The sequence below is a fragment of the Choloepus didactylus genome, chromosome 4 (genome assembly GCF_015220235.1).
Source record: "Choloepus didactylus isolate mChoDid1 chromosome 4, mChoDid1.pri, whole genome shotgun sequence".
NCBI lineage: Eukaryota > Metazoa > Chordata > Mammalia > Pilosa > Megalonychidae > Choloepus > Choloepus didactylus.
Window position 1 is genome coordinate 85,599,563 of NC_051310.1, and position 72,089 is coordinate 85,671,651.

Here is a 72,089-nt window from a genome sequence, read left to right on the forward strand (position 1 = left end):
CACTATGCCCCACACCTGCATATGTTTGGCAGGTTCACTAGGGCTTTTTCTCCTGTATTGGGACATTTACAAAAACGTTATAGGATTAAGCTGGGTCAGATTTGTAATGTTATCATTATTTCAAAATTTACAGATGTTGGTTCAATTTGCTGAATCAGAAAAAAAAAAAAAAGACAAATAACATTAATGCACATGGAAGTTAAAAAAAAAAAAAAAAAAAAAAGACTTTGTCCCCTATTCCCCAATATACTTGGTGAATTAAGAAGTTTCCAGAATGTTGAGAATGCTAACCAGAGCTGGGAAGTTTGCTTTATATTTACATTGACTTCCTATCACAGGAACTACTTTTTTCTCTGCAAACAAAGAGATCTCCTGTGCTTAAATTGATCACCCAGTGCTTCATCTAATATTACACAGCCTCAGGTCATTTACTGTGAAGCTGATGAAGTTTGTGCTTATGCACCCCTCACTAGCTCAAGTACCCTCTGATGCAGGGGTGGGGAGACCCTAGCAACATGCTTATGAGCAGTAATTCATTAAGAGGAAGAGAAAAACATTGTACAGAATGAATGAATATGTTCTTGGATTGTGTGCTTACCTAACAAATGACAAGGGGTAAATCATTTTAACACACTGAAAAAAGATGTACATTTCATACAGGTCATATGACATCAATAAATATAACACAAAACTCATAATGCACCACTCAATAAAAATATCAATGATCAACTATTTAATGAATGTGTCAAGGAGTATTCAATATGAGTATTCAATATGAGTTACACAACAAGAAAACCTGAAATTATCTGAAATCTGAACCAACATGTAATATATGAAATATATGAAAGGATACAGGTTTTCCAAATTTTGACAGCCATCCTAAAATTTTATTTGAAAATCCAATAATGAACTGGTGAAGCTGAAACTTCTCTAAACTTTGAATAATAAAAAACAAACTTCGAACAACCATACTTGAGGAAAGATTGATTTATCTTTCTTATTCTCTCACAAAATGGTTGTAAAAAGGCAGTGAAAGATTAGATGGCCAAAATATGTAGAAAAACATATTGGAGGCCAGACAGTTAATGAAAAAGTATATTATTTTTCTAAATGTTTTGATGCTTATGATATTTGTCAGCATTAAATGTTGTGTTTTCCTGTCATTTATTTTCTCATTTTAAAAAATTTTCTCATTCTAAAAAAACATTGCACAAAAATCACGTTGTCTCCATATTTAGCAGACCATCTGCATAGAGCCTTATACTTTCTCTGAACAACACTCAGTGGAAGATGAAGTTAGATTTGGGTTGAGTGACTCCTCTAAACATCCTACAGTGTGGTGTTTCTCAGGGAGAAGGAAATAGGATCTTATCCCTCTGTCCTACTTGCCCCTTCTTCTTGACTTTGACTCTGAATTCCCACCTGGTCTCTGGTGTCCATTCCAGTCGCCATTAACCCTGGCATCTCCCACCTAACACTGGTGCTGCCCACGAATGCCTCACAATTTGCATTCACCGTGCTTCTGGTCTGTCTCCTTAGAGACAGCCTTTTAGGCAGTTTAAAGCAGAGTGTAGCTTTCCATAAGCTCAATTTCAAGTCCTTAACCTTTAAAACCCAAACTCTTGGCATCTGCCATTCCAAAGGGTCAGCTGGCAAGTCCCTGGTGCCCTCATTTAAATGGGCCTTTGTAATGTTTGGATCAACCTTGATTTGCAGCCCAAAGAGATAACTGGAAGATATATTCATTCTGAAGATAACAAATAGAGTAGACTTCTTGATGATACCTACAAGGGTGGTCATGGGGCATCCAGTTCTAGACTTTCTCTGCCACCTAAAATCCAGCTAATAGTTGATCTCACCACACTTCCCTCCCTCCCTAGAGATTGGAGGAGCAACTGACTACAACTGGGACTGAGCCATGGAAACATGATCAGCCTCTCCGAGCTGTGGAACTGGGTGGGGTTGCCGGGGTCAGGGCCTGTAGATATATCAGTCACCTCCTCATCAGAGCTCTGGCTGTGATTTTCCTTTCCAGACTACACTCCAGAGTCTGAAAAACTGCAAGATGCAGGACAGTTGCTTGGAAAGTCACCAGAGTCTTCAGGCCATGGCCAGGGCTGCCCTTTCAGCTGACACACACAGTATTCTTACCATATGAAATACCCTTTCAGTTAAAGTAGTAAATCTCCTTTTGCTTAAGGAATCATCCTTTGGGATTTCTGCTTCTGCTCTCAGCAAACTTATGTGAGGAAAATTGAATCCACATGGCCTGGAGGGAAGGTGATAGGCTAAATAATTGGACAGGGATCCGAACTTTAGCAGCCAGGCTAAAGATAGGAAAGGAAGCTCGTGTTTTGGACTTGATGCTCTTTTGTTTGTGGAGGAGCCTAAACACCCAGAAATCATCCTGCCTTCCCTTTCTACACCTCTTCCCCAGGTCTTGATTGGCCTGTTTCCCAAAGGCACTGGTCCTGCCTTTTATTGCCCAGGGCCTCATTCTCAGTTGGCAAATATGTCTTTCCAACTCTTTTCTACTCAAGGTTTAATATATGTGTCCTGCATAAATGGGGAGGGTGGAATGCTCTAGAATATTTAAATGCATTTTGAATAATAAGTAAATAGGAAATGTGTGCATGTATATGTAAATAGATATATGAATATACATTTTTAACTGGAGATTATTTTTTAATGTTCCTTAAATCATATACTGTATACAGCTTATTTCACTCACCTGTGAGTTCAGCCTGCCTTTGGACTTTCATTAAATACTAAGTCCAGTTCTCCCTCTTCTAGGAGTATAGTGTAGTGGTTAAGTGTATGGCCTCTACACTTGCTGGTCATTGGACAATTTAGTTAACCTCACAAAGCCTAGGTTTCCTTATCTATGAAAATAACATCACAATAGTATTTTAATAAGTTTCCTCCGAGACGGTGAGATGATTCATACGTAGCAATAGTCATGGTGTCTACTCTGTGTAGTCAGTGCTTGACAAATGTCATTGCTCTTATTCTTACCATCTTGTAGACTCAAATTGCACACCAATGAAGGGAGCAACCCTTCACTCCTCAGGACTACTTGGTAGGAATTAGACGGAGATGAATCCACTGCCCATACCTGCTCCCTATTGGCTCACACAAGGGTCCTTTGTACCCTTTTCAATGATCCAGCTTCTAAAGCTTGCATGAGAGCATGGAGTTGAGTCAAGAGCAAAGTGCTACTTTGAGTGGTAGGCTACATAGAAAAAGAAAACACTTGTTAACATGGAGCCTAGACTCAGTTAGAAGAGTGCAAATGTATATCCTGCAAAGCAAGAAAAACTGAGTAATTATTGGAAGAACAGGAAAATTCAGATATTTGCCACTTCATTAGTAAGGTCCATTCTTCGGTATTTCTGACTAGTTGTAAACTAAGTAATGTCAGAGGAGTTCCAAGAGGCAGTTGAGTACATGGGATCAACTGACATCAGCTACTTTAACTACTTCTTACTTGAGTGGCACAAGCCCTCAAGTTAACCTCTACATGAATCCATTCCCCAGCTGTAAAATGAGGATAATATTTATACTTCCTCCTAAGTTGCTGTAGGATTCCATGAGTAAATACACTTGGAAGTATCTAAAATATTTTCAGTCTCATAATAGAGTCAGAATTCCAAAAGTATTAGCTATTATTCCTCTCCAGCCTCACCTTGTTCTTTGCCAACCAATTCATTATGATTTCTTTTATTTTTATAAATAATTTCAAAGTTACAGGACAGTTGTAAAAAAAATACAAACTCCATACAGAGAATTCCAACATACCCCCCCCAAATACCCAGATCCACCAATTTTTTCTGCCACCTTTGCCATTTCTTTCTCTCTTCCTTCCTTCCTTCCATCCATCATCTACCTATCTTCTGAACATTTGAGAGCATATTACACACATCATACTCCTTGAACACATAATATCTCATGTAAATTTCCTACAAAAAAGGGTGTCCATTTGTAATAAACTTAAGTGCAGAAATTTCATGTGGCTGTAAAACTTTCCAACTATATTCCAATTTTTTATAACCCAATAATGTCCTTTTGTGCTTTTTCCCTCCATTCTTAGATCCCTCCAGTATCACGTATTATATTCAAGTGTCATTTTCTCTTTAGTTTCTATGTTCTTTTAATTGTGAAAGCACGTGTAAAACACAAATCTTCCCAGCCCAACCCCTCCCAAGCATATCATTCAGTGGGACTGATCACATGCACAATGTTGCAGTAACTTCACCATCATCCATTACTAGAAGTTTGCCTTCACCCCAAACAGAAACCCCACACTCATTTTGCATTAACTCCTCATTGCCCCATCCCTCCATCCCTTGTAACCTGTACTGTGCTTTGTGTCTCCATGAGTCTGCATATTCTCTAGTGCTTTGTTTGTGGCTACCATGGTGCTTAAATTTAACATCCTAAATCTATGATGATCTTGTTTGCTCCATTACCAACTTAACAATTTCAATAGCGTACATAAACCATGTTCCTACATCCCTCCATCACCCCACCTTTATGCAGAGTATTGTCACAAAGTGCATATTTCTACACTGAGTCCAAAACCATTGATTTATTATTACATTTTATGTCATTGTCTTTTAGATCCTGTAGGAGGTAAAACTCAAAACTAAAGTAGTACCAGTATTTATATTTATCCATGTTATTACCTCTACCAGAGATCTTTATTTCTTCATGTTGCTCAGTCCATTATCTAGTGTCCTTTCCTTTCAACCTGCAGAACTCACTTTAGCATTTTTAGTAGGGATGATCTAGTGGTGACAAAGTCCCTCAGTCTTTGTCTATCTGGGAATGTCTTAAGTCCTTAGTCATTTTTGAAAGATAGTTTTGCCAGGTATCGAATTCTTGGTTGGAAATTTTTTGCTTTCAGCACTTTAAATCTCTCTTCCCACTACCATCTTGCCTCCATAATTTCTGATGAGAAATTGGCACTTAATCTTATTGAGGCTTCCTTGTATGTGACGTGTTGCTTCTCTATTGAGGCTTTCAGATTTTTCTATCTTTGGCATTTGACAGTTTGATTACAACATGGCATGGTATACGTCTATTTAGGTTTATGCTGTTTGGAGTTCATTGAGCACCTTGGATATGTATATTCAAATTTTCGTAAAATTTGTGATATTTTCAGCCATTATTTCTTTGAACATTTTCTCTGCCCTTTCTCTCTTTCTTCTTCTTCTGGAACTCCCACAATGCATATATTGGTATGATTGTGTGTCCCTCAGGTTCCTCAGGCTCTGTCCACTTTTCTTCATTCTTTCCTCTTTCTGCTTCTCAGACTGGATGATTTCATTGTCTTACCCTCAAGTTCACTGATTCTTTCTTTGGCCAGTTCCAATCTGCTGTTGAACTCCACAACGGAATTTTTATCTCTAGAGAATTTTACATTTCTGTTGGTTTGGTCTTCAGTTATTTTGATTCCTTTTCATAATTTCCATCTCTAGGTTTCCATCTCTTTGTGTTCATCTATCATTTTCCTGGTATCCTTTAATTTGTTGTCCATGCTTTCCTTTAGTTCTTTGAGTAAATTTAGGACCATTTTTTAAAAGTCTTTGGCATGTTCCAGGTCTGATCCTCTTATTGATGGTTTCTCATGCTTCCATCTTCTCCTTTGCCTGGGCCATCATTTCGTTTCTTTGTATATTTACCTGATAATGCCTTAATCTCTCCCTCATTTTTGAAATAAAGTCTTGCTGGATATAAAATTCTTGGTTGGCAATTGTTTTCTCTCATCATTCTAAGTATTTCATCCCATTGCCTTCATGCCTCCATGGCTTCTGACATGAAATCAAAACTTAGTCTAATTGAGACTCCTTTGTACATAACATTTTGCTTTTCTCTTGCGGCTTCCAGAACTGTTTCCTTGTTTTTGCCTTTGACATTTTGACTATAATGCTCCTGGATTTATTCAAGTTTACCCTATTTGGTTTTCATTTGGTTTCTTGGATGTGCATATTCATATCTTTTGTGGAGTTTGTGAAGTTTTCTGTCATTAAAAAAAAAATTCCTTCTGCTCCTTTCTCTCTTTTGTTTCCTTCTGGGATTCCAATAATACATGTATTGGTGTCCTAGAGGTCTCATGATATTTTTGCTTTTTCTATTTCTTTTTCCTTTCTACTCCTCAGCCTGACTCATTTCAATTGTCTTTTCTTCAAGTTCACTGATTCTTCTGAAAACTCCAATCTGCTGTTGAAACCCTCCTGGGAATTTTTTCAGTTCAGATACTGTGGTCTTCAACTCCAGTAGCTTTGTTTGACTCCTTTTTATAATTTCCATCTATTTATTGAGATAGCTATATTGTCCATCAATTGTTTTCCTCATATACTCTAGTCCTTTCTCTGTATTTTCCTCCATCTCCTTGAGCATACTAAAGATCATTTTTTCAAGGTCTTTGTCTGCTATGACTACAGTCTGGTTTTCTTCATTGACGTGTTCTGGATTTACGTCCTCTTCTTTTGGATGGGCCATCGCTTCCTGTTCCTTTGCCTTGTAATCTTTGGTTACAAACTGTGCATTTTAATTTTTTAAAATGTTAATCCTGGGATTTAGTCTCTGAGCTGTTTGTTTCTTGAATTTGTATCCAACTTGTTAGATGACAGAGATTATTTTGAATGCTGGCAGCTAACAAAATCAAAAAAACAATGCAAAAACCACCTTTCACATTCTTTACAAAATGGCTTTGTGTTTGCCTGTGTTCTTCTTCAAGTTTCAGCTCTCTTATTAAGAAAGTCAACCCAAGGTGAATGCAAAGCACAGTGTCCTCCCTGTCTTTAATGAGCCTTTGTTTTGACCGGGGCTTGTGCTCACTAGTGGCTGTAGGAGTTTCCCTGTTTACAATAGTTGTATTGGCCCCTCTCCTCTCCAGGAAACAGAGCTTATTCTCTCCCTGGTGCTCCAAGGAAGAATTTAAAGCAGGTAAACCATTGCCACAGTCCATCTGACTCAATTGTTTCTTAACTGCTTTAGCTGTTCCAAGCTGCTTTTGCCTGGAGGGCAAATTCTGGTGCAGGTGGGAGTGAACCAGAAAGAAGTTTCCCAGGTGAGTCTTTACCAGCAAGAAGGAAGCCAGGGGCCCACAAGGAAGAGCTGGCTGACTCCACACTGCCCTAGGGAGAGGTGAAGGAGGGGCCACCTGGGGAGAGGTGAGGGAGGGGCCACCAAAGGTGCTAGGATCTTCTCCTATGGCTCTTTGGAGCTACTTTTTTTTTTTTTTTTTTAAATTCAGCCATTGCCCAGTAAATACAGCCCTGTAAGTCTTTCCTGTAGTTTTGAGGAAGGTTACTGTCTTTAAAGTTCCTCTGCCTCTTTGGCCCAAGGGAGGTTGGCACAATGGCTGCCCTCAGATTTGGGCCCCCAGCAATCTGAAACAGGTGATCCAAAGCAGTGATCAGCAATCAGACCACAGGCCTCGGATTTGGGGGAACTAGGTCTTTATATCCCACAAGCTGCACCAGGAGCTGGGGTTGAGGGCCCCACAGCTGCCTGCCACAAGCCTGGCTGTTGGGCCATGGTAGCTGCTGCCTGGAGAGTGAAATTCACCTGTATTTACTGCAATTTACTGGCCTCTTCCTCCTGCTCCTCCCTGGAGGCTGCACAGTGTTCTACCAGACTCCAGAGTTTCAAAACAGTTGATCCAGACAGTTCCTGCTGTTTAATAGGTGTTCTGGTGGAGGGACTGTTTCCTGGAGCTTCCTACTCCAAGACCATCCCACAATCCTCTCCCATTAGTTTCCGATCTTACTCTTTCTCTGTAATAATTCTAAAGGGAAAATGTTCTTCATAGTAAATAGGCCACTCAGCTTTCCTTTCTGAAATCTCACCGAGGCAATGAATGTCAAACCTAAGTGTTACCAACTCATGACAGGAATCAAAGCATCTTACTCTGGGCATAGATTGAGACAATCTCTCCTGCTTCCCACTTGTACTCTCTGCCCAGCTGCTTATATAGGGCACTGCCCCTCTCGGACAAACAGGTGCAATGGTATACTAGAGTTAAAATTATTTTTCATGGCTTGAAGAACCACATATAATCAGAAAGATGATCTTTGCAATTATTATGGGCAGAGAGTCTACTTCCCTAATATGTCTTTATATTTCAAAAATTAAAACTGTTATTAAAATAGTTTTATTGTGCCTCAATAATGAGAAACTTTATTTAATCATTGCAATTTATCTGGTATTATATCATTAATCCTTGTATTCTATGACCAATTGGTTTTAGATTTATCAAAATAAAACAGGCAATTTGGCTATTATTTCTGCTGGAAAACAAATACAGCATGATTGATTAGAAGTGACAGATGGACTCTATTAAATTTACAAGTCTAAGTGAAACTGGTTAGTTACATGGAAAATCTTAATAACTTCAACCCTAAATGATACTTTTATCAACCATGGCTCAAAGAAATTTAGAACAGAAATTGTGTTAGAGAACCATCAGCTGAAACACCATGGGCTTGTGGATTGGCACATTAAACCATCTATTCCAGACAAGTCTCCCATAGACAAAATACAATATTTCAATCATCTTGATTCTCTGTAGTTTCCTGATTGGCCCTCCCCTGACTGGCAGAGTTAGGGAGGGGCTACGGTCAGACTGGCGAAAGTTCCATATGGCCAGTGTTGGACAAAGTTTTATCTAAAGCCGTGAACAATTCTGCAAGGGGCCTTACAAAGCAGAGGCAAAAGGAAAGCTAGGGTCAGTAAGTCAAAGGCGGATCTTAGTGCATCACCCAATAAAAGAGATGGGCCAGGAAAGGCATCAACATTTATACTTAACATACAATGCTGGGGTCATTGATTTGGGGACCTGAAGAAACAGGGAGCATTGCTGCAGCCAGGAACACTGAGCTAGATGAAATGTGAGATGAGTTATTGCCTGTGGCTGGCTTCTGATGTTGAACATGACTCTCGGATGTTTACGGAATTAGAAATGGAACTGTAACAAGCTTGTAAATGTAATCCTCTGAGTAGTGGATGCAGTGTATCCATGTTCTCACCAGGAGCTGTTATGGCCACATCTTTTCATTACTGCAGACATCAAGATTTGGCCATAGACACAAAAAGAAAGATCATGTATAAAATTAGACGTATTTTTAATACTCTCTTCTGCCACTTTTGCTTCAAAAGCCATACTTTTCACAAGTTCCCCAAAGTCAGAGACTATGACCTGTTCACCTATATAGGTGTATCTGAATTGCTTTTTTTAAATGGATGCAGAAAAGTTATAGAAGGTAGAAATGAGTTATGAATGCCAGTGGATACACTGTTATTCTTATTGTGCAAATTATTCTTTTTTTTTTTTTTTTTTTTTTTTTTAGTTTTATTGTTGTTAGGGAAGGTATACTGGTGTCTGTGTAAACACACAGGATATACCAAATCCAATATGTATGAAATAAATTCAAGTCAAATTCTTTTAACACACTTCTTGAAAACATTGTTACGGTTGTCTAATATGAGACTATTTCTGCTTCGTATTATAGAAAATCCATGAAACTTTTGTGGGGGGGTGCTCAGAGTATCAGAGCTAACTCTGGCAGAACAAAGATTTTTGTAGTACTCGCTAACTTGGCCTGGATAAGGTTTTTCTAACTTGACATGGGAGAGTTTTCATGAAAATGTCAACAGTAATACAAGTCCATGGCTGGGTGAGATTCCCATTTGTAGGAAAGAGACATAATGAGGAAGTGGTAAGTCACGCAGGGAGCTGAGTTAATTGATTATGTTCATATGGAGCAGGGTAAGAAGTAAATTTATTTTAAAAAATCCAAAATTTGGTGATAGTCAAGAGACTGAATATTCAGCTGTCAACTTTCCAATATGATTTTTTTAAATTATTCTTCTTATGTACAAATATTATTTTGTCCTAAAATTATTTTCTCTACATTCCCCATCAGAAACATGGATTTTTCATGGACTCATGGGATCACTATTCTGATGCAATGAGGCAATGGCACAGAAAGAGAGATACGGTTTCTTTCTTCTAACTTCCTAGCCGCATTTCCAAACCACTGAACCATATGGTTCTGTCCCTTGTACCACTGTCTCTAAAGTATTGCTGCTCTCATTTTCTATCATGAACTATTTCCTTCTAATAAATTAAATAAGCTGGCATTTCGTGCCACCCTCCACCTTCTCATCTGGCCTTTGGATTCAGCTCCACGTTTAAAAACAAATGGAATCCTTTGACCTAATTATTCCTTCACTCTGCCACACCAATTTTCCCCCACCCATTTCTCAACATGGACCCTACACTGTAGATATGTAGGTCACTTCTCTATCTTGAAAACATACAAGCTTATTCCTGGTTTGACACTGTGCCAGTTTGGATATATTATGTCCCTCAAAATGCCATTATCTTTGTTGCAATCTTGTGTGGCAGATGTATTAGTGTTGATTAGTTTGTAATTCCTTGAGTATTTCCACGGAGATGCAACCCACCCAACTGTAGGTGATAACTCTGATGAGATAATTTCCATGGAGGTGTGGCCCTGCCCATTCAGCCTGGGCCTTGATTAGTTTATTGGAGCACTATATAAGCTCAGACAGAAGGAGTGAGCTTGCTACAGCCAAGAGGGACACTTTGAAGAATGCACAGGAGCTCAGAGAGGAGCTGCAGTTTACAGAGACATTTTGGAGATGGCCTTTGAGAGCAGACTTTTGCTCCAGATATGCTAAGAGAGGACAAATGCCTCAAGAGCAACTGAGAGTGACATTTTGGAAAGAAGTTGCAGCCTAGAGAGGATCATCCTGGGAGGAAGCCATTTGGAAACCAGAACTCTGGGGCAGATGCCAGCCACACACCTTCCCAGCTAACAGAGGTTTTCTATATGCCAATGGCTATCTTCCAGTGAAGGTACCCAATTGTTGATGTGTTACCATGGACACTTTATGGCCTTAAGACTGTAACTGTGTAACCAAATAAACCCCCTTTTATAAAAGCCAATCCATTTCTGGTATTTTGCAAAAAGGCAGCACTAGCAAAGCAGAACAGACACCTCTTCCAAACATTGTTTTACTTTGCTCTTCTCTTTTCTGCCTAGCCAAATTCTACCATTAGTCAATGCAAATCTATGGTCCTGCTCCTTCCGTAATATATTTCCTCTTTACTTGAAGAAGCCCTAATTCTCTTCTTCTCTAAATTTCTGCACTTCCACACAGAGATTCATGAGCAAAGAGTGGAAGTTTCACTGGCTCAAGGTGTTTGAGCACACTTTCTGAAAAATCATTGACTGAGCACTAAAATAACGCAAGGAAGTCAATGTCACAAACAAATAAAACAAACAAATAAATGCATAAATGGAGCAGAAGTACTAGTGGCTATACAAAATAAGGGAAACAGAATTCATATATTTAGTCCACACAAGTTACAAAACAAAAGAACAATAACCATTAGAGATAAGAGAACTGGAATCTAGAGTGACATGATACATTACCTAAAATAACTCTAATTCAATAAAAAATTGTAAGACACATGAAGAAAAAAAAATGAATCCATATTATGGGGGAAAAAACTCTCAATAGAAACTCTCTCTGAGTGTCCCCAGATATTGGATATATCAGATAGAGATTTCAAAACAGTGATTTTTACGTATGTTCAAAGTACTAAAGGAAACCAAATTTAAAGAATTAAAAGAAAGTGTGATGAGATTGACTCAATGGAAAGAATTCAATAAAGAAGCAGAAATTTTAAAAGAGAGCTAAATGGAAATTTGGTAGCATAAGTAAAATTAGATTGTATAAGGCAACACAGGTATAGAACATAAAGTGTAAAAAGCAATGATTATAAGAACATATTTTGGGGTTAATAATGTATACAGATGTAATATATGTGGCAACAGTGCAAAAGAGGGTGGAGAAAAAGGAGACGTAGCAGAGCAAAATTTCTATATTTTACCAGAATTTAGATGAAAATTACAATAGCTGTAATGGAAAACTTAATAGAAAGAATAGACAAAGAATTTGAGATGGCAAAGCTTCAATTTGAAGATTGATCAATGAAAAGTACCCAATCTTATGAGGAGAGAGAAAATGATCAAAGAAAAATAAACAGAGACTTAGAGACCTATGATTGGCATCCAAGTGTAACAATTTATGTGACATCATAGACTTAGAAGGAGAGGAGAGGAAGAAGACAAAATATTAGAAGAAGTAATGACTGAAAACTACCCAACTTTGATGAAAATTGTTCATCTACAGATCCAAATGGCACAATGAATCAGAAGGAGTATAACTACAAAAAGAGACATACGTAGACACAACATAGCAAAACTATTAAAAGCCAAAGATAAAGAAATAAATCTGAAAGAGCATGAGAAAAATGACTTATATACAGGGGAACAGTAATATGATTAACAGCTAACTTCTCAACAGAAGTAATGAAAGCCAGAAGGTAATAGCATGAGATTTTCAAAAGTAAAAGAAAAAAACAAATGTCCATCAAGAATTCTATACCAGAAAAGTTATTAAAAAAAAAAAATGACATTCCAGATAAACAAAGACTGAGAGAGAATTCATTGCTAGGAGACCTTGCTTTACAAAAAATACTAAAGGAAATCCCCAGTCTTAAAGGAAGGGACACCAGACAGAAATCTGTAACCATAGGATAAAATGAAGAGTGACAAAAATGGTAAATATGTTGGTAAATATACAAGAATTGAAAAATATATATATATATTTTATTATTTCTTCTCTTAAATTCTTTAAAAGACATAAGGTTGTATAAGACAACAATGTAACACTGTATGTTGGTTTGTAACATATGTAGAAATAATATATATGACAATAGTGTGGATGAAAAGGGAACATAATGGAACAAAGTTTCAATATTTTACCAGAAATGTTAGCATTATTTTACAGCATATTATGAAATGTTAAGATGCATACTGTAAACCTTAGTGTATCCACTAAGAAAATAACTAAAAATATAGTTATACCAATCAAGTTAGAATTAAAATGGTGCACTAAAAATATTTACTTAACAAAAAGGAAGGCATTCATAAGAACCAGAGGAACAAAAAAAAAAGATATGGGACAAACAAAAAAAAAAATAGAAAAAATGGATGATGTGAAATCAGCAATGTCAATTATTACATTAAATGTGTTAAGACCTCCAAATTGGTTGGATGAGGCCCTCCCACATCAAGAAGGGCAATCTCCTTTTCTTAAGGTAAAATGATTGGAGATGCTAATCCCATCTATGAAACACCTCCACAGAAACAACTTGACCAAACAATACGACAACATCACCTAGCCAAGTTGACACATAAAATAAACTATCACATTGGATGAATGTTAAAACATCATTTTTATTGAAAGAAGCTAGGCACAAAAAAATATTGCACAGTTCTCTTTTTATGAAGTATCCAGAATGTCCTTATTTATGGAAGCTTAAAGCAGATCAGTAGTTGTCTGTGGCTGTAGAAGGGAGCACAGATTGACTGTAACCAGACTCAATGGAATATTTTGGGATCATGGAAAGGTTTTAAAACTGGATTGTGGTGATGGTTGTACAACTCCATACATTTAAAAAATCATTGAATTATATACTTACAGTGGGTGATTTTATAGTATGAAATTATACTGCAGAAGTTGTAAAAATATGTGACAAAGATGATATGTTTTTTCCCTTTGCAACCCTTCAGGAGGCACATGATGTCAGTTTGTCTCAACATTTTCTTTGATCACTTGGTTCAGATTGTGTCTACCAGATCCCCCCACAGTAATTAATAAGTAATCTGTGAAGTGATACCTTGATACTACGTGGATACCCTGTTCCCCAACAAATGATTGCAATCTAATTCATGATTTCTTCTTCAACTTTATGCCTAGCATCCTTCTGTAGACAACAGCTCACTACCCTATCCTACCTTTTTTACATGACTCCATGAACACTTTTACTCTCTTCTACTCAACTTGTTGTATGACATCTCATCATTATTCTATTAAATGCTCATAGTGTCCTAAATTTGGCCAGCTATTGCCTTTAAGTCTTTGAGCACTTATTGCCTACTGGCACAGTGATGTGTTCTAGGTTCACCCTGTACTTTTCCTGATCCAGTCCTGAACTCAGACATTTCTCAGAGTATGCCTGGCTGTTTGGGGTTGCTAATGGTCTTTAAAATCAGAAACCATTATCTTGTTTATCCACTCTCCCTTCCACCCAATTGGAACCTTGAAGAGTTCTGAGTCCATAATAAATATTTCCAATAAACAAAGGTGCAATTAAATCTCATTATAAATATATAAATATTTGGTGACACTTGAGAGTCTTGTGATGGATGGGGTGAACAAAAAGTGACAGCAGGGAAGGATTTAAGCCTTAGCTGGCATGGCTTCATTGGGTAACATTTGTAGGTCAACTTCATAGTTGGATTCACTCTCTCCAACTGTAAAAAGTAATTATCTATTCTAAAGAGTTCTGGGAAAATTAATTTGCTAATGCCTTGAAAGGGATTTGAAGATTGAAAGTTCTATGAATATGCTAATATTATTATCTTAAATGGTTCTCTTGCTCCAGACTGAAACTGTGATGGGTAGAGCACAGAGTCATTATGAAACTGCTATGATTCATGATCACTTTACTACCTGATCAGCAGAAATTTGAAGACGGTACAGAAGGAACATACAGGAAGCAGGAGAGTACTAGTGGCTCTTAATTTTCAAAATCCTGGTGCCCATGTCATTGAACCAACACTACCCAACATGACATCCAACTATGTGTAAAGTCTAGGGGTTGGCCCCATTTTCTAATTCTATTTTTCTTTTTTGCTCTCTATTGTACTTCAGAACTTGTAAAAATCTCTCTCAGAGGGCAAATAGAAATGGATGAAAGAAATAATTATGTCTTATTGAAGAGAAGCTGACCTAGACTAGGAAAACTGCTTCAGACTCTTTCCTGCTACTAAGGAGGCCCAACAGGTGAGGAAAGTCACCTCGCTGTGTCTCTGGTCACTGGTCACACCAGAAGTGGTGATGTTGTGGTTCTGGCTGCACAGGTGATCTGTGAAGAAATGCAGAGACCCTAGCAGAGCCAGGCTATAATGAGGGGGTGAGGGAGGGCTGGAATGTGTGAACTATAGAAGGAGATGCTGCAACCCACTATGGGTGGGTCTTCAGTTTTCAACTGCCTGTGTATTCATGACCATAGATAAATAACGGACTGGGGGCTACAAGAGGTTTTGGTAGTTTCTTTACAAAGAGGGCTGCAACAATTCTTCCCTCCCTCTATGAACACCCCTTTTGCAATTTGATCTTAGCACTCCTCCCATATAGAGATGGAACCCATTTCCTCTCTGCATGAATCTGGGCTCACCTTGGGATGGCTTTGACCAAGAGATGCATTGCTGGTGATGTTGTGTGACTCCTGAACTTCTAAGCTTCTACCTCCAGAAAACTTGCAGCTTCTGTTCTCACTTGTTGGACAGAGACAACCATGTGACAAATCCAGGAGGAAAGACAAAATGGACCCAACCATTACAGGTAGTACAGCCTTCCTGAGGGGGTCTGAGCATCCTACCATATGTGTGAGCACTAGCAAGGCTAGCGTAGGGACGGTCCTGCCAACAGACTCATGCTGGTTTGTTTTTGGAACTTTGAAAGGCTGTTATCAACTGGAGTGTCCATTCTTGATACATTTTTCAGTTTGAGAGGTCATGGAGTTACAGGGTCCAGATGTACAGCCCTGGGATGGAACTTTGCATCAACCAAAGTGCTTGCCTGACATTTCAGAACAAGCTGCTTTAAAACGAGAGAGCTGGTGGGTGGGAAACAGCCACCATTTTCCCAATGTACAGACCAAATAGGGAATCAAGGTTGTTACGTGATTGGATCTGACAATGGTACAAATGAAGTGCCAAAAGCAATTACCTTTTATACACTGGCAGATAAACAATCATCTGCCCTCAGTATCAGATCCAGGCATTCAAGAGACAGAGATACTAAAAGAAATGTGGCACTGAAGTGTCAAATCTAGGTAATGAGCTTCTTTTTAAAGACAAGAACAAAGGGGTTCCTTATAAAGAATGAAATAAGCATTGTGTGGTGATAATTGCAATGAGCAATGTCTCACTCTTCACTGAACTATGCATGAACACTACCTTATACAAAGTGGAAAACAAATAATTATGGAATTGACCTGGATTAGAATAAGAAGAAGCTAGAGTTAAAGGCTGGCTTATTTGGGTAAAGTTCCACCATTGTTTGATTGGAATTATTTCCCAAAGGGTATTTTCATGTCCTCTACAATTTCTTTTATTTTAAAATTAACAATTTTCATTCATTGTTCATTCTAAACTTCTTAAGGAATTGCTATGGTTGTGTATTTTAAACTCTCACCACTGGCAGTATTATACATTTTTGTGAAGATTGAAAACAACTTTGGAGATAGGAATTGAAGAGTTGAGCAAAAAATAGAGGGATCAGCAAGAATATTTCCAAGCTGCTATATATACACTGTGATTCTCTATAGTAGTAACCAGGGAACATTCTAGATTCTTATTCTATATTTTATGTAGCCATGACTACAGCTGTTCTGTAAGCATCTTTGCAAATAAGTGCCAGTGTGAAAACTGTGGGAAGCAGCTGAAGTGCTAATTAATTATATATTGAGCAATATGATTGTCTTCTCACGGGCCTCAGAACAACCTAATGAAGTAGGTACACATTGCATTTTAAAAGAAAAAGGTTCAGAGAATACAGAAGTTCTAGCCCTAGATATTTCCTGATAAGTATCAGAGCAGGTACCACTTTGGCTCCAGAGCTCCTGCATTCCTAGGATATGTCTACAAAACATCCTATTCTCCAGGATTAGCTCAAATAGCTCTACAAATCTCTGGCCCTGCTTTGGTCATCCCTCCACTCCAAGTTGCCAAAACTGCCCGTTATAGACCCAGCCAAGAATTCTGTCTTTGAGCCAATTTTTAAAAGAGAAGGGAATTCAGTAGCAAAGTTTGAGGACCATCTTAACAGATGTAGAATTACAGTCATTTCCAGATATTGAGGAAGTGACATAATACTTACGTCTTCTATTGTTTCACTTTTAATCATTCATTTAACATTTTTATTGAGCACCTACTATATGAAAAGTGCTGTTTTGCATTAGGCAATAACCAAGACATAAATGGTACCTGCTTTAAACAAAAAATCATAGAGACATATATGGTGCTATAAATTTGTGTTAAGTCCTTCAAAAGATAAATCTATGATTCTATAGAACTGCATTGTCCAATATAGTAGCCAATAGCCAATTACAGCTATTTAAATTTAAATTAATTAAAATGAAATAAAATTTAAAACTCATCTGTCACATTACCCACATTTTAAGTGATCAATAGCCACATATGGCTAACAGCTACCTTATTGGACAGCACAGATGTAGTATATTCCTGTCACTGCAGAATGTTCTGTTAGGATGTCTGCTATAATCTCTTGCTTTGTTTTTATATTCCCTTAACCTATCTTTTCTTCTTAAAAATTATAACTTAACTTCAATTTATTGTATATTTGTTCATCTGTTTTTTGTTGTCTATTTCAGCAGGACTTTGTTCTGTTCATCACCTTTCCCTTAGTTCCTAGCACAGAGTAGGCACTCAATAAATTTACTGACTAAATAAATTGATGAACTAATCTGGAAATGCTTCCATGAACTCAGTTATGAATTAACTAGAGTAAAATGGTTTGGGAAAGGAGGAGCATCCCTGGAAGAAAGAAGAGGCTAAATGAAGGCTGGGCTATCCCCTTGAGGACAAGAAAGTTATCTCATGTGCTTAGAGTTTAGCAATGGGCAAGGAAAAGAGGAAAACCATGTTGTGAGATGAGCTTGTGAGGTGACAGGGCCTGATCATGGGACGTGGCCTTCCTCCTGACAGCAAGAGTTGTATGCTTTATTTCTGTTCTGTTTGTCCAGTCTGCACAATATGCTTCAGCCTTAGTTCCCAGGCCTGGGATTTTAGTTTCTCATGTTACCAGAGGTTGTCTTGAAAGTTTGGCTGGCTTGCCAGAGCCAAATATCCTTTCTCACCTTGATAGATGCCTCCGTTGTCCAGAGGCTCTGTAGTAGCTTGATGGAGCAAGGCTTCTTTGTTGCCTAGATCTCCACCAGTTTGGGCCTTCCCTTCTCATTACCCACATCTGCTCTGCTTTTAGTTTGTTCACTGGATAGTTCTGTTCCCCATGAGGGTAAGTCTTGGAGCTGGATTTCCCTAGCTCTTGTCTTACTCACCTCATCCCCTCTCCCACCTGTTTCCTGGCAGTAAATTGTGCTAATGTCCCAGCATGCCTTGTTCCTGAGTTTAACGGAGTTATGAACCTCCTGTGTGACCACTTCCTGTGCTTCCCAGTGGCACAGGTGTACTCGGGTACATCTCATTATGGGAATACATGAGCTGAATGTTCTCTTCTAAACTTTGCTCATCTCTTCAAGGTTAAATGAGATGCCTCTGCTCTGGAGAAGCCCAAAGGCGAGATCGGAGAATGGAAATCAATGTGATGCTTACAGAGGTCTCTAACAAATAGCCCTGTTTGTCTGATGACCACTCAGTAAGACCGATTTTAGCTGCGATGGACTGTGTTATACCAATTTACTCAGCATTTTGACAATTTGGATATTTGTCATAAGATTTTAGAAAAACAATTTGGAAATATAGAAAAACAGCAGTAAAGGTGTGATAACAACAAAAGAGAGATAAAAATATGTAAATATGGCTATAGATATTTATAGATATAGATACATTCATGAATGTCCCTCTCCTCTTTTCCCTGCAATAAGAATACGAGTGCCCCCTACCCTGACCCAGCCCCTGAGCTCCGGTTAGATGCAGACAAGGTAACAGCTGGATATAGAAAGAACAGAAGTTATTAGCAGGAAAGGAGGAACTGATAGCACAGCCTTCCATGGAATAAATTGGATAGGAAATAGGGAGGAAGTTTGGAGTGGGGAGAAGAGACCGACTTTAGGGTGGAGTGACTGTATGTGTACCCAAGGAAGGAGAAATAGATTTACAAAAAGTGGATAAATTTCACCGTTCATGAGGGATATATATTTTTTAAATAATGCAGTAAACATACATCTTTCAGTTATTTTTCTCTGCTGGCCTTGATATGTTTTGAATGAGGAACTGTGTTGAGATGGGGTCCTAAAGCAAGCTTTGCACATATGTATTTCAGAAGTTCAACTAATATTTCACCCAGAAAATTTCAGAGAAAGAGGATTTATGTGCACAAAAATATTTATCCAAGTATTATTGATAATACCACAAATTGGAGATAATCAGGTTGTCAATAAATAGGAAACGGGTCAAGAAAATTATGGTTCTTAACTGGCTAGAAATAACACCAACATTACAGATATATAATACACTATTTTATCCCTTTTTCTAAGCACTCAGCATAAAATAACACATAAAACATTAACATTCACTCTAAGAGGTAGATACCTACTATTGCCATTTTACAGAAATGTATATTGAGGCACAGAGACATCAAGTCTTATTTCAGAGTTGGTGCTTTTGTTCAATGTGCCATACTGCTTTTAATATCATACATGATGAACCTCAAGCTATAAAATGAAGAAAAACATCATTTATGGCAAGTTATATGAAAATGCAGAATTAAAATTTGGTAAAATGTCATTATCACAGATACTTATGAATATATGTGGATCTAAGCAGAGTCTGGAAAAGAGTCTTGTGGTGGTGGGTTTATGGCTGATCTGCTTTGAACTTTCATAATATTATAAAATGATTTTTAGAAACAAAAGAACAAAACCAGGGTAATTAAATAAATGCTAATTTAAAAGCCTCTTCCAATCAATTGTACTTCCTCCATATGCTTAATATCAGATACTTATATGAACTTTTTTTCTTGCTACTTTCCCTCTTTTAAAAATTTGTCACATACATCTTCTTCAGTAGGATTTTTCAAGAAGGTAATTAAAACCACATATAAACATATGGTTATGTCTAGTTACCCAATTAATGTTAATATATGGCATGTAATCATCATCTAATTTGAGTTACATAGGATGTGGTGACATAATTATAACATGCAATGATGGAGAGTTCCTTATTTAAGCCTAGTGAAATGACTGCAGCTTGAACTGGATGATATTTAAATTACAATTTCCTCATTGCTTTAAGAGTCCCTCAGGGACAGGGACAGGCTGAGCTTGAGCTATGCTTATTGTTACGAGGAAAAAAGAAAACAATTTAAGTCCATAAAGAAATAAGGAGGTACGAAATGTGATGTTTGTTGTTTTAATCAGACAGAAAAGAAATTAACCAAAAGTTATTTGTAGACTACAGGTTAAATAAAAATTACTTTTAAGCTGAATACATATATCCCTTCAGGCTACCATTTAAGGTTCATCGCATTGGTCTGCAGCGAGTATCCATTAGTCATGGAATGGGGTGCAGAATGAAACCACTGGCATCCTGGTGAACTTCACCCCTGATCCTCCTCTCGCCCCTTTGCCCTGGACCCTCACAACTTCTTTTCTGAGCAGACATCCTATGAAGTGTGCCTCGTCCCTTACAGAGAGCTTTGCTTCTGAAAAAGGCAAAAGATGACATCTCCCAACTCGAAGCACTCACTGAAGGGAGGGACAGGAACTCCCCTTTGCCCTGGAGAAAGCGATGGAAGTTCTCCAGGGCTCCGGTTAATGACAGGAAACACATAAGTGGGCAAAGTATCAGGTATCAAGAAATGAGTCTGGGATTAATAGAACAAATTAGGGAAGGGAAAATGCAAGCTAAACATGCAAGTGTCCTCTTGAGCTGAGCTGTTTTAAGTTGTGCACTGGCCTGCCAAGGAGAAGGCTCTGAGGCTCCCGGATGGAATCACTGAAAATCCCACAGATTGAGATATTGGAAATGAGATGGAGCGTGGCTTGTTTAATGAGAAGTAGCTCTCAAACATGGAGGATATGAAATGTTTTTGCTTTGCTTTGATTCCTTAAAACCTCAAGCAGTGCTTCAGCACTAGGGCTCGGAGGCTTTGGAATGAGTACCTTCTGTTTTTTAAGTTGTTTTTGCTGTGTTTTCATTTCTTACTTTAAATGAACTGCAAGAAACTCCTTTGGGAAACCTGCGGTTCTTGTGGAGCCCCATTTAGAAACCATAGCCAAGGCCTCTGCCTTCGATACGGGGTACTGTTCCTAGAGTCAGGGGGTGAAGTGAGCCCTCTGTTCCCACGGTGTCTGGGTCCCAACTTTGTCCCTGACCTTCTCTGTGATGATGGGTGCATCACTTTATCCCCCTCATTGTTTGTTTTTCTTTCTTTCTTTCTCTCATGTCAAATGAAGGTGTGAACTAGGCCAGCTCAAAGTGACCGTAGAGTAAAAATAGACCTTCCCTGTTAGAAACATCTGTGATTTGAATGTGGGCATCAGCCTCCACTTCAGCTCCTGAATTTGTTCAGCAATTCCCAAAAGGGTTCACTCAGCCTACAGGTTTGCTCCAAACCAGAACTAGCTCCAAACATGAAGAATGAAGCAGAATGTGACTTTTGGCCGTGCTGAAGTAGGAAGTGTCATGATCTCATATCCAGGTGAATCGGTCTCAAACTGGGGGCCCTTGGGGCTCAAACCCACCCATGACCAAACCTCCATGTGGGACTACAGTTACCTTTCATTTTTTCCTTCAGGCAGATGCTTCAAAGTGTGGTCACTGCCCACAGGAGAGCCTACCTTGGGTCCTTGTGGGTTAGAAGGAGCCACTACAGAACCCTTTTGCATTGCTGCACATCAGCCAGACTCTTCTGCAAGCCCAGGAGAAGTAGAAGGAGGCTGCCATCCTGAGCAGGGACTCTGGGTGTTCTGGGTGGCTGTTCCCTGCCTGATAGAATTGTGCTTTTCAGAGGCAGAGCTGAATTGCACATGAGAAAGACGAGGGGAGCTGTGGAATGATATAGCAGGTCTTGCCAGAACTAGCGCAGTGCTGCCCCAACTAGTGTCCCAAATCAGCCTCGATTTGCAGAATGGGATGAACCCTCGGTTCCCACCGAATTGGGAATTCCGGTAGGTCTCTCACAGGTTCTATGCTACTCAGCCTCCCTGGAAATCATTCCCCTTTCTCCTGATTCTTGGGGAACCCTTGAATTGCAAACCTAATGTAGACTTCTGTGGCTCATGTGGGATGGAGTCATGATCCCACTGCTGTTCTACCCTTCAGATCTATGAATTCTGACCGTTCTGGTTCCCTGCCCCAATGTCTTCTGTTGATTTGCTGAAGTGCTGCAATTGTGGTGTAACATCTAACAGATGCACAAAGCATCAGTGGTTTGGACACTCAGTTCTTGAGGCAGATTGTAGCCATGTTCCACTTTTGTGTATCTGTCATATTATTTTATTACAAAATTTCCTGTCCATCCGGCCATGTGCTTCAATGTAGGCATTGGGGTTGTAAAACAGGCCAAGACTCCCCTTTTCCTTCAGTCACAATGTAGCTCTGTTCGTGAACTCACTGTCTTTGGAACAAGCTCCATGCATGGTCACTTAAGCAGGGAGATCCTATTGGGCTGCCTTGAGGCTCCACCATATACAATGAAGAAAGTGGGAAAACTGCAGCAGGAATGGGGCTAAGGGTAGATTCTGAGTCTCCAAGCACAAGGATGAAAGCAAATAAACAAACTGCCCCCCTGAGTTGTACATATTTACGGGATGCTAAAATTGAGGTTTTGTCCAGGTCCAAGAAATCTAGAACTACTTTCACAACTCTTGGACCCCTCCACCAGAGCCCCCTGACTTGTTTTGAGGATATAAAAGCATTAAAACAGACAGAGAGAATTTTGAGAAGAGAATTTTTGGAGAAAGCTGTGGAAAGTTGTCAGTTGCTCCTCCCACCCTCCTATCTGGAGGACAGATACAAGATGGGTTGAGAGGTGATATCCCCTTACCTAAATTAACTCTAGTGGCAGGGATTTCAATGGGTCACTTGGAGATTGATGGGAGCTGTGGCTGCGAGTGGACAAGAAGGTGAGAAAGAGAGAGAAAGAAGGATCCAGCTGTAGGAAGAGAGATGTAACATTAAGTTAGGGGTTCAAGAGTTGTTGTTTTTTTTTTGTAGTATTTTTTCTAATTAATTTTTTATTAGAGAAATTGTGGGTTCACAGAACAATCATGCATAAAATACAGGATTCCCATATACCACCCTATTATTAACACCTGGCATTTGATAGTCTAATTTCTGAAGGGAAACAATATTTGCTACATAAAGTGACCTATGGGTCTGCCTCTTACCTAAGAATCAATAAAAAAGTCACAGGCCTGCGGAGGCAGTAGGAGACAAAATTTAAGTTGATAGGTCAACTAAACTCATCCTGTCCCAGCTATAAGACATTTGCATTGTAAATAGGCAGCATTCGGGAGAAACCAAGTGCTTCCTGTGTAATTAATTTTATGTGTCAATTTGGCTAGGTTATGATGTCCAGTTGCTTGGTGTGATGGTTTGGAGGTTTTATGGACTCCAAAAAAAGCATGCTCTTAAGGTTAATCCATTCAGGTGGTTGTGGACCTATTGTAAGTAGGATGCTTTGGTAAGGAGGATCTTAAGTTAAAATGTGACCTGCCTTATTCAGGGTGAGTCTTAATCCTCTTACTCTAGTTCTTTTTAAGAGGATGAAATGCAGAGACCCATACAGAGAGAAAGACACAGATAATGAAAGAGAAAGCCACAGAAACAGAGAGGAAGCCACTGAAGACAGAAGCTGGAAGCAACAAAACCTGTAAGAGAACGGAGAGAACAGCAGATGCTGTCATGTGCCTAGCTGTGTGACAGAGGAGTCCAGGATCGCCAGCAGCTGATCCTTAGGAAGAAGGTATCATCTTGGTGATGCTTTGATTTGGATATTTCACAGCTTTGGAACTGTAAGCTTGTAAACACTGATAAATTCCTGTTGTTAAAAGCCAACCTATTGCTGGTATATTGCATTTCAGCAGCCTAGCAGACTAAAACATTTGGTCAAACAGTAGGGGTAGGTGTAGGGGAATTTCATAGATAGGATTAACATGTACAATCAGTTGCCTTTAAGAAAAGGAGATTGCCCTCCATAATTTGGGTGGGCCTCATCCAATCAGTTAAAGGACTTAAGAGCAAAGAAGGAAGTTTCCAGAGAAAGAAGAAATTCTACCTCAAGACTACTGCATCAACTCTTGTCTGAGCTTTCAGCCTGTTAGTCTCCCTACAGATTTTGCATTTAAGACTGCAACATCAAGTCTTAGTGGAATTTCTAGCTTGTCACCTGCATATGGATTTTGAGCTTGCATGTCCCCACAATCATGTGAGCCAATTCCATATAGAAATATCTTTATGTCTATCTATCTATCTATCTATCTATCTATCTATCTATCTATCTATTAATCATCTATCTATTGAGAGAGATTTTCTGTTGGTTGTGCTTCTCTGGAGAACCCTGACCCATATACTCATTGCCGATAATCACATGAATAAGGGAATGGAGGGAGGAAAAACCAGGGTTTAAATCCTGCCTCTGTCATGATCCTTTAAAAAATTCTTTATCTTTCTAAGCCTCAGTTTAGAGATTCCAATACCTGCTTTCTGGGATCATATCATGAGGACAAAGTTAATCAAATCATCAAAGCAGCCTACAAAATGTCTGTCATATAGTTAGGTACTCAGTAAGTGCAAGTTCTGTTTCTCTTTTTATTGAAAAGAGGGAAAAAGCATTTTAGCATAAAATCTGAATGATAGAAAAGTTTGAGGACTAAGAGTCTATTGGAGAGCAGTTCAACATCATTGTGTTCTTAGAATAAAAAAAACTGAGAGGCCATTACTTAGGAAAAATTCAATCATGTCCAATGAGGTTGGACAAATGAATGAAAACATGGGTAAGCACAGATATGAATTGAAAGCCTGACCTCATGAAAAAATTATTCTTGTCTTCAAAAGCTTTCCCAGTTAGGGAAGAAGGCTGTCGCTGGGCTTCTGTTTAATAGCTGATAATAATAGCTCAAGTTTATTGAGCACTTACTATATGCCAGATATTGTTCTAAGCATTTTCCTTGAATTCTTTACAGGTGTCATCATTTCCTCATTTCCTCCATTGTCACAGATGAAGAAACTGAGGTACAGATTAGTGCAATCACTTGCCCATAACCCCACAGTTACTCAGTAGCAGAAGCAGGTTTTGAGCTGAGATAAACCTGCACTGTAATCTGCTACTGCACAGACCTGCCTTCCGAGTCACACCAAGTGGGACTGACTCCTTGTCACATGCCAAATAAGCAGGGTCTTGGGAAATTGTCTAGCGGTGACAGTTGACAGGAATGGCTGCTGAATAGGAACTTGGACAGCCCGACAGCTGCTTCCTGATCTAATGGCCTCCATTTCTAAGACCTTGCTTCCAAATCTATTACATGGATCAAATTTGAAAGCAGGTCTATGTTTCTTCTAGACCCAGGCAGCTCCCTTGAATATGGAAAATACTCAGCTATTTATTGCTGTCATAAATTACTTGGGACAGGACTGTTAAGGGCTGAGGATGTTGCCAAACAGGAATCTGTTAATGCAGTCAAAAGGCTCCCCAGCCCAGCCCAGTTCCAATCTGTTCATTGATTATTTTTCTATAAAACAAGTAAAAAAAAATGTTTAAACAATTTAAAAAAGGAGCAAGATACTACTTCTTGAATATATGTTTGCATGTACGTTTGTACATGTATATTAATTTATAGAAATGCCCTATGCTTATGCCAGCAACCAGATTAGCAAAATTGGCAATATTGCTGTTTTTTATGTAATTCAGGCCATTTGTGTAATAAGTAAATAAAATGTTTTAAAATCAACAAGGAAGAACTCATGTTTCATAACAGTATTAAGAAATAGCATCTGTGAGTTACACGCCTCATTTAAAAAGGCTAAACTGCTGGCTGGCAATTTAAGGACAGTAACTCCTCAACTGGAAACACTTGCTTTTGATATTTGGTCAGGATTTTTTGTTCTAATCCTACGCCCGGTTATTTTTTGCTTCAGTCAGCCCAACTCTAAAATCAATGGTGATCGCAATTGTTCCCTAATGCATTTTTCATTTTTTGTTTGTTTATTCTGGTGGTGACAAAGTTTAAATAAAAAATGCCTTTTGAGAATAGGGCTTTCCTTTCCTATGCTGTTGAAAAAATTTTTACTGCATAATTTCAACTACATTGCACACATATAGCTAACTATGTGGTTTCACTCACTGATTCATTCCTTAAACGTATTTATTAAGCTTCTATACACAAGGAATTGTGTTAGCTATGGGGGATAAAATGGTGAGCAAAATGGACACATTCCCTGTTATAACAGAACCTAAGGTCCGGAACAAAGATTGGCAAACCTTTTCTGTAAATGGCCAGATAGTATTTATTTTAGGTTTTACGAGCCTGGTGTTCTCTGTCGCAACTACTCAATTCTGTCTTCATGGAGCAAAAGGAGCCATACCCAGTTCATAAACAAGTAAGCATGGCTGTATTCCACTAAAACTTTACTTACAAAAATAAGCACTAGGCTTGGTAGGACATAGTTTACCAACTCCTGGTCTAGAGGGAAAACTAAATGTCAAATTATCAGACAGGTTATTTACAATTGGAAGTGTGTAAAAGTGCAATTGTGATAGGGACATGGGTGAGAGCTCCATGGGACTATGAGCTGAACAACAGCCTGATTCTACCTAGACCAGAATGTCAGAGAAATCTTTCTTGGAAGAGGGGCAGCAGAGCAGAGATTTGAATGATGAGTTAACGTTGATTTGGTGAAGAGCTGGGGGAAGAGCCTTCCATGCAGAGGGCACAACATATGCAGAAGCCTCATAATGAAAAGTTATTTTAGCTTTAGAATGCAAAAGTTGGTCACCGTGGGTGGAACGAAGAAAACAGGAGGGGATGTGGTGCCAGATGGAGCTGAGAGATGGGCAGAGCTTTTCAGACAAGTACAAACAATGGCAAGGCTTAAAACTCTGGGCTTCCACTTATAAATATGGACTGTGAGCCCAAAGCCCTGGTCATTGTCCCCAAACCAAGGCAAGGCTGCGTGTTTCTGTCGCGTGTCTCCTTCAGGTGTAAACTTGGCCTTCATCAACCCTACCGCTGTTTAGGCAGTGTGAGTAGGCACAGGGCTGGAGGTGAGGTAGTGGAGAGGTCCTGGGGGGGCAATCAGACAACTCAGCTGGAGTCTCAGCTTTCATTATGTCATCACCATGAAGTCATGAATATTCACAATGTTAGAAAACGGAGAGCTCATTTAACTCTGCGGTTTTCACATGGTGTCTTGAGGAGTCCCAGAGGTCTGAAATGGCACTTTGGAGGGCCTTGGCAGGTGGAGAGAGACATGGTAGGCTGCCAGGGCTTCAACCCAAGCTGCTCCACCATGATCTATTAAAAAGTAGATGAATCCTGGTGGATGTGATTCCACCTTAGTGAGGGCTTTTGTACCGGTTTGTACATATACTATGTCCCCCAGAAAAAAGCCATAATCTTTAATGCAATCTTGTATGGGCAGACGTATTGGTGTTGATTAGATTGTAATTCTTTGATTGAACGTTTCCATGGAGATGGGACCCACCCAACTGTAGATGATAGCTCTGATTGGATGATTTCCATGGAGGTGTGGCCCTGCCCATTTAGCATGGGTCTTGATTAGTTTACTAGAGCACTATCAGACAGAAGGAGCGAGCTTGCTACAGCCAAGAGGGACATTTTGAAGACTGCCGTTGGAAGCTGATGCAGACATTTTGGAGAATGCCATTTCGAAATGCAACCTGGGAGCAAGCAGACACGAGCCACGTGCCTTTCCAGCTAACAGAGGTTTCCTGGATGCCATTAGCCTTCCTTCAGTGAAGGTACCCAATTGTCAATGCATTATCTTGGACACTTTATGGCCTTAAGACTGTAACTGTGTAACCAAATAAACCCCCTTTTATAAAAGCCAATCCGTCTCTGGTGTTTCGCATTCCAGCAACATTAGCAAACCAAAACAGCTTCTGAGGGCAGGAACAAAAGTTTGAAGTCTACTGTTCCACTGACACATATTTTTTGGGGATAAGAAAACTGAGGCCCTGTGAAGTTAGACAATTTGCTTATTGAGAACAAACAAACAGGCTGCAATTTCTGCTTCTGCCTGGGCTTCCAACCCTGTGGTTCCACCTGGCCAACACTTCTCCCGGCATCAAATGATTGGTGAAACACATAGCCAAGGTGGTTGGGGATGGAGCGACAAGGTACTTTCAAGCTGCTAGAGCTGGGTCCGAAGCAAGATATCTACAAGTGGATATTAATGGACTTTAGGTGCTATGAAGGACTTGGGAACCTTACCAAACCCTAGTATTAGTGCACTCAAGCAGGATCAGAGATGGATGGAGATCCAGAAGCCTGCAGAGGATATAAGATTTGAGGTCTAATCCAGTGTTAGACACAGCAGCACAACGAAAAAGCAAGGGGGAGCAGACCCTTGGCAGCAAATCAGAGGCTGGAGAGGATTTTCTTAGATATACTTTGATTGCAGTGGAATCTCTAGGAAAAGTCTGGGCCTCTGCTGGCTTTTTCTGCAGTGTGTACCCTGAGCCTCTCCTCTGAAATAGCTATGGATCCACAGGGCTGTGATCCCACCCAGGAACATTGACTGGGCAAGTTAAATAACTGCGAACTGCAAATTCTAATTGGGAAATGGAAATATCCTGTAGTTGCTAATTCAACTGCTGTTTCACATCTCTTACTCTCTGGTGTGGTTCAAGGGTTTGATATTCAAAATCAAGGATTCACATCCTTTTAAGGTAGGATCAATTCTACTGAAACTAGTAGGGTTCTTTCTTATCTCTGTCCTCCCTCCATTGCATTGCATGCCGCCCCACACTACTGGTGGCATTCTCATCATGATTCTTTTCAGGCTTCCTTTGGATTTAGTATGTCAGGTCACCCCCAGATTCCTGCCTTTCCCTGCACAGGTTTGTAAAGTCTTGCCTCTACTTGTTAATGCCAGTGTCAAGCAGAGTCTGGTGAATAAAGAAACAACCTCTCAGTTACGGAGGTTGGTTAGCTGCATTAAACCTGGCTTGATCCAATTTGGAAATCTACTAAATCTATTGCAGTTCCCTCTGTCCTAGTCTTTTGACATCTATTGGCAAATGTCCCATTGAGCAAGCAGCAAACAGCTCCGACTGCAAAAATGCTCCAAAATGGATTTTCAAAGCCTTTTTCGCCAGGAACTGTCTTAAAACAGTGACCATTAAAGCCCTGCAGCTGGCCCAGGGATTTTAGCCCCTCGACACATTTCTAAATGTATTCTGCTTTATTCTCCAAATCTTCAGCTGAGCATATGGTAGAGAGACAGAAAAAGTTCCAATAGCCCCTATCATTAAAAACCCTGTCTGTGTGAGTTCCAATAGCCCCTATCATTAAAAACCCTGTCTATGTGAGTTCCAATAGCCCCTATCATTAAAAACCCTGTCTATGTGAGTTCATAAAGCCCCATGTCCCTGTGTTCAGCTTCGCTGTTGGCAGCAAGACAGAGTCAAGTTCCTGTAGCTGGTCCTTGAAAGAGCTGAGCTTTTCCCCCTTGGTCTGGGAATTGGACTGGATCATCATGATCTGATCCTTGGATTCCCACAAAGCAGAATGATAAATATCGGGTTGTCAAATTTTATGTGGGTTACTTATGCATTTATCTATTACTACCCCCTCTACACACAAAAAAGGGGCAAGGAAAAAAACATTTGTTGGGTTTCAAAAGAATCATCCATGAACATTATGGGTTCCCTTTTTTTTTAAATTTATGAGGCTGATTTTAAAAATTAAAGCTTTATAGTAAGGAGAATAAAGACCTAGTCCAAAGAAAAGAAAAGGGCGTTGTTCTAGTTTGCTAATGCTGCAAGAACGCAAAACACCAGAAATGGATTGGCTTTTATAAAAGGGGGTTTATTTGGTTACACAGTTACAGTCTTAAGGCCATAAAATGTCCAAGGTAACACATCAGCAATCGGGTACCTTCACTGGAGGATGGCCAATGGTGTCCAGAAAACCTCTGTTAGCTGGGAAGGCACGTGGCTGGCGTCTGCTTCAAAGTTCTGGTTTCAAGATGGCTTTCTCCCAGGACGTTCCTCTTTAGGCTGTAGTTCCTCAAAAATGTCACTCTTAGTTGCTCTTGGGGTGTTTGTCCTCTCTCAGCTTCTCTGGAGCAAGAGTCTGCTTTCAACAGCTGTCTTCAAACTGTCTCTCATCTGCAGCTCCTCTCTCAGCTTCTGTGCATACTTCAAAGTGTCCCTCTTGGCTGTAGCAAGCTTGCTCTTTCAGTCTGAGCTTATATAGTGCTCCAGTAAACTAATCAAGGCTCTTGCTGAATGGGCGGGGCCACATCTCCATGGAAATTATCCAATCAGAGTTATTACCCACAGTTGGGTGGGGCACATTTCCATGGAAACAACCTAATCCAAACATTCCAACTTAATTCCCACTAATATGTCTGCCCCACAAGATTGCATCAAAGAATATGGCTTTTTCTGGGGGACATAATACATCAAACTGGCGCATTCCACCCATTGCAGTCTGCTGATTTGAAAAGTGTAATGTGAAAGTCAGGATAAAGAAGTATGTTTTGAGATTATTCGTTAAATTGAGAGACTTCTAATGGCTGCCAGAAACAAAAGACATGGATTTATTTACTAATTGTATAATAATATTTCATTTTTAAGCATTCATATTCTATCACACGGAAACATTTTGGTGTGCTGCTTTTAAATGCCACAGGGTATTACATGGAAGAAATGGCATTTTGCAAGGAGTCTGTTAATGCTTCATAATCAAGATGCAGCATGCCACAGCCCAAAGAATACTGAATGAATGAAAAATATATAGTTAAAAAATGGGTACAGTACACAAAGCAATTTGTATACATTCTTAAAAATCATATGACATATAATGATCTCCTTTATATAGAAAGGAATACTAAGGGACCACAGTATGATGGAGTCAATTTTTACTAGTCCAAAATAACAAATTTTTATTTTTCCAGAATTTTGAAAACCAGTTATTGAACATAGCCATTATTTTTTTTTAAAGAATATAAACTCACCATTAAATAAATTATAATACAAAGACAACAAATACCCAAAACTGATTAATTCCTCACTATTATACAATATTCTTACTAATATTTATGCTCTTGAGGTTACCTATGACTATTCCTTTTCCATAAGGTTTAACAAATCATAGACATACTGTTTAAGTAAATTGTTCCCTTGCCCTTTCTAAAGTACTTTTAGACTAAACAGGTCCTGCCAGTAACTCCCTGTTGTAGGAGCTAACAATTAGAATAGATGGGTATTCATTTTCTCCTGTAGCTTCTTCCTTACCATAGAGCAGCAATAAAATAATAAAAGCTTATATTTTTACAGAACTTTAAGCTTTAATCTATACTTTACTGTCACTGTATCTTTTGATGCTTCTAATAGTAGTGAGATGTGTAGGCTAGATATCATTTAACCTAAGAGGAAATTGAGGCTCAGGAAGATTAAGGGATATATTCCCTGTTATTGCCCTATTACATTAAAACCTAGGTCTTATTTTCCCTCTTCTATCAACTTTTCACCGCATCACACACCTTGCAGTGGAAGTCAGCTAAATTCCTAAAGTTTATTGAGCAAAGCAAGGCAATAAGAAAATATTGTGGAGTCCAAATAAATTGAGCAGCAAGAATCCTATCATTTCCTCACTACAGAAACAGAAGAGCTAGGAAAGGAGAGAAAAAGCATCGAAAATAGAAGTTTGATCCTTCCAAATGCTATTTCTAATAGAAATAAAGATTTCAGCTGACTGTGAAAAATCCCATCAATTTTTGACATAAATTCACAGCACAAATGAGCTGGTTCTTCTGTGGCAGAACGAGGAGAGTGGAAAATCATTGAAAAGGTGACGAGTAGCTCACATTTAAGAGCAGTTACCATTTCCCAGACATATTACCAAGTGGTTCAGTCCATTATGCATGAAATCCTCAAAATAACCCAATCATTTGGGTACTGTGATCATCCCATCACAGATGAGGAAACTGAGGCAGAGAGATGAATTAACTTGCCTGAGGTCATTCAGGTAGCATGTCTCAAAACTTAGGTTTGAGCCCAGGTTTGTCTAACTCTAGAACCTGTACTCTTAGCCCCTGTGTTCTTCTAGAAATAAAGCAAATTGTCCTTTGCTGGTCCATCTTGAGGACAGGTGTCCTCTGATAGGAAAGACTAGGTTTGCTTGACACAAAATTGTATCACTCTCTGAGCCTCATCAGGCCAGTCTTGAGCACTGAGACGTACGTGTGAAGTTCAGGTGTCAGTTCAGTTGGGGTTCAGTTCAGAAGAAGGGGGGGACTCCAGCTCTGCCACTGACTAGCTGCATTTTCTTGGGCAAATGACATCTTCTCTGAGCCCCAGTTCCTTAATGATGACAATCTATGTACTTCCAAGAGGATTCGTTGAGATAAAATATATTAAATTGCTTAGTACTGGACCAAAGGAGGTGCTTAAAGAAATGTAGCTTCACCCTTAGGCATTTGGTATAACATCATAGAGATGTTCACACCAGGAAGTTTCAGGCAAAATATCCTAGGTAACAGACTGGACCCTGAGCAGGATAAACTTTTGAAAGTTGATGGAGAACTGTACAGAAAGGGAGCATGCAATCCCTACTGCCTTCTCTATTCTGCACTTCATAAGCAAGAAAAATGGCATTGCATGGGTTGTATAAGTAGTCAACCAGAGGCAAAATTATGCATCAAGCCTCATCTCTCCCTTTAAGGCCTCAGTGATCTGATACTCCATAGCCCCACACGTCTATGATTTCTGATGCTTATTCAAACTAAACACTTTCCATGGTCATTTCTTCTTTCTGAGGGGAATTTTCCCCTATTCTATTTCCTCAAGAGTGCTCTTGACTGTCTTTTTTCTGCTAGGGAACTAAATTAATCCATTCTGATGGGAAGTAGAGATCAATATGAATGTAACCAGACCCAGATTGAATATCACCAATTTCTGGATCTTCTTGGGCTGGGAGGTAGATACTATCTCTAATACTTCTTTACACACTATACTTCCCTCTAGCACAGCTTTTACCCCAAAATGTTTTAATTGTTTGTTAGTTATCTCCCTCTCCCACTACTCCAGGAGATTCTGTGTTCTCAGCATCTCTTGCAGGACTTTGTACATAGAAGTCACTTGGTAAATGTTTATTAAATGAATGAATCTTACATATTAATATGTAATGAACTCATTTATAGACATGCATAATCACAACTATATCTCTATTTATCTCAAAATTTTAAAGCCAGTTATCTACAAATTACAAATGAGTATCAAAAAATGCCAGCCCCAGCTTTGCTATGTACAAACTGTGGGAATTTTGGCTAATCAATGAACTCTTCTGACTCTCAGTTTTCATCTGTAAAATGGATTGTTAATTCTATTCCTCTTATACAGTAGATGATGATTAGACATAAACATATGGTGGACCCTGTCATACTTCAGCCAAATCTCCTTCTAGGACTTACTTCACCAATGTCAGGGGTACTGGCAGCAGAAAGCTCTTAGCTGTAAAGTTCCTTGATGAAGATTGCTTCCCCTTTCCAGGGAGACACTCATCCAAAGACTGTTTGGTGTGAGGAAATGAAGGCCTTGCCCCCTGGCCCAGACTTGGGACAACTCTAAAGGGTCATCCCATCTTCAGAACTCCCCAATGGATCTGAGGTCTCCATTTAAAACTGCATCACAGCTCATCTTCTCCCTCTGCCCAATCCTGGTTTCAACCCCCACCCCGAATGTTTTGATCCCAAGAGCAGTACCTAATAAACCTGCATGTTAATCTGCAGAGAACCCAACCTGAGACAGGTAATTGGATAAAAACACCCGAGATTCCAAAGTGCAATACACATTTAAGGTGCCTTATCATTATATCACGTTATTGAAAAACAGAAAGACTGCATTTCTCTTAATGCTTTTATTCATGACACTATAGCAAGAAGAAGCACAACAAAGAAATAACAACAAAACCCAGCATGAGATGGAGTTGGAAGGAACACAGGGTGAGCAATTAAGGACACGAGGCTGAAGTTCTCAATCACAGGCAAAGGCCCATCCTCACTCCATGTGTGGGGTATCTACTTCTCAAGTTCCCAACTCTGATGTATTGATAGACCTAGAAATTATACATTTAGCTTTGAAGAAATGAATTTAGTTTCAAACAGGCCCACTGCTTTGCACTGAAATGTTGTTCCTGGTCAAGGTGCAGCCCCAGGGAAGCAGGGGGCTGAAATTCAGCTTGGAGGACTCGGGATGTGTCTGAGTACATGAAAGGGCTGAATTTGTAATTAGTCCATGCAGAGGGGACACCTTTTGACAAGTTATCATTTCAGCCCTGAACTTAAACTCAGAAGAAAGTACAAGAGTCATATTTTTGAAGGTTATTAACAATGATTAAATCAAAATCTTTTTGTCAAAAAAACATGTGGAAAACACTTTTATCCATTATATCTAACCATCATACCAACCCAATGACTCCTATAAATCAAGGCACTAAGATTCAGAGACGTTAAGAAAATGCCCCGTATCTCATAGCTCATAAACGTCAAAACTGAGGTTTGGTACAGGGGAATTGTGTAGCCTATATTGCTTCCACCAAGATAAGCCGCATCCCAGTCACAGTTCTCAGATCTGTTGAGTTGCTTCATGAATTCTAACAGATAACTGAAGTCAAAATTCTTGATGATAGAAGCGGGAGGTACAAAACACTGGATTCATCTTGAAGTAAAGCCAGTTCAAGCCACACACACATTCAGCTCCTCTTGATGTAGAAACAGGAAATAGACAACTTTCTTTACTTAGAAGAAAGGGACTGAGAAATTGTGTGACCACCTCAGATAAAAATCAATATCAACTGCTATCATCCCAAAATAAAAGAAAGGGAAAAGGAAAGAAGGAGACAGAGAAGGATGGGGATGGAAGGGAGTGGGGGGGGAAGGAGAAGGAGAAGAAAGAGAAGGAGATGAAAGAGAAGAAGAGGGGATGAGGAAGCATCAGCTGGAGCAACATCAAGGCATTTATTGAGATTAGTGAACCAAAATGTGTATCCGGAATCTAGCGTTTCAATTTTCCTCCCTCCCTCCCTCTCTGTTCTTTGTGTCCCTTCCTTCCTTCCTTCCTTCCTTCCTTCCTTCCTTCCTTCCTTCCTTCCTTCCTACCTTCCTTTTCTCTCTCTCTCTCTAAAAATATCTTATTAAATTATCTGGTTTAGGCACAACCCCAGCCTCTCTCTCTCTTGGTCTCTGTTTCTTTCCATTCCCATGGGGTGGGGAGTGGGGAGTTCTGAGTTTTGCTAATTTATTGAGGATGCTGAAGAGGACAGGACCCATGCCGATGACTCACATTCTTTCAAATACAGTCGAGGGAGGGCTGGAGGTCTGCTTTAGTTGAATCCTGTTACATACATCCTCTGTGCAAGCTATTTGTGGAAGCAGGCAAAACGCTCCAGGAGAGACAGTCCTTGTTGGAGAGCTGGGAGCAACACCAAAAAAATCGTTTCACCCCATCTCTGACTCAGATACTTCCTGCCCAGGCTGGAACCAGATGTTGCCAAGACAGCTGTGAAAAAAATGAAGAAAAACCCAACTTTTCAAAAGTAAACTTCTACTATTTGAAAGAAAGTTAATTGGGTGGTTGGTTTGGACAAAGATTCAGGCTCCTGTGTAGTAAAGGCAATGTGACTGCCCAGCGCCACCAGCGAGTCAGTGCCTGAGGCCAGAGCCCCTAGCGGGCAGATCCACCAGCTCTGCCTGGGTGGGTCCCAGGAACGAGGAAGGACGTTACTCACTTCCGGACTCTGCAGTCTCTCCCACGGGTCCACCTGGATGGCACCAGCAAAGCAGCCAGTCTGGGGCAGAGTGCAATCAGGACGCATTTAGCTTTGCTTTGCACTTTTTTAAACTAGTAAAAAGCCAATCTTTACAGTATTTATTATTTGTGTTCATTATAGAAGTATTGCATGATTGTAGTAGAAAAGTAGAAAATTCAGTAAAGTATTCATGGAAAAAAGCCATCCAGAGTGTTAACATCCAGAAGTAACGACTATCAAGATGAATGTGCTCTAATCCAGATAAAGAAACTGATACTCTTGATCCCTGCTAGGCATGTAGAAATGTAGGTGTATAAATATTATATAAATGACCTCATATTATATATATGATTTTATATAATATGTATAATCTTATTATTCAACTTTTACACTTTATATTAGATTATTAAAATTATTTGTAAAAGTTATCTTTTAAAGTCCCTGCTTTCTTTAATTTTTCCACAGATTATTTCCTGATGTAATAATAGGGATGATGAAGATGATGATGAAGTTGATGATAATATCTAATGTGTTAATTTAATATTCACAACAAATATATTAGGAAGCTAGAGTTAATATTCTAATTTATTTATGGGGAAACTGAGGCACGGAATGGTGAGATGACCTGTCTAATGTCACAACCAGAAAGGGGTGGAATCAGGACTTAACTAAGTAATCAAGACTACAGAGAGCTTTCACTCACAATGTATACTTCTTATCTATATATCTATGTATAACCATGGTTCCTTAAACAAAGAGATACATTTTATCATACTATAACTATCTTCCTGCTCTAATACTTTTGTGGACTAACATTCATTCAGCAATCAAGAAATTCCTATATTATGCTAGATCCTGTGCTAGTTATTGGGAAAATACAAAGTTAAAGGAGACGCAGCTCTGATTCATTCATCTGTTGAACTTTTCATTGAGTACCAAATGTGGGCTTTATTCCAGAAGCTACAGATAGAACAGGTAATGACATGGAAAAGACCTTATTTCATGGAACTTACATTCTTATCAGCCAAACAGAAGATAAAAAAAAATAATAAGAAGAAAACAAATGCATACCACAATGCCAGTTAGCAGCTAGAGCTATGGAGACACAGAGTTGGAGGCGGCTCTGGAGAACAGCAAGCGCTATTCTAGGCAGGGGCTCAGGGAGGCCTCATGGAGGATAGGCATTTGAACAGAAACCTGAGAGAAGGGCAGGAGCAAAGCCTGTGGCTATATGGAAAAGACCATACTGTAGCAAGTTACAATCCGAAGAGGGGTGCAGATGTAAATATCAGTAAGGATTCCAGAGAGAGAAAGAGTGAGAGCAAAGCCATGTAAGCAAGATATCACCCATGGCATAACGTAGGAAGAGCAAGCCATCAAATGTGGAAGGCAGGAAGGAAGGTGGGAGATAAACGGCCAGAAGGTTGATGAACTTGAAGGCCAGAGAATGGCTTAATGCAGTAAGAAGCTGGTCAGGGATGTCCCCCATGTCTAGAATTCTGTGATCGACTTGCTATCTAACTGTGTAAGTTGATCTCAGTTAAAACTTTCATAAATCTTAAGTCTTGGCTGTCAGGAAACACATACCAAAAAGGAAAGCCTTTGTGACCAACATTCTAAAGAAACACAAGCTGATATTAGTGTTTGCTGTTCAACTCTGTAAGAGGCAATGAAAGAGGCTTCATTATATACCAGACAGAAGAAGCTTCTTGAGCAACCTCTTGGGAAATCTCTCTCTCCCCACAGTCTCACACCCCAGAACTGTGTCTGTGGTCTCCCTCCTGCTGCTCCGTGGTGGCCCCTAAGGTTTCAGAGCTCTCTCACCCACTTCCATCTTCTGGGCATTATCCAGTATCATTCTAAGTGACTGCCCTGTCAAGCTGGGGCATTTTCCACCCTGAGAAGTGTAATTTTCTCCCCCTACGTTCATCTCTAGAGGAGATACTCTTTTATGAAAAAAAATATTCATCCCTTGAGGAAAAAAAATATATATATATTGATTAACTTTCCCAGTTTTGTGTATTCATAGAACCCTTTGCTCCTAGTACCATCTGAACCATCCAGTCTCAATAGCTGCCACAATTTCCCTTTTACTTTGAGTTGAAATTGTGAGGACCAGATGACTCCTATTTTTTTATTGTACTGTGATCACAACTTCCTGGCAGTTGTGAATGGGCATTCTTTGCTTCATTCTAGAGGGATCATTTAATCAGAGGGCCTTCTGGGGACTATCCATCAGGTCTCCAATCCCTGGTGAAAGACCCAAATGTTTTCCAGATAATTCTTCCTTCTTCACACTGTTGCACTCAAAAGAAATGAAGTCAACTAAAACTTTATTTTTGAAAGTGTAATATAGGTCTTTAACTGTAGGTCTCTCATGCATTAGCCGAGACAGCCAATTCATTGCACAATATAAAGCAAAATGTTTTGTTAGACCTCTCTCCCTTTCACAAAACATAGCAGCTCCTCTCATCTCTCCTTTCTGACAATTTCCACTCTGTTCTTTCAGCTCTGATTGTGCCCCACTCTCCTTTCCTCAATCCTGTGCCCCTCACAGACCTCCTTGTTGCTCAAAGTGCACTGGGAATTGGTGCCTGTTGCCTGCTCCGAAGGCTTCGTTCAAGAGGGAGCATTCCATCAAATTCTGCTAAAGAAATTTCTTTGTTTAACAGTATAGTAATTAAAATAGCATTAATGTCAATATTTAAAAAAAATTAACCAGAGAAGTATAAAATCACAGTTATCTGTGATAATGTTAACTAAATAGAATGAATTGGGAATTAAAATAACATTTTAACCCCCAATTTTTTTTTAGTTTTTTGAAGGTGTGTTTTTTTAATGCAATTTTATTGAGATATAGTCATGTACTATACAATCAACCAAAGTGTACAATTAGTTGTTCACAGAACCACCATATAGATGTGCATTCATTACCACAATTTTTGAACATTTTCATTACTCCAAAAGAAAGTAATGAAAAGAAAAAGACAAAAGAACACCCAAAACATCCCTTATTATTCTTTTACTTTTTATCCTCATTTTTCTACTCATCTGACCATACACTGGATAAAGGGAGTGTGAGCCACAAGGTTTTCACAATCACACATTCACACTGTGTAAGCTACATAGTTATACAATTGTCTTTAAGAATCCAGGGTACTGGATTGCCATTCAACAGTTTCAGTATTTCCTTCTAGCTATTCTAATATACTAAAAACCAAAAAAAAAAAAGGATATCTATATGATGCATAAGAATAACCTCCAGAATGTCCTCTCAACTCCACTTGAAATCTCCCAGCAGGTGAAACTTTACTTTGTTTCATTTCTCTTCTCCCTTTCAGTCAAGAAGACTTTCTCAGTCCCACCAGGCCAGGGCAGGCTCATCCCCAGTCATGTCCCACATTGCCAGGGAGATTTACACCCCTGGGAGTCATGTCCCACGTAGAGGGGAGGACAGTGAGTCCACCTGCAAAGTTGGCTTGGAGAGAGTGGCCACATCTGAGCAACAAAAGAGTTTCTCTGGAACCCCCAATTTTTAAAGGCAAAACACAGCAAGCAGAGTTCAGGAGAACTCTGAAGAGAAATGGTAAGAACTGCTAAGGTCATTCTCTTGCCCTGAACCAATGCTCTCCAAACCTCTCCAGGAGTCTGAGGAGGTTTCATTCTAAGTCCCTTAAATTGGCTTGAGACCCAGCCATAGTTTCTGGGCCTTCTGCTTCATTATTCTTCTATTTCCTCAATGAAACTTCTTTCCCAAACCCAAAATACATTTATTGAATTAATTTGTTGATTATAAAAGAAATACAGGTTCCCTGTGAAAAGTTCAAAATATATAAACTCTAAAGAATTAATAAAAATAATATCACCACTGGGGAGAAACCAAGATGGTGGCTAGGTGAGACAGGGCTAAGGAACACCTCCGTGGAAAACACTATATAAGGACCAGAGAGTGACCCAGAATACCGGTTACAGCGCTGTGCCAGCTGGACGAGATCTACTAGTTCCCAGGGGCTGTATACTTGGTGAAACTGAGAGTCTGCATTCTGAAATGAGTGAGTAAGCTGGCTGGAAGTCCCACAGCTGTGTGGCAATCTGGGGAAGCCAGGGTTTGGCATCTGGAGACCAATGGGCTCTTTTAATTAAAAAAAAAAAAAAGAAAAAAGGGGAAAAGCCAGGAGCGGCTGCAGGTGCAATCGGCTACAGGTGCGATCGTGGGAAACACGCAGTAAAACACACCAAGAGGGGGCTGGGCCGGCCTTTCGGTGACTGGCCTGGAAGATAGCCCGCTGCAGATATCCCTGGGGCTGAGGGAACGGAGTGGAGAGTCAGAAGCCAAAAGAATCCCTGCGGCTAGCAGCTCGCTCCTGGGAGGGCTGGATAAACTCCTGCCTGGGGCCGTGCCCACAGCCCAGAGCCCTGCCAGTTGTCCCGGAGCTGGGAAGGAGGAACTGTGTGAAGAGGGAGGTGTGGAGATGCCCCGTTCGGCCATTTTTGCATAAGGCTGAAAGCGATCCGGCTCGGCCCGGTGGCCCGGGGCTTCCCTTGAGGGACTGTGCGCGCTGATGACCTAGCACAGCATTACCTCAACAGAGGTCCTGGAGGATCACGGCTGGGCGGGGGGGACCTGCTCGGAGATCCCAGAGACACTACGCCAAATCTGGTGGTTTGTGGGACATCGAGAGAGAGGGGCTGGGGCTGAAATGAAATGAAGGCTTGGACTCTTGCAGCAGCCTTGAATCTCCGGGAACCTGGGGGATTTGAATATTGAGGCTGTCCTTCCTCCCTGACCACCCGTACAGGCGCCCCGCATTCCAGGTGGACAGCTCCAGCAACACACCCAGGCTGAGTTCTCCGGCTGGACCCCACAAGAATCGTTTCCCCATATAACGGACGGACAAGGTGGAGAACTGACTTGAGAGGTATAGGTGACTCACAGACACCATCTGCTGGTTCGTTAGAGAAAGTGCATGTCACCAAACAGTGTTTCTGAAAAATTAGATAGGTTTTTCTTTTTTTTTTTTTCACAAATTAAAAGAACCCTGTTGAGCAGAGCAAATGCCAAGAGGCCAAAAACAACAGAAAATCTCAATGCATATGATAAAACCAGATGATATGGAGAATCCAACTCCAAACACACAAATCAAGTTATCAGAAGAAACGAAGTTCCTCGCAGAATTAATCAAAGAAATACAATCGAGGAACAAAAGCATGGCAAAGGATTTAAAGGACATCAAGAAGACCATGGCCCAGGATAGAAGCTACATAAAGAAGACCCTAGAAGAGCATAAAGAAGACATTGCAAGGCTAAATAAAAAAATAGAAGATCTTATGTAAATAAAATAAACTGTTGGCCAAATTAAAAAGACTCTGGATATTCACAATACAAGATTAGAGGAAGCTGAACAACATCTCAGTGTCCTAGAAGTCCACAGAACAGAAAATGAAAGAACAGAAGAAAGAATGGAGAAAAAAATTGAAAAGATCGAAATGGATCTCAGGGAAAAGATAGATAAAATAAAACATCCAAACTTAAGACTCATTGGTGTCCCAGAAGGGGAAGAGAAGGGTAAAGGTCTAGAAAGAGTATTCAAAGAAATTGTTGGGGAAAACTTCCCCAACCTTCTACACAATATAAACACACAAAGCATAAATGCCCAGCGAACTCCGAATAGAATAAATCCAAATAAACCCACTCCGAGACATATTCTGATCAGACTGTCAAATACTGAAGAGAAGGAGCAAGTGCTGAAAGCAGCAAGAGAAAAGCAATTCACCACATACAAAGGAAACAACATAAGACTAAGTTGTGACTACTCAGTGGCCACCATGGAGGCGAGAAGGCAGTGGCATGACGTATTTAAAATTCTGAGAGAGAAAAATTTCCAACCAAGAATACTTTATCCAGAAGAACTCTCCTTCAAATTTGAGGGAGAGCTTAAATTTTTCACAAACAAATCCTGAGAGACTTTGCCAATAAAAGACCTGCCCTACTTCAGATTCTAAAGGGAACCCTACCAACAGAGAAACAGCAGAAAGAAGAAAGAGATATAGAGAATTTTAACAGAAATATATAGTACCTTACATCCCAAAGCACCAGGACACTCATTTTTCTCTAGCAATCACAGATCTTTCTCCAGAAGGGACCATAAGCTGGGGCATAAAACAAGCCTCAAGAAATTAAAAAAAAAAAAAAAAAAAAGAAGTTGAATATACTCAAAGCACATTCTCTAACCACAATGGAATACAAATAGAAGTCAATAATTTTTGAACTGTAACTCCATATTTACTTCCTACATGATATAAATTACACAAACCCTAATGACAAATCAGTGGTTTTGAACTCAATGTAAAATATGTAATTTTAGACAACTATATAAAGGTAGGGGAATGGAGGAGTATAGGAACATAGTTTATGTGTCCTATTGAAGTGGAGGTGGTATCAAAGAAAAACAAGATTGTTATGGATATAAGAGATTAATTTTAACCCCCACAGCAAACACAAAGAAACTATCAGAGAATGTAACCATAGAGATGAATTGTAGAGTTCGGGTTAAGAGAAATGGGGGACGGTGCAATGGGGAGTTAAGAAATGAGGGTGGAGCTGCTGTTTTAGGTGAAGGGAAATTTCTAGTAATGGATGGTGGGAAAGAGCATTACAACATTCTAAAGGTGATTAATCCCACTAATGGAAGGCTAGGGAGGGAGTGGAATGGGAAGATTTAGGCTGTATATATGTTCCCGCAACTAAAAAAAAAAAGACAGTCTAAATAGATGACTGAATGCCAAGGATGAACTTGAATGGAATTAGAGGATAGAGGACAGGTGGCTCAAAGGGACACAGTTGAGACATAAGGTAAAGGAAATATAGAATGTAAGCTTTGTATCATTGTTGAACCTGTTGTACTTTTAGCTGCGCTTAATGGGATTGCATAAAAGAATGTTCTTGTTCATGGGAAGTGTATATGTGAATTATAGTGTTTGTTCAAGGATGTGTGCAGCTTGCTCTCATATGTTCAGAAGACAGAGCAATAGATGATGGATGATAGATAGGGAGAGAGGGAAAGAAATAGCAATGTGACAGCATGTTAAGGTTGGTGGATTGAGCTATCGGGGGCGGGGTGTCAGGGTATGATGGAATTCTTTGTATGGGGTTAGTATTGTTTCTGCAACTGTTCCTATAACTTTGAATTTATTTCAAAATAAAATAAAATAAAAAAATAAAATAAAATAAAAAATAATGTCACCACCAAGAGATGACTACTGTTAATATTTTGGAATACCCCATCCAGATTATCTAAAGGCATATGGAATGTATCAATATTACCCTTTCCTTTTTACCTTAAACATTTTCCATATAAATAATATTTATCTTCCTTTTCATGTTTATCTTTATTTTATATTTTCTCATTTAAAATTCTCCATATTAGAATTTCTTGGAAATAATGAAATTAATATGTATTTATTATGAAAAGTGAGATAACCCAAAGATGTGAAAATAAAAATTAACCTCTACTCTCTTCAATCCTGGGCTACTTGATGCCCCTGGGTCTTCCTAAGGTCTTGGGCAGGCCTTGGAAAATACAGGCCCCCCATAGAAGGGAGGTGATTCTCTCAAGTTCTGCAGAGAAGCTGAACAGGCTGCTGGGGACTGGGGATGGGTGGGGGTGGGGATTCAGCAGCACACACAGCAAATGTCTGTCCCTGCTGTTCCTTTGGTGTCAGAGATGTCCAGTCCAGCCCATTCCATGAGGCATAGTGCAGCTGGGACCAGGCCTAAAGCACCGACTTTTAAATACATGTACTTGTTGACCTGGTTCTTGTCTTTCCTTCCTCATTAGGATGTAAGCTCCATGAGCAGGATTTCAGCTCATTCACAGCTCTGACCCCAGTGCTTTGAACCATAGCTGGTGCATGATAACAACTAGCCTTGGTTGCTCATTTATTACATGCAAAGCATTGCTTGGCACTGCATGCAGATGTTACCTTACAGAATCTTAACAGCAAGCCTATGAAATAGGTACTCTTATTAGCCTCATTTTAAAGATGAGCAAATTTAGGCATGAAGTGTTGATATAACTTGCCTAGAATTGCCCAGAGTGGAGGAAGTAGGATCCAAGTGGTGACTGATTCATGAGCCCATGCTTCTGCCTCCTGATATGTATTGGGTAATTACTTTTGAATGAATGAAGAAAGACTCAAATTGGTCAAAAATAGTAAGAAAAAGTGCTTCACATAAATTCATAGAAATGCAAATCAAAATAGGGATCAAATTAAGAGATAAAAATTAATAAGATCTTAATAGCCAAAAATATCCAATGTTGTTGAGAATATAGTCCACTAGGAACTCTCATATATTGTTGATAGAAATGTAATTTGCAACTTTTTTGTGGGGGTGGGAGAGTAAGTCCTATTAGACAGGGTTTTTCCAAGGAAACAGAACAGAATGGAGATTTATATATATTCCATATAAGATTTATTATAGGAACTGGCTCACATGATCACAGGGATTGGCAAGTCTAAATTCCATAGGGCAGGCTGCAAAATGGGAACTCCAATAAAGTTTTCAATGAATTCTTAAGTAGAAGCTGGCTGGCTGAAATAGAGACAAAAATTCTTCTTTCTAATAGCTCAAATAATCAGTTGTCCCTTTAAGGCCTTCCACTGATTGGACCTCAGAACCTAGTCAAGTTGACATGTGAACTTAATCATCACAATAAGTAATCTCTATCAAATTAAAAAAAATTACATGGCAAAAGACGCAATATACAATATCTAAACTCAAAAGCCAGACTGAGGTCACAGTTACGTGACAAACATTATTAATATATTCTGTGTAAAGAGTGCTGAAAAATACATGGAGTGTAAATATGTGCTAGGTGTTGTTATTCTTCACTGACAGAGAATGAAGCTTACTTGAGTTGCTTGGACATATTCTACCAATTTTTGTTACATATAATTTTTTAATGTTTATGCAATCAAGTATATTTGAAATTTCCTTGTTGATCTCTAGGGTTCCCATCTTGCTTCAGAAAATTGCTTTCAACCAAAATGTATACACTCATGCTTTAAGTTTCCTCTAATGAATTTGTATTGTGTTTAATAAGTTCATGCCATTTGGAATTTATTTTTCAAGTTATAAATAAAGGATATAGTCTTGTTTTGTTTTTTTTTGTTTTTTTTTTTTTGATAGCTAGCTAATCATGCCAGCATCAATGCCATTCTTTTTTTTTAATTCAATTTTATTGAGATATGTTCACATACCATACAGTCATCCAAAGTGTAAAATCAGTTGTTCACAGTACCATCATATAGTTGTGCATTCATCACCACAATCTATTTTTTGAACATTTTTCTTGTACCAGAAAAAGTGAAAAAAAGAATAAAAAGAAAAGTAAAGAAGAACACCTAAATCATCCCCCAACCCTATATTTCATTTAGTTTTTGTCTCCATTTTTCTACTCATCCATCCGTACACTGGATAAAGGGAGTGTGATCCACAAGGCTTTCACAATCACACTGTCACCCCTTGTGATCTACATTGTTGTACAATCGTCTTCAAGAGTCAAGCCTACTGGGTTGGATTTTGATAGTTTCAATAAACCCATTCTTTTGACCAGTGAAGTGAGACACAATGTTACATTCCCATATACCCCTGGATCTATTTCAAGAGTCTATTCTGTTCCACAGAAGGGTTGGCCCCTCTGAGCCTGTTTTAATTTTATTGATTTCAGCAGTGATTTGCTGGTAAATGTTTAACAATCCACTTTGGGGACGGGTAGCCCTGATCTGTACATTTGCTGATTTTCCTGATGTAAATACTGCCTCCCTGGTCGACTTGGAGCTCTCAAAGCAATGTTGTTGAATGTGCAGTTTGGAAAAGGAGTATACTGTTGACTCCCCTGACCCATATCCAGTCACCTCTAGCAACCCCCTGGGTTATAGTCTCTTTTTAGTAAGTGTTGATATCTGCTAAGGCAATTCCCTTACAATGTTTTTCCTTTCTAAATTTTTTTAATCTTTCAGAAATTCTTTCAATGTTAATTTTAAAATTGTCCCCAACCTTTAAATAAACACATTGGACTTCTAATTGCAACAACTTTACATTTACAAATCAATTTTTGATGAAATAATATTTTAGAGGGTTGACAGTTACATGACAATTCTTTCCATTTTGGAGGGTTTTTTTTTTTTTTAACATACTCAATAAAAATTTTCTGGCAGTTTTCATAGTAACACTATGTTTCCTGCTAAACTTATTCCTTTGAATTTTATAATGTTCAGATTTTAACTATTTCAGAGTTAGTTTTGATGTTTCAATTTTGCTTCCATGTCTTCTAAAGCTGCACTGTCCAATACAATAGACACTAGCCACATGGAGCTATTTAATTTAAATGAACTAAAGTCAAAGAACTTTCAAAATTAATTCTTCAATTGCCCTGCTCACATTTCAAGTTCTATTGGCACATGTGGCTAGTGGCTACTATAGCGGAAAGGGCAGAGAGAAAACAGCTCCATCATTTCAGTAAGTTCTATTAAATATCTCTGCTCTAAATTATCAAATAATTACCAATAATTTATTTAGCAGTATTTCATAATTTTTAAAATATCTTCTATATATGTGTTATATTTCCTTTTTTAAATCGGTGTTAGAATTGCAAGGGAATTCTCCTATTTTCTTTTTATTTGTGACTAATCTTGCTTTCTGTCATTATTTTCTGCTTGACTCATCCTATAATTGCTTTTTGCATCTAATATCTCAAGTTGAATCCTTGGTTTAACTATTTTCAGTATTTTTATATCAACTTTATTACGTATAATTCACATACCCTCAAGTTCACCCTTTTGAAATGTACAATTCAGTGGTTTTTTGGTGTATTCTCAAGCTTCTGCAAAGATCACCACTGTCTTTTCCAGAACATTTTCATCAACCTAAAAGGAACCCCTATACCCATCTCACCTAACCCCAGTGACTAGAAAAATAAAAAACAAAACCCTAATCTACTTCCTGTCTTTATGGATTTATCTATTCTGGACATTTCATATAAATGGAATCATACAGTATGATTCTGGCATCTTCAATTTAGCATAATGTTTTCAAACGTCATCTACCTTGTAGCATGTATCAGTACTTCATTCTTTTTATGGCCAAATAATATGTCATTGTATGGCTATACAACATTTTGCTTATCCATTCATTAATTAATGGACATTTGGTTGTTTCCACTTATTGACCATTATGAATAAGGTTGCTATGAACATTCTCATACAAGATTTTCCTTGGACGTGTCTTCCATTCACTTGGGTATTTACCTAAGAGTGAAAATGTTTATGTTTTTGAGAAATTGCCAAAGTATTTTCCAAAGATGCTGTATCATTTTATATTCCCACCAGCAATCTATGAGTGTTTCATTTCTCTGCATCCTCACCAACTTTTGTTATAATCTCCCTTTTGATTATAGCCATTCTAGTGTGTGTGAAGTGGTATCTCACTATGGTTTTTATTTGCCTTTCTCTAATTACTAATGATATTACATATCTTTTTATATGATTATTGGCCATTTGTATAAATTCTTTGGAGAAATGTCTATTCAAACCCTTTGCCACTTTTAAATTGGATTATTAACTTTTTTATGGTTGAGTTGTAAATATTCTTTTTATAGATCTGGATCTTTATACATTTTGCATGCAAGTTCCTTATCACATATAAGATTTGTAAATTTTTTCTCCATTCTGTGCATTGTCTTTTCCCTTTCTTTATGATGTCCAGTGAAGCACCAAAGTCTCTAATTTTGATGAAGTCCTAGTTATCCGTTTTTTTCTCTTTCACTTATCTTTTTGCTATCATATCTAAGAAACCACTGCTTAAGCCAAGGCCATGAAGATTTATTCCTATGCTTTCTTCTAAGAGTTCTATACTTCTAGCTCTTGTATTTAGATCCATGGTCGATCTAAGTTAATTTTTTGAATATGGTGTGAGGTAGGGGTACAACTTCACTCTTTCGGTTGTGGCTAACCAGGTGTCCTAGCATCATTTGTTGAAAAGACTATTCTTTGCCAATTGAACTGTCTTGGAACTGTTGTTGAAAATTAATTGTCCATAAATGTGTTTTTTCTGGACCTTGATTCTTTTCCTTTGATTTATTATTACTGTATCTTTGTAGTAAGTTTTGAAATTGAGAAGTACAAGTCCCCCAAGTTTGTTCTTCTTTTTCAAGATTGTTTCTTCTATTTCCATGTGAATTTTGGAATCAGCTTGTCAATTTCTACAAGAAGTCAGCTGGGATTCTGATAGAGACAGTGTTGGAATTGAGCTCCATTTGTAGAGTACTGCCATCTTAACAATATTAAGTTTTCCAATCTGTGAACATAAGGTATCTTTCTATTTATTTAGGTCTTCTTTACTTTCTTTTCACAGTGTTTTGTAGTTTTCAGTGTACAAGTTTTGCATTTATTTTGTTTAGCTTATTCACAAGCATTTTATTCTTTTCAATGCAATTGTACATGGAATTAGTTTCTTAAATTTATTTTTGGATTGTTCATTGCTAGTGCATAAGCATAAAATTGATTTTTCCATATCGATTGTCTATCCAGCAAACTTGCTGAACTCATTATTAGTTCTAATAGTGCTTTTTTGGTGAATTCTTTAGGATTTTCTAATATACAAGGTTTTCTAACATACAAGAGCGTGTCATCTACAAATAAAGATATGTTTACTTTTTCTGTTCCAAACTGGATGTTTTTTTAAAGAGAGAGTTTTACGCCAAACTTTACAATCTGGATGTCTTTAAAAACAAAAGAAAAAGGTTCTTGTTTAATTGCTCTGGCTTGTACCTCTAGTACAATGTTGAATAGTGTTGGTGAGAATGTTCTGTTTCTGATCATAGGAGGAAAACATCCAATCTTTCACCATTAACCTGATGTTAGCTATGGGTTGGTTTGTGTGTTTTTTGTATATGACTTTTATCAGGTTGAAGAAATTCCCTTCTATTCCTAATTAGTTCGGTGTTTTTATCATGAAAGAGTGTTTTCAAATGTCTTTTCTGCATCAATTTAGATAACCATGTGGATTTTGTTTTGCTTTGGTCTATTAATGTGTTGTAACACATTGATTTTTTTTGATAAAAGGAATGATAGGCAATTCCATTTACTGTTAGAATTAGAATTCCCACTTACTAGCTTATTTAGGATTTTTTAAATGTAGCCAACTTTGCATTCCAGGGATATTTTCAATTGACCATGGTAAATTCTTTTTAAAATTCTGCTGGATTAATTTTGCTAGTATTTTATTGAATATTTTCACATCCCAAATTCATAAGGGATATTGGTCTGCAGTTCCTTTTCTTGTGACTTATTTATCTGGTTTGGGAATTATTTGCTTCACAGAAAGAGTTGTGAAGTGCTCCCTCTATTTTAATTTTTGCAAAAGTTTGTGAAGGATTGGTGTTTATTCTTTAAACATTCAGTAGACTTCAACAGTGAAGCCATCTGCACCTGGGCTTTGCTTTGGAGGATTTTTTTTTTTTTTTTTTCAGTCCTAGTTCAATCTCTTTACTTATAAGTGTATTCAGATTTGCTATATCTTCTTGAGTCAGTTTTAATATTTTCTAGAAATTTGTGCGTTTCATCCAGGTTAGCTATTTTGTTGTCATAAACTTGTTAATAACATTCCCTTGTAATCTGGTTTATTTCTGTAAGGTTGACGGTAATGTTCCTTCCTTCATTCCAGAGTTTAGTAATTTGAGTTTTCTCTATTTCTTGGTCAGCATTGCTGAAGATTTATCAATTTTGTTGATATTTCAAAGAAGTTATTTTTGGTTTTGTTTATTTTCTGTATTGTTTTTGTATTCATTGTTTCATTAATTTTCATTTTGACCTTTATTATTATTATTTACTTCCTTCTGCTTGCTTTGGGTTTAGTTTGCTTTCTTCTTTTTCTTTTCTTTTTTTTTTTTTTAAGGTGAAAGGTGAGGTTATTGCTTTAAGATCATTCCTTTTTAATATAAGTATTTCACTCCTAACTTTTAAGAGATTTCTGGTTTCTGAATAACCTTAAACAACTGACTTACAGTCCTAAATATCTCCTAGTAATGCTAGGATTTGATTCCAGAGCTTTGGAACTTTAGGGAGACTTGATATAAAAAAATTCCTTGTACACAAGCTTATTTTAGATTTTGGTATTTATTGTTTAAACGGTTTTTATTGCTTTGCTTTTAATTGCTATGAAAATGGCTCCATTTCTGCTATCACTCTAGTTCTTTTCCTTTGTGTCCTAGTAATAAGAGAAAAATGTGTATCCTGAGAAAGATGCTACACCAGAATTTGTAAACATTCTGAGTTATCGTATTGGTTTATTCTGAACCTTTCTTCTCTTTCTCCAGATTTCCCTCTGTGTTGGCCCACATTTTATAACCATATTTGTAGATATTTTCTCTATTTTGAAGAGACTTTATTTCTCTTCATACTTCTTAACCTCCTAAACATAAGAAAATCTTTAAACAAATCTATAAAATGATCTCATGTTCATGATCTACCATTCCAATTTTCCTGCAACATTTGGGAAAAATTGATCCGGCCATGCCTCCAGTTACCTCATTTAATGTAATACACAAAGAGCTTTTGAACACCTGCTATATGCCAATTACTCTAGCAAGAGAACATTTGTTTCAAAGGCACATATTTTCACACAGAAGAGCTTGGCATGTGCTATTCTAGCTGTTTCCAACACTTTTGTCATTGTGGAAAGACCATTTGTTCTCAGCCTAAAAAGATACTTGGAAAATGACTCAGCCAAAATCTAAAAGTCAAAGGTGTTTTGTTCCCCTAAAATCTCTCTGTTCTGTGGAAATCTGACTACCTTAGCTTCCAGGCGCTGCTGCTGAGGGCAGCATGTAGCACATGGATGATGCAGTTTCATTACATGCTTGAAATGTCCAGTGAAGTGACTAAGGGTCATTTTGAGTAACAGCATCCCAGTTCTACAGCAAGGGCAAATATGACCCACAGAAACAAACCAGGTTGTTAGGGTTAGTGATTAAAACTCGTGTGCAACCATCCATCAGAGATTGGCCCTCAAACTTCCTTTGTGGGTGCTTCCTGCAGGTCATATGTGGGACTTAATGGTGACTAAACAGCACATGCATGAAGAGAGGCTATTTAAACATCATTCTCTGAAGCTACAACAATCTGGGATAATGAATATTATTGACTAAAGAGTGAAAGTAATTTTGATCAGTGTGGTGAAGAAGAATCAGGGAACATCTGGGACCGTCGGTTTCAGTGAAGAAATCTCAAAACATTCTTAATCAACCTTGTAAATGTGGAAGTTCATTAAAACTTTTCTAATAAATTTCTTTATCACGTATTTCAAATGGGGAATCTACACTAGTTTTAAATCTGCACTAGCACTTTAGAAATATTCAGAGTCAATCTTTCTTGGGGTGCTTTGAAGGGAAGGCAGCTTGTTAGAAAACCAGATTATCTATGTGGACAAGCCTAGGCACCTATTTGTCTCTCTGGGATTAATTTTTTAAATGGATTTTATGACCTTTCAGCAAAATGAATTCTCGTCTGTTGCTAATCATCATGCAGATTAATGTGCACTTTTGACTTCAGTAACTATCATTTATGTGAAAAACAATACAAGGGCGAGGAGCGAGTGAAGAACAAAGAATGTGGCAGATGTTTAGAAAAAGGAAATCTGTGAATTTTTACTAATTAAAAGAAATAATCCTCCAATGTCAGTTTGGGTTATTTTCTCTTTGCATTAGAAAAAGTGTAATAAAATTGGCAGACAATTTTCTGTGACAGTATTTGTGATAGTCTCATGCCTTTGCTGAATAATGGAAAGGGGCAAAATTCCTGAGAAGTCATATGCTCTTATGAATTCTACTCTCCTTGCTGAGCCTCCATTCTGTAGAAAACCTCTTGTGTAACCAAAATGGGACAGAGTTGGTTGGTTAATTTAAAAATTAAATTAAAGTGAGAAATCATAAAGAATGATATGCATATGTCTTAGGGAATTCATTTAAATTAATATATTTTCATGTAAACTCATTTGAAAAATCATTTGATAAGGGGCTAATTTGATATAGGGCTAGAGCCTGTGTGTGTGTGTGTGTGTGTGTGTGTGTGCGCGCACGTGAACACACACATGTATGTGTTTACTATAGATAGGCCTGCTGAACGGATAACCATGTCATCATTTTTGATAAATCAAATCCATGTTTTATTATATAAAATCTCCAATTTTGGTTTCTTTAAATGATGTCTGGAACTTAATGATAGGTGCAAAGCTATCTGAGCACAGAATTATTCTTGATTGTTAATTTTTACACCATTATTCCTCTCATTTAATAATTTTTAAATGAATTGCCTTTGTTAAATTTTTCTCGAAGCTTTTAACTTGGTCTCAAAGAAAACAGCTTTCTTTCCACATCCGTATTTCACAAATTTGCATAACTCTTATTTGAATCATATAATTAAAATAACAAATACACCCCACACAAACAAAACAGAAATAAAAACAAAAACTATCTCTTGGTGTGAAAAGAATTATGGGGCTGTTAGGCAATAGGCTTTTAGAATAAGCATTCAGAGAACTGTGGACATCCCTGAGAGAACAGACTGTCAATCTGGTGGTTTGGTTAAAGTCATTTAAGAGAGATTTCTGTAATATTTAATGCAAATCTTAAAGAACAAGAAGCTTTTAAATGAGATCAAACTGTAAAAGACAACAGGGCCTTCTCCTTTTTGTAACTCTGTGCCCCTCTTATAAAGAAACCAGTTACTGAATTTAGGACCCACCCGAATTCAGTACAATCTCAGTTGGATCCTTAACTAATTACAGCAGCAAAGAACCTATTTCCAAAGAAGGTTACACTATGGGGTTCCCAGGGGATGTGAATTTGGGGGGAATTCCATTCAATCAATTACAGTGGGAACGACTGCTGGAAAGCAAAAATAAATTTTTTTTTTAAATGCCATACTTGTAATGATATAGCATTAAGTTTGAAACATGATCCTTATTGTTTAAAAGAACTTAATACATGAGTATACACACATCCATTCATCAAGATGATAGATAGCTATAGCTATCTATTTGTACATATAATAAATTAATAACAGTAATGATAGTGACTTTATATTTTCCCTTTATTTTTGTATTTCACAAATTTTCTATAAAAATATTTGGTGCTTTGGTAATCTGCAGAAAAAAAGGAACACACAAAAAACATGTAAAAATAGACCCAAAAAACCCTTGAAATTGAGATGTAACACTATATTACCAAAGAGCTGATTAATAATCTGTTGTACATTTTGCCTCCCCTCTTTTACTTTTTCCTAGCTTCAGTACAAAACTTGAGAAATGTCACAGGAAAGGAAAATAATTGACAATAAAAATAATATTAGCTAATTTTACAAGCACTTGTGTGGCTTGCATACCACTAAAAGCTTAATATGTTGTAGGTACTATAATTATCCCCCTTTTATAGAGGAAGTAATTACGGGACAGAGAGATTATGTAACTCAACCCAGGTCTCTTGAATAAATAAATGAAATCCAAATGTACATTTCTTCCAATTCCATAGCATTTTTGAGGGAGGTTAATAAATGTCTATGAATACTGTTCAATCCATGATCCATTAGGATCACATTTGGAATGTTTTTTAAAGCTATGCGAAAAGGTACAGAACAACTCTTGTTAGGCAGTATGCTAGTGAGTTTTTATCCATTCTTTCTTTAAACTTTGCAACAATAATGTTAGAAATCGTTATCAGTTTGCAGTTATGATAACGGCCAAAAAAAGTCAAGGACTTAAGCTCAAGTCTTTATTAGTTGCAGATCCCAGAATCAACCTAGATTTTATGCCTTATTCATTCATTCTTCTAATATTTAGTGAGTGCTGGCTTTGTGCCAAGACCTCTAAGGGCTGTGCTCTTAAACGTGTACCATAAAGTCTCCTAGGTCACTCTGCAGGAAAAAAAAATGTAGTCTTTGTCACCCTACGTATTATTTAAATATGATGATAAGTATAGGAAACCAAACGTCATGAAGTGGTGCTTTTATAAATTCTAGCCCAGATTTTGAGTCAATTCATTTTATTTGTCTCCTCTGACATTTCAAGACTTTCCACAAATCTGCAGTAAACAAAGCAAATGAATTATCTGGTATAGGGAATGAATTCTGAATATAGGGAAAAGTATCTCCAGAGGGCTATATAAGATGTTTTAGCAGCCACACATTTGTAGTTCAAAAGTCAATGTTAGTCTATAGTCACAACACTACAGTCTCAGCAGTAATTTTACTGTTTTTCCACATAAGTAGAAACTTGGAAGGGTGAACTTTAAATCTGATTTCTCTTGGTCAGATTGCCATTTCCCAATACACCAGGATTTTGCTATATTTTATGAGATCCATCCAATTTCCTTTGGAATAACCAGTTTCAATGCATCTGCAAGCTGACATTTCCATCCATGTCTTGGGATTTCACTTACCCCTGACATTTAGGTGATCCTTTGGTAAGAATCTACAAACAAGGCAATGACATACAGCCTTAATCCAGGAAGGAAGGAGAAATACTGCAGTGGAGTAAATGTCATTACTTTTAGTTTAAAAAGTGTTAGACTGACTTTAATTTTACAGAATTTAAATGTTTTCAAATCCTTCCTATACTTTGGAAAAGCTGACAACAAGCATTGAGAATTTTCCAAGTTGCCAGGAAGTGTGTGAGGGGTTGGCTCTGCTCACCATCCTGAATGATGCAACCCCAGCCCACTGGCCCACTCCCATCTCCTGCAGCTCAAACTAGAAAAATCCCTTAAGCTCCTATAAGGAGGACAGATCAGAATGGGGGGGAAGTCTGGAGCAGGGAAACCAGTTAGGGACTTGTTGCAGTACAACTGGGGCAAATTATGATGACCTGCCTCAACATGGTAGCAGTAAAATCAGATTGAAGAGTCAGATAAAGAAATATTTAGGAGAAGGAACTGACAGCACTTGTTGTGGGGACTTTGGGTAAGAGACGGGGATAAATCAAAGATAAATCTCAATTTTGTTTTGTTTTGTATCTGTGAATGGATAGAAAGTTGTGCTACTCGTGGTAATCTTTGGACATGTTAGATTTGAGTTGACCAAAGGATAGGCAAGAGAAGATGCATAGTTGGTAGTTGGATTCCAGTTCAGAAGAGAAAGTGTGCTGAAAACACAAATTTGTTAGCAATTAAGTTGTAATAGGAGTGAGTGAATCACCCAAAGGGAGTATAAGCAGTAATTGTGGAGAGCCCAGAAAAGGCATCGGTGCATATAATAGTGGCTGGCAGCCAGTTCTTATTTAGCAAATGCAAGAAATAATTAGCCAATAAAAGGATGAAGAAGCATGGAGAGATAACACCTTTCTAATGAACAGATAGATGTATAAATCATTAATGATCATTTCATATGTTATAGAGTGCTACAGAAATAAGATTTAATGTCTCCTACAGTAGTGCAACAGTATATTAAATTGTACAACAAATACTGTAGGGTAGGCATGAAAGTGTTACTTTTCTTGTTTTAATTATGATACAACTGAGGCTAAGAAGGGTTCTTTTGTCCAAGGCTACAAGAGTGCAATTCGTGATAGAACAAGGACTAAAACTGGTGTTTTGGGTATTGAATGAGGAGTTACTGAAACACAGGTTTTATTTATTAGTTTGGAATAGTGGGATCCAAAAGAGGTTGGGGGAGGGGTGTAGAGGAGGGAGAACTTGCTTGTTGGATGATGATGCAAAATAAGAAAAGCCTGAGGGCAGTTTTGGAAATTGAAACCATCTGATGGAAGTGGAAGATTGGGGTGCAGTGATCCTTTCTGCCTCACTCAGAACCGGAAATGTCCCCTCCCAAACCCCCCACCGATATCCCAGGATTCCTCTCCTGCTGGATGTACAGAGCCCTGGTCTTGCTTCTCCCAGTGATAATACAGCAAGATTTGTATTAATAAGCCTGTTCCCCAAATGCTTGACCTGAAATTCCTTTCAGATATTCAGGTTATGGATGGAAATCTTGTTCGGAATTTAAAATGCATAATAAGTTGAGGCCCCTTTGCCGTCTTCAATCAGAAGTCTCTGCAGGGTGGTTTGAATTCTCCACATTGCATTAACTCATCAGGAATGCAAATATTCTTAATGCAAGTAATTATTCTTTTTTCGTCCTTCAACTAGCAATTCATTCCCACACATCTTTTTGCTTATATATGTGTGTGCATCTCTCCGCCTACTTGAAAAATGTGGAATTAGGTGGAGCAATACATTTTTTTACTCCAGTTAATCAAACTGCCCAGGGACCTGTGAAGGGTTAGATTACATGGGGCTTTAAAGCATATTTCTCTTCTGCTCCAAGTGGACATTCCATATTTATAGAGAGTGAGAGGGTCCTATGTTTCCATTCCAATGACTCTCAGTGGGAAGTCACCCCATTTTCAGGAGAGAGCAAAGGATTCCCTTTCAGGAATCCTAAGGGAGGGAATCACAGGTAAAATCTCCAATTCATGGTGTCTCACAACAAAGTACTGCCAAGGGAACAGAATCTTTAAAACGAAGCTCTATTATTGACCCTGTCCTAGGGGTCCTAGATAAGGAGAATGGTGCTTGGATTTGGGGGAACTGCTTTCAATTATTCGGAAATTATTCACCAGATATTCATCCAGGCATTCCAGCTATGGAGATACTCCTTAAGAACATCCCTTCCCCCTTTCATCTAATTCTTGGTGCGACAAGAATCTCTGATTTATTATTTCACCTCCTGGGTTGACCTACTCACTAGGAGAGGGGTTCCCTTGAGCAAATGAGCCAGGCCGTTTATTGTAATAGATATTGCTCCCAGTGTAAATTAAGGTATGACACTTCCGATTTATTCATGACTGTTGTGATTTGGTTCATGTCAATAAGTTCTCCTGAGCCTAATAAACATAGGGTGAACTGGTAAAATTGAGTTTCTGAGCCAATAAATCAGGGAGCCAAACCCTGCATCTTGGATCTTAGTCTCAGAGTAGCAGAATCCCCAGGTACAAAGACCGTGGGCTTCAGAGCGGGGCAGTGATTTGAGTTCTCTGTTCTCTGCTTGGTAGAAAGTTGTTTAATCTCACTGACTCTGAACTTCCTCGTGTAAAAATGGGGATAATAATATCAGCACTGAAAGTTTCATATAAAGAATGTATATAACTATCTGTTCACATAGTAAGGACTATTATTATTTTAATTGCAATATTTTTTTTTAATCAATCGGAACATCTCTGCTCAAAGTCCCTGTCTGAATAGCCAAACTGCATTTCTCTTTGACTTCTCTTCAGCTGGAATTGAAGTCTAATAATGTAACGTTCCTTTCCTAAAGTTGTCAACCTGGTCCCTGAAGCATCAGCAAAAGACACAGAAACACATCCCAAGGTTAGAATTCACACCATCCCCAACCAATCTGTCGAATGGTCCTCTGGGTACATTGGTTCATGATATTTTACAAGGGGAAGCAAATGTGTGGAAAAACTTCTGACAGCAAGCACTGCAGGGTGGACTGAAGCTGTGTTTTCTTCTCTGAATTACTGCTGGTTCCTCTCAGCTGGCCTCTTACAATCTGAAGCTAAAAAACCTCAGTTGAAAATTCTGGATTGGATAAAATGCCTTCCTTTGATTAAGGGTCTCCTGAACCTAGACTTGAATAGGTCAGTATTTTTGGAAACTCTTTCAGCTTCTTTGAAAGCCTGAAAGTTCCATGCATAAGAGACCAGAGGAACCAGGTGGAGGTTTTCAGTAGGGAAAATTTGGGAATAGTTTTTAGATGGTCTGCTGCCTATTTCCTGATATCCAGATCATACAACTCATTCTGAGGGAAGATAATTGGCTGGTGGTATATTTCCCTCACATATACTTATTGATTCTCAGTTGTGGTGTACAACTTCTGTATATCATCATACTAACAAACCAGGGAGGGGTGGAGGGATGCCCAGAGCAAATACTAAAGAAGATTAGCAATGTGAGTTTTATTTTAATCACTTTTTCCTTGGATACAGAAGAACCTCAGAGCTCTGTCATGTGAAAATTGATCGCATCAAGCTGATGTTAGGGCTGATGCAACCGCTGGTGTGCTGACAAATGTCACAAGGCTATGACAGAAAAGTGAAAGCAAATTGCAGAAAAGATGCAAACTGTAACTCAAAATGTCCTTTTTTTTTTTTTTTTTTAAGTCAGGGAAAGTTTTATTGAAATAATAAAAACAGAAACAACACTGGGGCCCATGAGTAAATGTTATGTCATGTGTAACCTAAATTTCTTTCATTTATTTCTACAAATGTAACTTAACTTTTCAGAAGTCACAGTCATTCAAGGTCCTCAAAAGAAGGCTGTGGCTAAAAGTAGAAAATCTGCTTGCCCAAATCCCTAACCTCAAGTTCCCAGAACTGACCAGGGCTTGAAAACAGCCATTGCCCGTCTTTCATCTATTTGAGGGTTGAGGGCATGGGCCCTGGGGTCAGACTGCTGGAGGTGGAAACTGGGTCTGCCATTTACTACCACGTGGTTGGGCAAGTTTACTTAGACCCTCTGTGCTTCATTTCCTGCATCTGTAAAATCGTGCTGTTGCTGCTACCACTGGTACTGAGACCATCTATTTCACAGGGTTGCTGTGAAAAGCCACTTCTTGTAAAGCACTCAGGAAAGTGCCTGGAACCTTGTAAGCCCACAGTGACTGTTCTGCCTCCTCCAGGTAATCAGTAGATACACTAAAATGGATAGGCTTGGAGGGGAATGGGGATGTCCATTTAAAAGCATTTGTGGGATCTTATGTAGATTCCCTTCTCCTTTGAAATCAGCTATGCTGTATCTAGGCGAGGAAGGGTATTGATTCTGTAGCATGTTGAAGGGTATGGGACATCTAGTTTCCTCATTTTGTGCAATATTCGCCCAAACCTTGGTGGTTGCATATCATCATCCCCATTTGACAGATGAGTGGGGAAGTTGAGTAAATTACCTTGTCTAATATGACAGAATCCATATGGGTAGTATTGGGTTTCAGACTTAGACTAGTCTGACTGCAAAACCGAGGAGGCTCTTTTTACTCTATCATTTATTTAAGCCTTTGTCGACTTTCAGAGGGAGATTTTATTCTCTCTTTTTTTTCCTTCAGAAAAGAAAATTGCCACTCACAAAAATTACATAACTTGCATTTGAGCACTTGACTGGTAAATACAGGTTGAAACCCAGCTGGTTTGACACTAAGAACCATGATTTTTCTACTCTTATTATGATGTGTTCCTGTAGTCTTTTGGAGCTGTTAAAAAGCAAAAACAAACAAACAAACAAATAAACCACCTACAAAGAAATATAATTAAATCATGTAACAAGAAAAGAAAAACCATTAGCTGTGGGTGTGAAAAATGAGCTAAGAGGCCTAAATAAAGAACAGGGGTAAGGAAAAGCAGAATGGAACTCAGTGTAGGTCAGATATTAGACAGAAATTGCCATGATTTTCTGTTACAGTGAGGTAAAATTTCACCCGAGATCAGAAAATATTGATACATTTCAGGTAATTTCATTTAAATGTTATATTTTCATTAACTGCTGCTACAAAGCTATGCATTGACAGAGCCAACTGGAAGAGAGAACTATTTGCACTAATGTCTGGTTTTCAAGAATTTTCTCCTTGGCAGCTTGTGGAACCAGAACCCCCTAGTGACCCAGTCTGTGGTTTTTCCCACTACTTTAATCAATAATCTCCACCCCTGGAATGCTTATCACTGCTGTGATTTCAAGGATTACTTCTCTGCAGATAGCTCTCCAAATCAGAATTTGCAGGTAGAGCATGTCTTCTCAACTCCAACTCTAATCACTGGTCATTTCTGCTAAGAGAGATGAGCATTCTCTCAAAGTCATTTATTTAATAATGATTTCACAGTCTTTCTCACCATCAGTCTTTCAAATTGGCTGAGGAACATCATTATCTCCAGCACTCAGATTTGAAACACAGGATTGTCTTGTGTGTCTGCTTTCTGATGAGACCCGCCACCTTTTTCATTTCCGCAGTCACCGTTTTCTAGCAGGATTCCATCACCTCATACCTGGGCCAGTACAAGAGCATTCTGACAAATTTTTCCCTTTTTGCGTTTTCCTGTCTCCTTTACACCACTGCCATATTTAGTCCTCCTATAGGAGGAGTATATAACTATCTTCCTCCCTGCTACAAATGTGATGGATTCCACAGCCTTCAAGAGCATATCCAAACCCCTTAATCTGGAATTTAAGACGGTTAAATGATTTGTTGCTAATTTACTTCCATAACCTTCTCTCTAAATACTTCCTTAAAAATAAGGTTCTATTGATCAATCTCCAAACATGCTAGGTGTCCCCTTACCTTTTGTGCTGGTTTGGACATATTATGTCCCCCAAAACGCCATTATATTTGATGCAGTCTTGTGTGGGCAGGAAACTACTGGTGTTGATTGGGTTGGAGACTTTTGATTTGATGTTTCTGTGGAGATGTGATCACTCAACTGTGGGATATCTTTCATTGGATAATTTCCATGGAGGTATGGCCCCACCCATTCAGCATGGGCCTTGATTAGTTTGCTGGAGCATCATATAAGCTCAGACAGAAGGAACGAGCTTCCTACAGCCAAGAGGGACACTTTGAAGGATGCACAGGGGCTGAGAGAGGAACTGCAGATGAGAGACAGTCTGAAGACGGCCATTGAAAGCAGATTCTTGCTCCAGAGAAGCTAAGAGAGGACAAACACCCCAAGAGCAACTAAGAGTGACATTTTTGAGGAACTGCAGCCTAGAGAGGAGCATTCTGGCAGAAAACCATTTTGAAACCAGGATTTTGGAGCAGATGCCAGCCATGTGCCTTCCCAGCTAACAGAGGTTTTCTGGACACCACTGGCCATCCTCCAGTGAAGGTACCCAATTGCTGATGTGTTACCTTCGACACTTTATGGCCTTAAGACTGTAACTGTGTAACCAAATAAACCCCCTTTTATAAAAGCTGATCCATTTCTGGTGTTTTGCATCCCAGCAGCATTAGCAAACCTGAACACCTTTCAACAATTTCCTCCAAGGAATGATTATATTTCCTTATCCCTCTTTACCAAGACCCTCCTTGCTCTTGAGGCACTTTATTTATGAAGTTCCGTATCACTCAAGCCCTAAATCAATTCTCGTTCCTCTTATATTTCTCTTATCGATTCCACTTTGACACTTTACCCTACTCTCTTGCATGGCTGAACATGTTTGTTTAATGAGTGTATCCTTCTTTCCCCAAATGGATTGTAAATCTTTTGAGAACAAATTTGTTTGTTTACTTCTTTCCATCCTTGGCCTCAAGCTCAATGTCTTGTATATTTTATGAGTTTTATAAATATTCATTTATAATATATTTCAATCAAATTATTATCATTTGTTTATTGATACACACATTATATATATATATAGTATTACATAGGTTCTCTAGAGATAGAGAACTGACAGGATATATTTTTATATGTATATGTACATGTACATGCATATTTATATTCAAATTTAGGTATGTATGCATTTATTAATTATAAGGAACTGGCTCTTGCAATCATGAGGGCTGGTTAGTTTGAACTCTGTGAGATGGGCTGCAAGCTGGAAACTTAGATAAAGGTGATGCTGAAGTCTTGAGTCCCAAATCCCCAGGGGAAGTTGGCTAACTGGAAATTCTGGCAAGAGTCAATGCTGAAGTCGAGTCAGAAATTTTTCTGACCTCTGAAGTCCTTAGTTCTGGCTTTTAAGACCTCCAACTGAATGAATAAGGGACTCGCCACGTGGCTGAGGCCAAACTCCTTTGTTGATTGTGGATGTAATCAACTGATCGCAAATGCAAAACCCATCTAGAAAATACCCTCACAATAACAAGCAGTACAGGGCTTGAGGCAGCCGCTGAATACCATAACCTATCTAGGTTGACATGTGAAGTTAACCTTCATAATGAACCCACTTTGTGTTTTGTAAAAAAAAAAGGAAAAAGAAGCCTTTCCCTAATTCATGTCCAGAGGCGATATTCAAAGCATGTAGCAATTGGGACCACGTGGGCACCAACCAGTCAATGGTGGTAGCAGTAAAGAGCAGGCACCGTGGTTCTGGTGCATTCTGCCGCCACACAGCCTTTCCTAACACTCCCCTCCATGGGGAATGCTTGGCATAGAGAAGACTTGCTTGACTTTCAATCATTTACTGCCCTTGGATAACCTTGATTTGGTCCATAATTTTTCACATGAGTATACTACTCTCAATCCTTGTTGTGGGAGGGATGTTATTTGTGGATTTTTGGTTATTTTTCATATTTGTCATCTTTTCTAATTATAAAATTAAAACATGTTCAGTGCAGAACATCTGTACCATGTGATGTTCAAAGAAATAACCCTATGTATTACTTACTACCCATGATCCAACTTCCTAGAGGGAGTCATTTTATGTACATTTTGGTGTTTGTCCTTTCAGTTTTATACATATCATAATAAAACGATTTTTGAAGATTGCTTCTTTTGATTCAGCAATATATTGTGAACATCTTCACAAGACAATATCTGTCAACAGTATACTTTTCAACGGCTGCATAGATCATAATTTACTTACTTTAGCACCTAGTTTTGGTCATTTTTTTGTGTTTAAACTATGTATGTATTGAGAATGAGTAAGGATCAAGGGCAGGTTAAAATCAGTAAATTCCTACACCTTCCCTCGTTCTTTTCTCTTCCATTTTCACACAAGCATCTAGACTTTGTGTTTCTTGTTGTTTCACCACTAGATTGCAAAACCTTGTAAGGCAAAGAAAAATCTGCCCCGGTGTTTTATCACAGGACTTGCCCCAAGGCCCCCTCCCCTTGTGCCCAGGCCTTTCCTACACAGAATATTCTGTGCTCAATTACCATTCACTCATCTCCCCAGTGGTGATATATACATGCCAGAGTCTGAGCTAAAGGTCTTGTCTATAACATATTATCTTATTTAATCCTCAGAGCTCCACAAAGTGATTATTATTATACCCGCATTCTCTCATCACCTTCCTCTCTAAACTTACAGGAAAACATTTGTACTTTGCTCTGGAGAGAAGCAGGAGACTCAGTTTGAGGCTAAGCCAGGCAGCTGTCTGCCTTTGAAGCCTGTTCACCGGATGTGCTGACAAGAAAAACCCCTTTCTAGACAAATACTGGCGCTCTGCATCTTTCCAATTTCCGGTGCAGGCCTGGCCTCGGCAGGGCCTGGAGGGTTTTGGTGGAGGTAAGAAGAACCTGTCTTTTCTTCCCTAGGCCCAGGATGAGCAATTGTAAATTGCTTCTGACAAGTTTAAACAGGTCACAGGAGCTTTTCTGAGATTTGGGAAATTCCTAAATGGCTTTATTTTATTTTTTTCTGCTTTTTGAACTATATAACATCATCCTCACAACCTGCCTTTCAGGGCTCTGTTCTGTTTGTATAGAATATTTTTTTTTTCCTGCTCTGAATATCTGAAGCTGGAAAATTTAAACTTAATATCTTGCCAGGGCAATCTGAGTAGAACATGAAAGTTGGCTTGAGAGTTCTGACATAGCCTCAATAGTTATTCTGAAAAGAGGATTCCTAGATCCCCTAGTATAGGGTTGCCAGATAAAATACAGGACTCCCATTAAATATGAATTTCAGATAAACAGCGAATAATTTTTTAATATAAGTGTATCCCATGAAACTTACAGGTGTTATGTCCAATGTAAGTTGGAACATATTTAAATTAAAAAGAAATTATCTGTTGTTTATCTGAAATTCACATTTATGTGTTTTCATTTGCTAACTCTGGCAACTCTACCCAAATGTTCGTGATTAAGTGCACAGGTGAAAACTTCAAATGAGGCAAGTGATCCAGTACTCACTTGCTATGTTAACTAGTACTAACTGCTATGTTAACATAATTTTATTTAATCCTTCCGACAATATTATGATAGACGTAATCATTCCTATTTCACAGAAAAAGAGAAATGAGCCTCAGAGAGTTTAAGAATCTGACCCTAAATCATATAGCCAGTGAGTGGAGGATTAAATTAAAGACTGATCATCAGTCTCCAAACCCCACAGTCATTCCAACTCACCTGACAGGTTTAAAATGTGTTGGGAACATTGTGCACCCTCTCATTTTTATGGAGCAAGAAAATCCCTAGAAAGCTGACCTCGGGTGCTTTGGGCCTGCATCTGAAGTTCACCGTGTAATTATAGTGCTTGGCGTTCGATCCAGACACAAGCATCATCAGACCAATTAAGCGACCGTCTGAATTATCAGGTTCTCCAGGGAGGCTGCTCTGCCAAGCCCAGGGTTTTGTGAATTGATCTGAAAATGAGCATTATCTGTTCTGGAGGTGAAGAGTGATGAAGCTTCAGGAAAAAGGGAGGTGATGGGACGATGCCACTAAGAGACCACTTGGCAGGACTGTCAGCTGAGAGCAGCTACACCTGATATAGGTGCCTAGAAAGATTATCAGAGCCAGTGTACCCTCCTTAGATGCAATGAAATCCATTCATTGAAGCTTCACTGGCACTGCTCCCAAAACAGAAGAGGCAAGGGTTCTGTTGTGCTGTGTTTTGTTGGGTCCCCCTCACTTCATCAATGGGCCTATTTAAAAAGAGGAAATTACTACCTTTCCCACATGTGGTACAACTGGCTTGGATTCAAGCCTATTTTCTCCACTAATGGAGAAACATCCTTCTAGCTAATACAGGAGCCCATGCAATCTGATCAAAGAGAAAGTAATTCCAACAGATCTGGTGGTTGAATTAACCTCAGCAGCATTAAAAATTTTAAATTATAAATGCAAATATTATAAATTTTAATTTAATTATAATTTTCTAATGATAAAGTAAGCAGCACTATAAATTTTAAGCCATAGCTAAAGCAACCCCAAATCATGTGCGGCCTCCTCTCCACTTATCACGTTAAGCGTGGAGCATGGTAAATACGCAATGATGTTGAATGCTATTCACAGTCTTGTTTCTCTTAAATCTACCTTACCCAGGTTATAGAAGTTGACTGAAAACATTTTAAACAAGAAATAGCTTGTCAATTAGCTACAAGACAATTATCTGGCAACCCTTTGCTTGGATGTTGGCTGTTACTACGGAACTGGCAAAATCAACAGACATAGCAAGTGCTAATCTGCCAGGTCTTGCGTTCAGTCCCTTTTTCATCTCATTGGATCCTTTCTATCAAGTTCAGCCTGCGCCCTGTTTTCGTTCAGCTCACGAGCTAAGAACATTTCTACATTTTTTGAAGGTTGAACAAAGAAGAGGCAGGAGGAGGAAGAAGGTGAAGGAGAAAAGGAAGAAGAAGAATAATCTGTGAGAGACAACACATGTAACCAGTAAACCCTAAAATATTAATGACCTGCCCCTGTACTGAAAAAGTTTGTAATCTCTGCTGTAGACCATACCAGGAATAAAAGTGAGCAAACTAAGTATTCTCAGTATCGGACGTACACCATTGGGGGTCATGTCAGATTTACCCGAGCGTGCAAATGGTTACAACAGTAGTCATGTCAATATGTTTGATTTAGAAACATTTGACAAACAGCTTTAAAGATCCTCTATGACTCTTTAGCTCATGCCTTAGAAAATGGACTAGAATCTTCCACCGGGCCCTGGGAGACTCAGCCTCTAATAGGTCCAGCAGCTTCTAGGTACAAGTCTGGCACCGTCTGGGAATCCCATTTAATGGGATTGTAAATACACCTGTAAAGTAGAAGGTGTTAAATTGAATGAATCTGAAGGTCTGTAGGAGTCAATAATTCTATAAAAGAGAGTGATTTCTAGTGGCAGTGCACAGCTCAAGGAGGGTGAATTCTTCATTGGGGAGTGCAATCCCAGGGAGGAGGAGTGAGGGACAAGGGCAAGGAGCCAGGAAGGAGGGGACCCCATGAGAGGATGGGGAACAGAGCTGGCAGCTCCTAAGTGCTCCGTCTTGTGAAACTGTCCTCTCAGAAGCCATTAACCAAGTCTCTGGATAGTAGGTCTAGGGAAAGAAAGGGAAAAGCTCATCTACTGGTGGCCCTGTCATCTCACACTGAGCAAAGTGTCATCTCATGGAGCGGTAACTCCCTCGCACTTCTGGCTTGCAAATGCACCTACAGTGAGTGGGGTCCCCTGATATCCGCAGCCTTGCTGTCAAAATGGCAGCCCTGGGATGGTGAGTGGAAGAACGTCACAAGCACATCAGGGTAAGATCAGCTTGTTCCTGTGTGAAGTAAGGTGGAGCCCACCGGAGGTTGACCACCAGAAAGATGGCTGGAGCAAGGGCCAGGGGGTTGGAAGAAAGCATCAAAATGGTACAAAATGGTATCTGATAGAGTGTAATACCTGGTAAACTTAGAGCCTGGTATTATGATGCAATTAAAATTAATAACAATAAAAAAGAATAACTGGCATTGATTGAGAATTTACTATGGGCAGAAACTAGTGCTAAGCCCACTGTTTCACTGCTTCTCAAACTGTGGTCGAGAACCAGTTTTGTTGAATTTGTCAATATTTTTGTAAAATACAATGAAAATGACTTCCTAGAAATAAATGAAATAAAAACAAAGCCATCCAAAACACATGCTCATTTAAAAGAAAGTTATTTGATTCAAGGCACATAAAATTACTCTGTCAAATTGCTTTAAAAGTTTCTGAGCACTCTCAATTTTTGTATATATTTTGTCATGGACTGCTAAAAATTGGTCTGCAGACTACACTCCATGCTAACTCACTCCTTACGCAAGACTTCATTTGACTACACAGTAACCCGGTGGGTAAGTGCTATGATAATTCCCATTTTACAGGTGAGACAACTGAAGCTTTGTCAAGTGAAATAACTAACCTAAGCTCTCACAGCTTATAGGGAGTAAAGGCAACGCAGCCTGCCTCCAAACCCCGCATTGTTAACCACATTCTCACTGCCTCCTCCAACTATTGGAGGAAGGACAATGAATTCTAGTTAATGGACTAAGCTAATGGTTATAAGCTAAAGGGACTCCTTTGATTTTTATCTTTTCTTTCTAGTTAATCCTTTAATTCAGAATGCACACAGCACTTGGCTCTTTATTTTCCTGGATGAGTGATTCCTTAGACTGATCATTCTGTCTCACACTGAGAGGGAGTTCTGGTCCTATTATGCCTTGGGCTGGTCCTCAGACTTTTTACTGTGCTATGAAGTCCATCGTCACCACTAATTGCCACTTACTAGGTAATCACAGGGTGCCGTGGACATCAGAAACCCACTTGACAGAGCTCACTCTTCATTAGGAGGCAGGAGGCAGAAACTTAAATAAGCTTCTTGTGCCAGTTTGAATGTATTATGTCCCCCAGAAAAAGCCATATTCTTTGATGCAGTCTTGTGGGGCAGACTTTATCAGTGTTGATTAGATTGAGTGTTTCTGTGGGGCTGTGCCCCACCCAACTGTAGGTGATGACTCTAATTGGATAATTTCTGTGGAATGTTGGCCTGCCCATTGGGTGGGCCTTGATCAGTGGAGCCATATAAATGAGCTGACGGGCAGAGGGAACTCAGTGCAGCTGTGACTGACATTTTGAAGAGGAGCTACAGCCAAGAGAGACACTTTGAAGAAAGCACAGGAGCTGCAGATGGTGGGACAGTTTGAAGACAGCCATTGAAAGCAGACTTTTGCTCTGGAGAAGCTGTGAGAGGAAAAACGTCCCAAGAGCAACTGAGAGTGACATTCTGAAGAGGAGCTGTGGCCTAGAGAAGAACATCCTGGGAGAAAGCCATTTTGAAACCAGAACTTTGGAGCAGATGCCAGCCACGTGCCTTCCCAGCTAACAGAGGTTTTCCAGACACCACTGGCCATCCTCCAGTGAAGGTACCCGATTGCTGATGTGTTACCTTGGACACTTTATGGCCTTAAGACTGTAACTATGTAACCAAATAAACCCCCTGTTATAAAAGCCAATCCGTTTCTGGTGTTTTGCATTCCAGCAGCATTATCAAACTAGAACACTTCTTTTCATGCAGATGAGGATGCTTGTCCGTTCTTCTAGGAAAACCATCCTTCCACTTTGCTAAAGTCACCGGAATGCAAAATACCTGAAAAGGATCGGTTTTTATAAAGGGGATTTATTAGATTACAAATTCACAGTTCTATGGCCATAAAAGTGTCCAAACTAAGGCATCAGCAAGAGGATACCTTCACTGAAGAAAGGCTGATGACATCCGGAAAACCTCTGTTAGCTGGGAAGACACATGGCTGGTGTCTGCTGGTACTTTGCTCCCAGGTTCTGGTTTCAAAATGTCTTTCTCCAAAATGTCTCTGGCCTTCTGTCTCTCTTAGCTTCTCTCTCTCAGCTCCTGTGGTGTCCTCGCTTGTTCTCCCAGGGCATTTTTCTCCAAGTGTCTGGGGGTCCTCTCTTAGCTTCTCCCAGGCAAACTCTGGGCTTCATTCCTTAGCTTAGCATCTCCAAACATCTTTGTGTCTGCATCTCCAAGTGTCTGGGTTTGTCAGCTCTTAGCTCTCTTAAGGACTCCACTAAACTAATCAAGACCCACCTTGAATGGGCAGGGTCACAGCTCCATGGAAATAATCTAACCAAAAAGTCCTGCCCTCAGTTGGGTGGATCACATCTCCATGGAAACAACCTAATCAAAAGGTCCCACCCACAATATGTTTGCCTCCCACAAGATTAGATTAAAAGAACATGGCCTTTCCTGGGATACATAACAGTTTCAAACTGGCACGACCATCAATCAGGAATGCTCTGAAATTCTAATCTATCCATGCTATAAAGCTAACACAAATACAAATGATAGGATGCAGCTGAAATCTCCTGGTATTTAATGTCAAGAGTTGGAGTTGCAGTGTATAAAAAAAGGATTCTATCCATTTTGGAATCTTGATACATCGTCCCCCCATGATTAACATTCACCTGTAGAAAAATCAGGGGATTTGGAAGTAGGCTTTATGAGTCACTGGAGGATGATCATGCAGATCAACATGTTCTCCCTTCAATGCTCAGAGCTCAATCAGAGCTCCTGCACTCTCTCACACTGTTTTATTATTTTTTTCCCCTGATAATTCAGAGCCTCTGGCCTTTACAAATTGCGGGAGTTTATCCTACAAATAAAACGCATGCATATCTGAACTTGTAAAACATATTTACTGGGGAGTTGTCATCTATTTAGCAGAATAATTCTTTACTTTTCCAACCACCCTTACCAGATTCTTTTGAGGAGTAAGGGAAATTAGCTGACTCAATATGGTGAAATGAGCCCAATGGGGAAAGGGGACATTTTTCTGGCCCCTTGTCAGGGATTCTGATGTCACTTTTCATTAACTTGTGGCCACATATGATGCACAGAAGGATAATCACTCACAGCTGGCATCTTCCATTCTGCCCCAGACTTCTATGATGTTCACTATGGTAGTCAAAAGTTACTGAAGACTTTCTGTGACCAGGCAAGTAAGAGCTTTGCATGAATCATCACTGACGAGACACAAGATGGTCCCTTAGATGCCTCAAAAATATGACAAGCCTCCCTCATGCAGTGTTGTAATAATCAAACTCATCTCAGTGCGGGTGTGCTATGTGTAACATGAGCATTAGGAAATCAAAAACGGTTTGTAAGTCATAGAGAAGTTGAAACTGATTAAGATTATGCTCCCAAATTCCTTGGGATGAAATTCCAGCTCCAGCAACTATTAACTGGGTGACCTAGGGCAGATCACTTAACCTCTCTGAGCCTTCCATTCCATATGTATAAAATGGGGAAATGGAAGTTTCTGGGGACAAAATTAATTAATCAATGTAAAGTACTTACAACAATGCTTGGCGTGTTGTACCTACTGAATATGAATTAACTAATAGCCACATGTCAAAGTATTAGTAAAGAACTAATAAGAGCAGCTGGGGACTCTTGACCTTCTATGTTCCATTCTCCTTACATTCCTGGAAGAATCTCTATTTGATCATTAACTATTAATTTTAAATGCACTGCTTGATTCTGTTTGTTAATATTTTATATAGGATTCATGTATTGATAAGAAGTTCGTTTTCTTTGTGTTTATATGTGTTACCTTTATCAGTCTTTGGGATTAAAAAAAATGTTCATTTCACAAGAAGAATTTGAAAGTTTTCTCTTGTTGCCTATTCTATGGAGCAGTTTAAGTAGCATTACAATCATTTACTCTTTAAAAGTTGGTAGAATCCTCCTAATGGTTTTTTTCCAAGAGTAATTCTTTTATAGTTTTTTATCTGTTTCTTCTATGGAAATCATGCTTCTCATGTTTTATAGTCCTTCTGGAGTAAGTTTTAGTAATTTCATTAAAAATTTTCCATTTCATCAAGACTTTAAAATTTGTTTGTATAAACTTTAGTAATAGCATTTTTATGATTCATTAACTTCTGCTTCTGTAGTTCTTCCCTCATATTATTTGTATTTTATATACTTAAATTTTCATTCTTTTTAATTTGAAAATTAAATTAAAATCTAAATTAATTAGACAATCTATTTTACTCATTTTAATTTATCCCCCCCCCATTTCAGCCTGTGTGAAGCATATGAGCATATTTCTGAGGACTGTTCCATGTCTATCCCACATGCTGTTTTAATTTTTTATAATTTAATAGATAGGCTAAGATTATGCACCGTATATTTTTCTTGGTACCAAAAATTTATTGGGATAACTGATGCATTTCTAGGTTGGGGCTTTTTTTGTTGTTGTTTCCTGATGGTACTTAATAGATTTATTGAATTGCAATGACATAATGCTGTCCGCATATTTATTATTTGTAATTTACTGCGGTTTACTTAGTGATTTAGAATATAGCCCTTTTTTTTTTTTTGCATGATGTGTTGCCAAGTCCTATTCTGTCTCAAAAGAAATCTGATAAATGTCAATCGGTTCTACTTTTAAAATTATGTTAAGATATTCTATACTTTTGCATAGATTTTCTCCACTTGAGCTGTCATAGAATGGCAGAGAGGAATTCAATTATCTTACTAATATGCCTCTATTTCTATAGAGAGTAGCTATAAGTTACTTGCTATGAGCAATTATAAATTTTCTCTCACTCTGTCATCACCAAATTTTAATAATATCTTTCTTGTGCTTATTTTATATACCTAAATATACTTATATATCTATTGTTTGTTCTATCAGCTTTAAATAATGTAATTTCTAGGCCAGCTATTATTGATGTAGCAATCAGTGATATCTCTCTCTCTCTCTCTCTCTGTCTTTCTCACTTCTTTCCCTCCTCTCTTCCCAATTTGTGTTTATTGGATCATTTCTACTCTGTTAGGGCAGATGATGTGCATTTGATTCTTTCACTCTCCCCTCCATCTCTGTTTTAGTCTTACATTTCCAGTCAAATGTATTGAATACAATGGCTACCTCCTATTCTTTTGTTCTCATCTCTTAAGTCATTTCTTGGTTTCCTAAAGTTTGTTTTCTGTTAGTTTGCTCAAGAAGGGCTCATGGGTAAAATATTTTCTGAGACTTTCCTTGTTCAAAATTCTCTGTGAACTTTATACATAAAGAAAATTAAGCTGGATTTCATAATCCTTGAGGATCTTGTAGTTGTTGCTCCAGGATTTTCTGTCAATAAATCTGCAGTCAGCTTGATTTTTTTTTTTTTCCTCTTGTAAGTGACTTGATTTTTTTGCCTTCTTTGCCAAAGGAATTGCTCATTTTCTGAGATCAATAATGTCACAGTATTAACCATTCTTGCTGTGTTTTCCTGGTACAGGGTGTGTCCTTTTGGTATGTATTCATGCCCTTTCTGTATCAGAAAGTATTTTTGAATTATGTATTTAAATATTTGTTTTATTTCATAGTTTGACTTTCTTCTTCAGGGACTTAAATGATACATATGTTAAATATCCTTTGTATTCTATAGTCTATTTCTTTAAATCTTTAAAACTTTTTACCTCCATTTTGTTTTGTTTGCTTTTTCATTTTTATCTTCTATAGTTCTACAGTGACTTCCTCTGTGTTTGTCTTATCATATATGCCTTTCAACTTCGTCTTGATTTCTGGAAAGGTTTTATTTCTTCCATTTACTTCATTCATGAATTTTGCCATTTCATATTTCATATCTTCCTGCTAAACTTACCATGTTTCCCCTGACTTCTTGAATTTTTGCTTAATGATTTTCCTCACGGATTTTTAAATTTGAGTCAAACTTGGTGACTATGTTTATTCCATGACAAGGGATGA